This window comes from Dromiciops gliroides, chromosome 3 (genome assembly GCF_019393635.1).
Source record: "Dromiciops gliroides isolate mDroGli1 chromosome 3, mDroGli1.pri, whole genome shotgun sequence".
Lineage (NCBI taxonomy): Eukaryota > Metazoa > Chordata > Mammalia > Microbiotheria > Microbiotheriidae > Dromiciops > Dromiciops gliroides.
In genome coordinates this window covers 132,639,803-132,711,891 of record NC_057863.1, presented here as the reverse complement: position 1 = coordinate 132,711,891, position 72,089 = coordinate 132,639,803, and positions in this window count along the sequence as shown.

Sequence of the window (72,089 nt, the reverse complement as noted above, 5' to 3'; positions counted from 1 at the left end):
TTGTCTGTTTTCTTTCACAACCTGACTAATATTGAAATGGTTTGCATGATTAAACAAGTATAACTTATATTGAATAGCTTGCATTCTTTTTTTAGAATAAAAGTATTTTATTATTTTCCAGTTACACGTATAAATAGTTTACAATATTTGTTTATATAAGATTTCCAATTTCAATTTTTCTCCCTCCCTCCTCTCCCTTCCCCCCTCCCCTAGACAGCAGGTAATCTGTTATAGTTTATATGTATACAATAACATCAAACACATTTCTGCATTAGTAATGTTATACAAGAAGAATCAGAGCAAAAAGGAAAAACCTCAAAATAGAAAAACAACAGCACCAAAACCAAAAGAAATAGTATGGTTCCATCAGCATCCATATTCCATAATTCTGTTTTTTTCTAGATTTGGAGAGCCTTTTCCATCATGTGTCCTTTGGAACTTTCTTATACTGTTGGATTGGTGAGAAGAATCTAGTCGATCACAGTTGATCAACACATAATTTTGATGATACTGTGTACAGTGTTCTTCTGCTTCTGCTCATCTCACTCATCATCAGTTCGTACAAGTCCTTCCAGGTTTCTCTGAACTCCTCCTCATCATTTCTTACAGCACAATAGAATTCCATTACATTCATATACCACATCTTATTCAAGCATTCCCAAATTGATGGGCAACACCTTAATTTCCAATTCCTTGCCACCACAAAAAGAGCAAATAGTTTGCATTCTTAATGGGCTTGGGGAGAGGAAGGAAGAGAATTTGGAACAAAAAGTTTTTAAAATAGATATTAAAATTGTTTTTAGTTATAATTGGGGAAAATAACATTTTAAATAAATAAAAAGTATAAAATTAAAGCAATTACAAGAAAAAAATTAAAAATGCAATTATAAAAAAATCAATAGTTAGATTAGCAACATTTGAAAAAAATTCCCTGAAGTTTTGGGAAGATTTCAAATGAGAGTGATTTTTTTTCTTCTTCATTATTAAGCTGATAGCAATTAATTAAAGAATATGCCTAAAGAGTACCTCAGAATACCTGAAGCTTACTGTCAGACCGTGTGGGTATAGGTATTTGGGTACAAAATTACATACTACATTTTGCATTTTCTCTCTATAGGCAGAAGAAGGTATTTCATGGTTTGCATCTAATTGTAATTGAGCTAAAAAATGACCTTTCACAAAAACTGAGTAGAATAATGAAAATTATGTTAAATTAATCCCATTCACAAACCATACTAGTGTTCTCTTTATTAAAACAATCAGAATTAAAGTCAGAATTCAATGTCTACTTGATTTTACACATGTGATTTCCATCTTTTTTCCAATTTATGCTATTTAGAATGCAGGGTCATTTCAGACTCATTTAATTTTCTTCCAGTACTTAGGATTATGAATTGAACATGACTGCCTAAACAAATGTGAATGAATGAAATGTTCTGGTACCTGAAAATTTATCAACTAAAAAAATAGATCTGGCCTACATTATATTAAAAAATGTACTTCCTGTACCAAAGGGATCAGAATTAAAGGCAGAATTAAATTCCTGTTTATTCTTACATGTGATGTTTCCCTCTCTTTTTCTGTAATATGTAAAAAAGTAACAAGGAAGGAGAGAAAAAAAGAGGAAGAGAGAGAGACAGGAAGAAAGAAATGGATTGAAGGAGGAAGGAAGGAAGAAGAAAGAAACTAAAGAAGGAAGGAAGAAATGAAGACAGAAAGAAAGTAATAGAGGAAGGAAGGAAGGAAGAGCCTATTTAAGTAATTGGTACTTTAAAAAGTGAAACATTTCTTTATTAAATGTAGTTCTGGTTCAAATCCTGGTTAAACTATAGTAAGCAGGGGAAGCTAGGTGGTGCAGTGGATAGAGCAATGCCCCTGGAGTTAGGAGGACCCTAGTTCAAATCCAGCCTCAGACACTTGATACTTACTAGCTGTGTGATCCTGCTCAAATAACCTAACCCCAATTGCCTCACAAAAAAATAACATAGTAAGGGATTCTGTTCAATTTTTAAAAAGAATGTTTAATTTTTTCATATTCTTACCTATACATCAAAATGTGTTTCTGAATGTAAGTAATTTAAATCCTAGATGCAAGCTTGATAGAGTAGAAAACACAGTATGATTTGTTGTTTCTGTTTCTTTGTTGTTTGGGCATGTTCAAGTAGATCACCTCTAAGGTCTTTTTCAGCTATAAATTTAAGATTATATAGTCCCATATATTGGGTTTATGTGGCATAGATATTACTGTGGAAACAGTAGTTTCAATAATCTGAGAGATACGGGGCAGCTAGGTGGTGCAGTGGATAGGGCAACAGCCCTGGAGTCAGGAGGACCTGAGTTCAAATCCGGCCTCAGACACTTAACACTTACTAGCTGTGTAACCCTGGGCAAGTCACTTAACCCCCATTGCCTCACTAAAATAAAAACAAAAATATCTGAGAGATACAGACTTGGAAGGGGTAAAAAACTCTGATTCATCTATCCCACTTGTGAACCTGTGAGTGAGATACAATTTTTCAAATGGAATCTATGAGTTTGGGATCAGATGTAAGATCCAGAAAGAAAAGTTTGAAGGGGTTTCAGAGTCATATTATTTTTATAGTGAAATTCAAAAAATACATAAACAAAAATACAACCGCACACCATACCATAAATAAAACAGAAAATGCTTATTTGGTACATACTGATTGAGAGTTCCAGGCAAGACAGGAGAGAAAAAAAGTAGTGTTTAAATAATACACAGACCATGTCCTCTTGATCTTATGAATAAGAATTAAAGATAATGAGATAAATAATTTTAGCATTACATGATTAGGTATTAAAGAATTACAAAACAAAATACTGTAGAAATCCTGCTGAGGATTGTTTGTTGGGTCATAAGATCATAAATTTAGAGCTGGAAGGGAGGAGCTCTGACGTCAATTAGTCAAGCCAACTCATTTTACATTGAGAAGAACTATGCTCTTGGTTACTCAAACATGACATTCCATCTCCCTCTCTGTATGATTTCACTAGTTATCTTCTAATCCTGGAAAACTCCCCATCCAACTTGTCTCCCTCTTTGTTATTATGGCTTCTTTCAAGACTCAGATCAATTCTTATATTTTGCCAAAAGTTTCTCCTCAACCACTCCCCTGCTGTCAAAGCCTTTTAAGATTCAATCTTGAATGTATAGCTTTTAGGCAAATATTGGGATTCTTTTTTTTTTCTTTCATGTATTTACTTGTATTCTTTTTTAAGTGTTTTATTATTGGTGCAGTAAATAGAGCACTTGCCAAGGAATAAGGAAGATTCATCTTCATGAGTTCACATATGATCTCAGACACTATCTGTGTGTCCCTGAGCAAGTCACTTAACCCTGTTCCTCTTAGCTTCTCATCTGTAAAATGGATTGGAGAAGGAAATAGCATACCACCACACTTACCAAGAAAACTCCAAAAACTAAACACAACTGAAACTACTCAACAATAATAGAAATTAAAGATGAACACCTTATAGCAATATCCTAGAATTTCCTTGACTTTCCTCTTTATTTAATCATTAATTACCCTGAGGAATTTTTATGTCATTCTGTGATCAGTGTGTTGATAACTGTTTCAAGAATGAATTTGGGAGTAAATTTGTCCTCCTTTTATAGATATTGATTCTTGATATCTATAAAAGCAGAGAGTTCATAAAATAGCATTCTGGAGTTGAGTATTACATAACTTTGCACAAGAAAATGTAAAATAAGTGTTGAATGAGCATTTATGTATATGTGCACAAAAAGCACTGTTTTTAAGAATTTTAATTTAGTATTCATTTATTAATTCTTTTTTTTTAAATTATGAGTTCTAAATTCTCTCCCTGCTGCCCACCTCACACACACCCACTGAGAAAGCAAGGGGGTATTTTATCAATTATACATGCAAAACCCATGAAACATATATTTCCATATTAGCCATATTTCAAAACAAGTCCAAAAAAATAAAGTGAGAAAATTATACTTGAATTTACACTCAGAGGGCATCAGTTCTCTCTCTGGAGGGGGATAGAATTTTTAAAAATTTTGTGTCTTGGAATTTTCTTGTATAATTGTATTGATCAGAGCAACCAAGTCTTTCAGAGTTGATAATCATTACAACCTTGCTGTCACTACACACAATGATCTCCGTGTTCTCATTTCATTTTGCACAGTTCGTATAATTCTTTCCATGTTTTTTTTTTCTGAAAGCACCCCCTTTTCATTTCTTATAGAACAAAAGTACTCCATTACAGTCATATGCCACAATATTCTGCCATTTCCTAACTGATGATGGTTATCTCTTTAATAGGTGTGTTTTTGTTCTTGTTTTTTTCTTTCTCTGCAGTCTTGACTAGTACACCCCTGCTTTTTCTTTCTTTTTTTTTAACTCCAACCTAGTAATATTAGATTCTTCTCCAGCCCTTCATTTTAACTCTATGTGTCCTTCTATGTCACATGATACACTATAGATTTTTAAGAACAATTAAAATCTTATGCACAATGAATATATATATGTATATATATATATATATATAATCTCAAATGGGAATTGTAGAAAGATGCTTCTGCTAGCATCTCTATTGCTTCCTAGAGGCATGATTGAAATATGATTCTGTGAGCTTCTTTACCCAATAGATGAAAAAGGAAGAAAATAATTATTTTCTTTAATATGATCACCTGAGAACAAATGGATAAATTATGAAAATGTGCGTTTGGGAATGTGGAAGTCCTCTACTATTTTACCTTTCCTTTATCTTACCATCAAAATGGGTTATAAGTTAGCTACTTTCCTTCTTGCTGTAAGTTTGATATCCTCCTGTTCATATACAACTTGAAATGTGGGTATGAAACTCTACCTGATAAATTGTAATTTCCAGATCAGAATTAAAGCCTATGGGTTGTCTTTCTCCTCTTTAAGATGTAGGACATTTGGGGCAGCTAGGTGGCTCAGTGGATAGAGCACTCACCCTGGAGTCAGGAGGATCTGAGTTCAAATTCGGCCTTAGACACTTAATACTTACGAGCTGTGTGACCCTAGGCAAGTCACTTAACCCCAATTGCATCACCAAAAACAAACAAAACAAAAATTATATATATATATATATATATATATATATATATATATATATATATGACATTACCATATTTGTCACTTTGTACAAGAAAATTTGATTAAAAGAAAAAACATGAAAGTGAAAAATAGTATGCTTCAGTCTGTTCATATATGTATAACCCATATCTTCTTGCTGCTACCCCAGGGAGGTGATAGGAGAAGGAGGGAAGGGGGCATAAAAATTGGAAACCAAAACTATAAATAAAAATGTTTATCACATTAAAAAATAACTGAAAAAAGATATAGCACAATTTTAAACTCACAGCTTTCAACTCTATAATAACAGAATACTATTGTTCAATCCTGTCATATGACCTATTTCTGCTTTCATTTCTGAAAGAGACCTAGTAGGAAAAGGAACCTTATTATATAAACCCCATTCTTGACTGCTGAAAAAGGAAATTCTGAACCATTAATTGATAATGATGATATAGTTAAGGATAACTAAGGAGTCAAAGTTTTAATAAGGGTATTGAGCATTGTTGAAATAAATTATGAATCCATGATGATGCAGTCTGCTTTAAGTGTATTTTTTTTTAAACTCAGGACAATCTTATTGCTGTTCAAAAATTATTTTATTAATTCATTATTCTTTTACTTCTCATAGTAGTCATTTCAAGACATTTCCACACTTTTCAGTCTCCCAGGCATATACCTATGTTCCACTTTTATAATAGGTTATTTTATCATGCCCTTTAAAGATGGGGCCAACAAATACGATTTCCTTCCGCATTTTTTTTTAATTTACCTAATGATTCCCATCATCAGTCTCTCCTTTCCTATTGTCTCAGAGGAACTGTTCCTTTCCAAACTAAAGACAGTATCTTCATCCATTTTTTTTCTCTTGAATTTTCCAATTTTGCCTGTATGATAGTTTCTTCCTCTTGCTTTATAAAAAAGACTCAAATTTTCTTCATCCCATCCCAAACAGATTCCATGAGTACTGCTATCTCTTCAGGCTACCATTTTGTTTCTTTATCTTTTGCTTTCAAACTTTAAAAAAAAATAAATTTTACTCTCTGCTTTCATTTTCTTACTACTAATTCATCTTAAAAATAATTTCAATCTTGCTTTCATACTTACCTTTCTACTGAAACTGTTATTTCTAATTTAATTGCATTTTCTTAGCCCCTATTCTTTTTAACTTGTTGGCTACTTGTTCTTTCTTTATATACTGATTTTCTCATTTTTCTCCTGACCCCATGTACAAGTAGTTATGCCCATTGTTTGATATATTTCTTCTTCCGACTTCTGGCTTAGGCCATATTCTCTTTTATTCTTCCTACATTGTATCTCTTGAGGAGTATATATGATTTAATGTGAATTTGGTGAAAAAGAATGTTTGTCTATATAGTATAGAAAGGGCTGATTTGAATGATCCTAATGGTGTTGCTTTCATATTTAAGATTGATATATTATTAGAACATTTATTCTGATAGATATCTGAAATTCTGTGGTTGCTAATGAATTAATTATCTGTCCTCTATACCTGTCACTTATACCTATCTGCACATACACAATAGCCAGTGCTCTCTGCATCCAAATTCTTTTCTAAGCTTGGTTTTCTGCTTCATCATTTTTTTTAGTACATTTTTTCATAGGAAGAAATCTACTATTACTTCTATTATTTTTTCTTATTATTATTTTCTATTATGTTTTTCATCAGAATTTCCATTATATAATCATTTAAAATCTCTTTTACTTCTGGATGTTTCTACTTTGAAATTTCATAGGCAGCTGGAGCTCAATATTTCCAAATTAGAAGATATTTTCTTCCACATTAAAAGCTTTTATTCTCCAAATTTCTCTGTTTCTATTGAAGATGTGATAATCTTTCTAGTCACCTAGTTACCCAACTTCAGAACAATATTTTAGTTTTGTTTGCCTCTCAAACTCATACAAGTTATTTGCCATTTTCCTTGCCAATTTATTGCATATCTTACAGTTCTATTTTCTCTGCTCTTGTCACCACCACCTTTATTTGCGTCTTAACCCTTCTTTTCTTGTCTTTTACAATAGGCTCTTACTTAGTCTTTGTCACTTTTTTAAGATACTTTAATGCTTTTCGATTGTCTCTTAGATAGAATATAAACTCCTTAGGTTGACATTTAAAACCCTTCATAATCGGGGCAGCTAGGTGGCCCAGTAGATAGAGCACTGGCCCTGGAGTCAGGAGTACCTGGGTTCAAATCTGGCCTCAGACACTTAACACTTACTAGCTGTGTGACCCTGGGCAAGTCACTTAACCCCAATTGCCTCACTAAAAAACCAAAAACAAACAAACAAACAAACAAAAAAACCTTCATAATGTATATCCAAGCTAACCTTTGCTAATATGAATGTATGGATCACCTGTATTTGATGGACATGCCTCATTATCCAAAATTATGTTTCATGAAACCCAAGGTTAATAGGAGCAAAATGTCCTTCAACTGAACTCTAAACTGAACCAAAGTAGCTAACTGATAAAAGTCACTATCTGGTGACTTCTTTCCTCAGGATAGTAAGCCCCTATCTTATGAGGAAATATGGGTGTCTTCATTTTTGCCAAACCCTTTTTTGGGAATCCTGTAATCTTATCATGATGCTTCTGTATTTCCACCATACTTGTTATAAATGAAATTGTTAAACTGCTTTTGCTTCTGGGTTGAATTTATCATACTATTGAAACTGATAACTCTAAAAACCTTATATACCCTCAGAAAGAGGGATTCTCTGAGCTCCCTTCTTAGGAGGGAATCTCCAGCATGATCATGTTATATTCATGTTATATTTCTTCTTAGGACAAAATAGTTATTATGTTTTTCCTGTGTGTCTATGATCTGGTTTATCCTGTAAGAGACATTATGTTCTCTGATCTGGTTTTGTTCTGTGGGAAACATGTCTCTGTTTATTATTATCAATTTTTGTAGGAGATATTATGAACTTAATTTCTCTGATCTTTTTATAGGAGAAAGGCAGATAAAATTATATTTAATTTTCAATACTTTCAGATATTTCCTACTACCTCATTTCCAAGATTCAATTTTCCAAATCATACAACTGTAGCCTATTTACTTTTTACTGTACTGGGCATTCTTTCCCTCACACTTGTTCTTTTATATAGACTTTCCTCTAAACTTAAAATAGATTATCTTCTTTTAGAATAGAATAAAAGCTCAGCTTAGGTATCATCCCCTTTGTGAAATTTGTAGTTAAGGCTCTCTCCTGAAATTATCTTATATTTAACTTACTTCTGTGTATGTATGTATGTGTGTGTGTGTGGGGGGGGTGTCTTGTATCACTCAATCAAATACAAGCTCTTTGATGTTAGGGGGTGTTCTGTTCTGTTTTTAATTTAGTTCTATATCCTTGGTATCTAGCATAGTATGTTGTGCATGTTAAATAGTGAATAAATGTCAAATAGAATACACTTTTATTCATTCATTAACTCATTAACTTAACAGATATCACCTTTATATAGATAACTCTCACACTTTTTTTTATCTAAATCTTCACTTTTGAGAGACAGGTTATTTCACATTGCCTGCTTAATGTCATTTGAATGTCATTGCAGTACCTTAAAACTAACCTAAAACAAAAATGCATTTGTATCACTACCACCATCCATTAGATTTTTCCTTCTCTTAATTTACATAATTTTACTAATGGCAGTACCATTCTCTCTGTCACTTAAAATGCAAATTTAGGAATCAGCTTGGACACCTCACTCTGGCAGTATAATATTTCCCACATCCTTTCTAGTCCAATTTCCAGCACCTCATTTCAAGTTCTCATTACTTTCTTTAGACTATTGCAAAAGATTTCTAATTACAATCCCTTCTTCCAGTTTCTACCCTCAGGCAAGTCTGCATATTGTTATCAGACTAATTCTCTTAATGAATTATTATGACCATTTCACTCTACTACTAAAAAGCACACAAGATCTCCCTATTTAGTAAAATCAAAACTCTTCATCTTGTTTACTTCAATCTAGTTCTAGCATAGTTTTTCACTATTCCCATCTAACTCCTATTCACATAATCCACTGTTCAGTCAAACCAGACTTATTCAACCCTCCTCAAACAAGACCCATGTACTTTTTCCTATATACTTTTACTTATTCTGTACTTTATTCCTAAAACATCCTCCTTAGGAATTCTACTTTTCACATCCTGCTTATTCTTTAAAAGGCAGAAGAAATGCTTTCTCAAATCCCTCTCCTTCCAGCCAATATTATTCTATTCAGATAAACCTTATCACTCCTTATACTCTAATTTATTTTTTGAAAATGTTCTTTTTTTCACAACTAGATTATAAACTCCTTATTGGTAGGGATTATCTTGCCTTTAACTATTTCTTTGAGAACAAAGCCCAGTAATTTACAGAAAGTATTAGGTTAGTTTGTTTAACAAATATTTGCATTCTATGCATGCTTCAACACCCTAGGGTGGGTAGCAGAATTCCAAAATAACATCTTTAAAAAAAAATTTAACTTTAAACAGAATATTCCCTCCCTCTTCCAAGTCATTGACATTCTGATGACTATACTAAGAAGGGACAATTTCCTGATAATCACAACCCTCTCCTTGTTCTCCCAAGTATGTGTTGACTAATTGGTCCACTATAAATCTCCATGTTCTAGAGAAAATGGATGGCAAAACCACTCAATTTATTAACTGTTTATTCTTTTTTTTTTTTTGGTGAGGCAATTGGGGTTAAGTGACTTGCCCAGGGTCACACAGCTAGTAAGTGTTAAGTGTCTGAGGGCAGATTTGAACTCAGGTCCTCCTGAATCCAGGGCCAGTGCTCTATCCACTGTGCCACCTAGCTGCCCCTGTAGATTCTTATTCAAGGCAAAACACGTGAATTTAATGCAAGATAATAAGGTATAGCATTCATTACTACAAATCCTGTTTTTGTAAATCACTTTACCTAGACTTATTTTCTATAAATGGGACAACCAATTTAACCTGAGGTTTAAGAATGTGTAGAGATGATACCTAAAAATGGATAATATCCTTTGAGTGGTTTTTATAGCTTTTGGATACTATGGGAACGAAAAAAAAATAGGAGGATCAGGATATTTATTTTAATTATGCAGCCTTCATAAATAGTCAAGATGAGACTGTATTGTTGTAATTACTGTAGGCTTCATGATTATTTTATAATTATTATTTTTTTTAATTACAAAATGCCTTACCCAAATTCATATGGGAGGATTTCAGCCATGATTCAAATGTAGCATATAGAGTTTTTGGAACTAGTACCTGAGGGCAGGGAATAAGAGAGTCAATGGACTATTCAACATAGCCAATGAAAATGAGTCTTAGTTAGGGGTTTTTAAACTTGGAGGAATTTTTATTCAAAATTTGATAACTATGGAATGACATAATTACTCTCTTTGGTTTTATGTAACATATTTCAGAGAAGGGTTACATATTCTACACCAGACTAAAATAGATGTCTATTATACCAAAAATGTAGCAATACCTAGCAGTAGAGCTAGTAGGGAAGTCAGGAAGATCTCATAATTGTAGGAACTGTAAGTTACCAGATGCATGAAAAAGGATTGTGAAAAAATAAAGTTTTGTGAAATGTTATTAAGCCTGCTTAATAAAGATATTCACAAAGATCATCATCTCTATTTTTATCATATATCTGCGATGTTTTAAAATCTAAATTTGTGGTTGCCTTAAATTAGTAGCTTTCTCACCAGTCTTTGGACATTATGCATTTATTAAAGCATATCATGTATTCACATGGAATTTAGCAGATACTCAAAGGCCCACCTGGAGATTAATCTAAACTGATTTAATTAAGTGAGAGTGATTGACTGCTGATTAGCCTACTTCAAGTTAACTAGATTGTGAGCCCACCTGGCTAGCCCTTAAGAAGATATTGTTCTCAGAAGCTAAAGACTTTGAACTTAACTTGAGACCACTTTCAAGTCCAGTGAACCAATGGATTTGGATGATGCTAACCAATCATCTTGAAGCAGTGTGTAAGGACCACCTCTGTTCTGAACCTATAAAATGCTTCCAAACTCAGTTTGAGGAGAGTTTATGATTGAAGCAGGATCATGGCAGAGGACTTGAGGAAGAACCAGAAAAAGCTGGAACTCTAGGCTAGATAGGCCTATTCTTAACTTTCTGACTTCCATGTGAATACCTGGTATGATTTAATAAATGCTTAATGCCCAAAGACTGGTGCTAAAGCTTCTAATTTAAGGCAACCACAAATTTAGATTTTAAAACATTGCATATCATATATCATATCATGTCATGTAATCATGTCATATCTCATATAAATCATATCATACTGTATCATACCATTTTATTTTTTCAAGTTATACATATTTCCCCTAATGGTACAAATTTTAACAACTACAAATGATTACCAATTTATTAAATCATGGGAAATTAAGACACAATGCAATAATTAACAATGATACATGTCACACTTCATTAATGTTAGGTAGGGCCTAACAAAATCTTTTAAATGGTATCTGACCAGAATGAAGTGAAGTAAAAGGGAGAATTGTTATTGTAAAATAAACTAATGCAATGTGTACAAAACAATGCACAATTTCAGGGCCAAAGAGCATCAGATAATTTACTGAAATGAAATTAAGTTCTTCAACTATACATAATATTCAGCATAATTCATGACAAAAATACCAATTTACTCTGATGTACATTTTATGAAATTATCATAATGATTTTTCTATGTTAAATAATATGAAATGCCAGTGGACTGCGTACACAGGTGCAATTTCTGAATTCAGATTTTAATCCTGATATCTGTCAAATTTAAATGCAAATTAGAACTAATGTACAAAAACACATTAATGGGTTTCAAAATACTGAATCTAATCATACTTGGATACAATCCTCAAAGGCTGCTAAAGATGTCCATTTTAAACTCTCCCTCACCTCAAATAAGAGTGTCTAATAAAACCTGTTGTTCATGTAGCACCCGTCATTTTCCACAATCTATCAAAAATCTGAACTGTAAATGGCCCTTTCAAATGTCAGCTGGAATTCTCAGTATTATCAGAGCATTCAAGAATATCCAGGGGGAAGTAGAATTTAGTTTAAATGATTCAATCTCATTTGCTGTTTGGTATGCTTTAGCTTCTCTGTTCTGTGTCTTAATGGTTACTGCCTGAATAGTCTCATTTGGCTCATTGCACTGAGATGAATTGCTGTTTGCTTGTTGGAAAAGTTTAGCAATTGACTAATTACATAACTCAATACAACATTTAAGTTACCTCAACCAATATAAGTTGGTTATGTAATCTTTTTTTTTCTCATCTAATTTCACTTTTATTCAGATTAAATAAATGTTAGGTGTGCTACAAAAAATAATGCACTAAGATAAATAATCATTGACAGAACTAAGGCAAATGTTCTGATTTCCTTCATGTTCAAAAGCTCTTAGAATATACATCAGAGAACATACAGAGTTACTAAAGAAATGTTAGAATTGTAGGCATGTAGAAATGAATTATGTTCCTCTCTAGTCTGCCTCCAGTAAAAAAAAAAAAAAAAGAAATAAATGCTCTAGAATATATGTGAATTTTTCTTGTTGTATGTCTTTTGTCCTCACCATTGTTCTTTGTTCTGGCATTGATTCAAATTTGTAACTTCCTCCTAGAAGCAAGGTTCACTGAGCTGACATCTTAGCAATAGAAGAGATCACACACCTGACCTGGCATTTGGGTTTGATTGTTAAATTTGGGTGTCAGCTTGCTTTCTGCTTTGGGGATGGGGGGAGCAAGGAAGGGATAAATATTTGCAACTAAAAATATTATAAAAGCAAATGTTGAAGAGTATCTTTACATTTAACTGGAAAATAATAAAATGCTTTTATGACTACAGAAAATAATTTGGGGATGGGTAATTATGGGTGTGGAACATTTCTTATATTGTGTTATTCAAGTGATATGTTACTAAGTTTGATGAACTGCTCCCTCCCAATCCTTTTTTCCCTACATTATTCCTTTTAAAAAATTTGGGGAACAGGGGTAGTGGAGATAGATATATTGGGAAATGAAAATACTTTAGAATAAATCATTTTAAAAGGAAACTAGAGTCTGATAAAGGAGTCGTTCAGAAGACAGCCAAGTAAGCAAATAAACACACCACATAGCCTCTCCTTTAAAAAGAAATATTTTATTTTTTAATCTGCCAAGAGTCAACTTTATACCATCCTGCTCCACTTATCCCCCCAGTCGAAAACATAAGCAAAAAATATGCAATCCTTTGTATTCAATTACAACAAATTATCACATTAGCCATGTCCATAAATTTGCCTTATTCTGTCTTTTGAATCCTTTAGCTCTCTGTCTGGAGGTGGGTAGCCGGTTTCATCAGTCCTCTAAAATCCCCATGGATCATTATGCTGATAAGAGTTTAACATAATAAAATCATTACATTCATGCATAACTTGTTCATCCATTCCCCAATTTATGGACAATGCTTCAGACTTTCATTTTTGATAACTCAAAAAAGAGTTATAAATATTTTTGTGCATACTCAAAGTTTGTTTTGCTTAGGACAAATCTCTTCTTTAATTTGTTATTGTTGTTGTTCTTCAGTTGTTTCATGTTCCCTAACCTTCCTTTCTCTTCTAGTCCTGACCCAGTGTATTTCTCAAATCCTCTCTCTGTGGTGGATGAAAAATCATGAGTGCTCCTGATTGTGTACTTTCACTCTTTGTTTCTGGATGCTTATAGTATTTTTTTCTATGACTTGAATTCTGGATTTTGAAAGTGATATCCCTAGAAGTTTCCATTTTTGTATTTCTTTTGGAATGTGAGCAGTGGATTCTTTTTATTTCTACTTTGCCTTCTGTTACTAAGAGATATTTGCAGGGTTTATTTTTAATTTCTTGAAATAGCATGTCTAAGCTCCTCTTTTGGATATGATATTCAGACTGTCCAATGAGTGCTAAAAATTTTATCTTTTTTATATATTTTCCTAGTCAGTTGTTTTAACTATGAGATACTACATATCTTCTATTTTCCTGCCTTTTAATATTTTTGGTGCCTTGTGGATTCATGGCATTCTATTTGGTCTATCCTAATTTTATGGGAGATTGTTACTTAGGTAAGATTTTGTTTCTATTGTGTCAAGGTGTTAAGTTACTTTCCAGTTCTTTCCTTTATATATATATATATATATATATATATATATATATATATATATATATATATATATAATTTTCTTTCCCCTTTTCCCCTTCTAGCATTCTCATTCAATTTAATAAACCATTTTAAACACTGAAAAAACTTTTTTTGGTTCTTCTCTTCTAGGAATTCTCTTTTAGTTTGGGCCTAAGACACATTTTTTTTTTTTTTCTGAGGCATTTTTGTACATGTTTTGGAATCATTCTCCATTTCTGGTCCTATGTCCTGACCATCCCCGATACCATAATAGCTCATTGTTATGGAGTTCTTTTTTTAATTGCACATTCTTACAATCTACTTTGTGGCTTTGCACTTAATGTAAGTTCTGGATTCTTCCAAATTTCTGGGGTGAAGATCTGGTCTAGTCTTGGAACTCTTTTCTTGAGATAATGAATGTTGTGTTATTTTAGGAACTCAGGTAGCATTTGCGGACTGGAAAGCTTTCAATGTTCCGAAAGTGGTTTAATCTAGGGCAAAGACAGCTGTCCTTTTGTCTTTCCTCCCTGTCCATATCTGAAAGTTTGTGACCTGCTTATGGGTTAGTGGAAAAGGAGAAAGCTGCTGGACTTTTGCTTCTATAACTTAGCTATTTTATTAAAAATGCAAGCTCCCCTTTTTTTCTGGAATTCCTGTATAGGTTATAAGTCTTTAGGTTGGGTTAGATGTTAGAAGTGATATTTTAGTCTGAGTTACAGATTGAGCCATACCACTACTATTGCTACTTTCTGAGTTTCTTCCTTTCTAAATGATTGATTCAATACTACCTACCCAAATGTCACCCTTATATGCCGGTTCCATTCTCAAAACATCCTGGATTTGTGGTCCAGAAATTGGCAGTGGTCCTCTAACTAAGTAGTTGGTTACAAATCAACTCAGTTCACAACTGTCACTTTCTCAATGGTCCATCACATTCTTGGTTTTCTCTGGTGTGTGTCTGAGATGTTTTCTTGCCTTGGTACATAGAATCTCTCTGGGAGCTGAAAGATCTGATGCCTGTTCAAGGAACCACTAACTTTGAGAGGATGGTGTCAAAGAAATGGAAAGAGAGATAGTTCATTGAAGAGATACACAGAGAATGTGAAAACTATTATATGTGGTTTCTGAACTTTTACATGAGAAGATGGAGGAGAGAGTAGCATCTGTCAGCATCATTCAATAGTGCAAGAAGGCCTCTAGACTCCTAAAGTGAATGAGAATCAGCCTACTATGTAGTATACCAAAGAGGAATCCAAACTTCCCCCTTTCTCCCTTCACTGATATTGTCAATCACATGAACTATATAGGCCTTTGAGCAAGGAAGGTCCCACCAGATGGGAGAGTAGAGAAGAAGTTTGAAGATCTGCTCAGGTATGAGTCTTGTTTAAATTTGACATCAGGTGAATCAATGCATGGTGCCTAGGCTTGTGGTATAGCAATTCAATCAATACATATTTTTCAGTCACTCCATAAGCATTTATTAAACCCCTAATATAAGCCAGGATTTAGTGAGAAAATTTTCTCTACTAATACAGGCTTGTATCTTCTCTGTAATTTATAAACTTAGAGTTGCCCCAAACAGTGATATCAAATCAAAATAGAAAGGGGGAGGACAGTTAAGCTTTTCATTATGATTCCTGTGGGTCTCATATTGATTTAGAAAACCACAAATTAACACTATGTTTCTTAGATCTTTTTAAATATTTCCCAATTGCTTTTATATCTTGTTCTCCCAGCAACCAAGTGTTGCTTCCAATTTGGCTCTGCAGTATTTAAAAACTCTGGTCCAGAGCATTACAAAGTCAATATGTATCAGAAGTAAGAGTTAAACTGATGTCTTCTAAGTTCCAAGGCTAGATATATATCCACTAATGTTCACTGCCTCACTAGGACATTAAAGCCTATCTTATGTTGTATAACTTTTTAGCCTAAATGCTTGCAGAAGAACAGAGTCCTTTTAGGGAGAATAGAACAAGTCAGATTATGACAGGGTTCCTTGAAGGAAATCTGGGTGGGTGAATGAATTAAAAAATGTACTTGGCCCACAGTGAGAGTAGCAAATGACCATTTGATACATGGATACAGTCTCATCATTTGTTCATTCATCCGTTCAGTTAATGCTTAATACCTATTATGTCCCTACCTTGGTATTATGGGATATACAAAGCCCAGCCTATCACAAGTTTCCTAAAGACTCAAGGGACTTATTATCTTGTTAGGGGAATATGGGTTTATTTAGAAACATGAAACAGTTTGAAAGAAATAAATGATAGTTGTTAACTAAGTTGAATGGATTATAGTCAAATGCCCAAATGTGTGATGAAGAATGTCATACTTGCAAACCACACAGTAGGCAGTCAAGAAAGGCAGAGAACAGGGGCAGCTAGGTGGCACAGTGGATAAAGCACCGACCCTGGAGTCAGGAGTACCTGAGTTCAAATCTGACCTCAGACACTTAACACTTACTAGCTGTGTGACCCTGGGCAAGTCACTTAACCCCAATTGCCTCACTAAAAAAAAAAAAAAAAGGCAGAGATCATTGTTGATTGTAGTCTTTTGGTCATCAGGAAAAAGTTACACAAAGGGATGAGACTTCAGATATTTTTAGAAATAGGTTGTATATGTGAAGTATTAGAGTAAACTCGGCTTCGATTTAGAGGTTTGAATTTGAATCTTGGCTCTTGTGTATATCCTTGAGCTACGATAATACTAATTCACGTTAATACACAACAGCTTTTACAATTTCTTCACAATAACTCTGTAAGCAAGCTAGGCTATCATTATCTTTGCTTTGAAAGTGACAAAACATTCTCAGAGAAGTTTAGTGATATCGACACTGTCACACAGATAGTAATTATGCTACAGGTGAGATTTGAAGCCATGTCCTCTGACTCCAAGGCCAGTGATATTTCTAATAAATTGCTTCAGCTTTCTCTGTTTCAATTTCCTGTGCTATAAAATGAAAGGTTTAAATAAAATGATTTTGATGATACCTATTGGCTCTAAATCTTGGAAAAGAGATGTCAGCCAATTTCATTTCAGGCAGAGCAAGCAGGCAAAAACAAGCACCTTATCTTAGAGAAAGGTATTTTCTCTATTTTTTACAATAATAAAGGCTATATATGCATATAAATTGTGACTCCACTGATATTAGGAGTCTTTGGTCTAAGAGAGACATCCAAATTACCATCTTTTTTATTAATAACCTGATGGCATTATTAATAATATAAACTACCTAGAAACTATTTCTCTTGAACTTTTCAGTCATCACAAAGGCTTCTTGTATTAAGGGACTGGGGGAAGAGTTAGCTGTAATTCAAGGGAAGTCATGTAAACAAGGAAGCTGAGATAAGGAAGAAAACACTTCTAAAATTGGGAGACTTCCAGTTAAAAGCCCCACAGCATGGAGATGGGATGTTGTGTGTTAGGAATTACAAGGAGGTCAGTGTTTGACCTCTTACAGAGTTTCCTACACTAAAGTCACTTAAAATCTACATGCCTCAAGCAACTCCCCAGAATTTATTCAAAGTAGAAAAGTATTTGGCTTAGAATAAGAGAACTTAAGGTTAAGTTCCACATTTGCCCAAAATGGAATTTTCTCACCTTATAAATATCAAAATATTGTCAGATGAGGCACTCCCAAACCCCGAGGAATACTTAAACTTTCCCAAGGGAAAAGAATCTCTGCCTCCCATCTCAGGAATAAGGTGTATCTGAGCACAAAGACCCTGGTCTGCAAGGAACAAAGATGATATATTGATATGGATGGGTGCTGTTCATACTCTAGGCACTCCTTCACTTCTTAGTTGTTTTTCTACTCCCAGTTGTTTTGCATACAGGTTTTGGTTGTCAACATACAAAAAGACCAACACTTCTCTTATTCAGTGAGACAGTCTCCATGATTATTCTTTCTCCTGACCATATATATTCATCTCTTCTAATCAGTCTCTTTTTATTTTACAAGATTCATGATGAGCCTCCAATTCTTTGTGTGAGGTACCACCCTTTCCCAATCCATTTCTCAAGGTCCACCCAACAAAGAACCTTTAAATTATAATTAACAATTAACAATCATTAATGACTTGCCTACTATATGCTTGGTGCTATAATAGGTACAGTAATAAAAAGACAAAATGAATGTTTTTGCCCTCAAAAAAGTTAAAATAATTTTAAAAATATCCAACATATTTTTTCTAAAATTATTATATAAACTCAATAATAATATAAACATCATCATTTAATTTAAAAAATCATGAGCCACAAAAACTGAAAAAAGACCCCCCAATTGCCCTGGCAAAATCAATCTACTGTATTTTCTAAAATAATATTTTTAAATTATTAAGCATTTTTCACCCTCCTACTGTTGGGGGGACTTGGGACCTGGATCAGGGGGCTAGCTCACCCAAAGAATTGGAGGATAATCACAAATCTTATTGCTTATCAATGTACCAGGGTCATACTTGGCAACATCTATTCCTAAGGTAGAAGACAGAGCTGGCCCTCTCCCGGGAGAGTTCAAGGATTCATTGGGGACTGGGATCTTTAGGTTTCTTGGGGTCCCTCTGCATTCCAATAACATTCTCTACCTCCTTATATCATCTTCTGTAGCTTCTTCAACCCTGGAAAATGGGGTGTAGAGATGTCCCTGTTGATTAAGGAGGGAGAAAGTACAGTCCAAGGGTCACAAGGGCATCACTGTGGCTTCAGCAAAAGCTTTAATCTTAGAAGTGAGTAGAGAATCGACAGTGTCACAAATACAAGGTCTTCACAGTAAGATGCATGCAATGATCAAAATTATATGTATGAAAGTTGCTAATAGTGAAAACAATCAAAATATCCAGGATGGAGAGCTGGAGAACATTTGGCAGTGTCTGCCATGATATACATGCAGCATTGAATATTCTGAATTTTGCATACCCCACCTCCCACAGCAGGTAAATAGTCTAAGGCTATCCTACTGTTCATTACTACATTGGCTAAAGAATCTAGGGACACTTTGAGGTCTTCAATGTCCAAAGCAATTTCATTAGAAATCTTTTCATTTGCTCAGGTGAGATTAGTCAGTATTGCCTTATGTTATAGATACCCCACCTAAGGAAGGGCAAGGGCTGCAGTTTTACAGATTCACCACAGGAAATTTTCCCAAGATCCCCTTTTTGGCCCATGTTCTTCCTCAGGAGGGAGAGGGCTCAGAGGGTTTTGATATAGGGATACCCTAGGATCTATAAAATCCAAAGTACACTGACTATAACTGATGTAGGGTCTGAGGCAAGAATTGTTTGGGACCACCTACATAAAATCTTCCTCAGGAGACCATCCTGGCACAAAGAATGGTATCTCTGTGTGAAATGCAAGGGGTATGTGACGTTTAAAATCTTTAAAATCTTTAAGTCGCCTTAAATTAGAAGCTTGAGCACCAGTCTTTGGGCATTAAGCATTTATAAAAGCATACTAGATATTCATGTGGAGTTCATTAAGTTAAGAAAAAGCCTATCCAGCCTAGAGTTACTGCCTGGTCTGGTTCTTCCTCAAGTCCTCTGCCATGAGTCTGCTTCATTCACGAACTCCCTTCAAACTGAGTGTGGAAGCTTTTTTAGAGGTCTGGAGCAGAGGCGGTCCTTACACACTGCTTCAAGATGATTGGTTAGCATCATCCAAATCCATTGGTTCACTGGACTTGAAGGTCATCTCGAGTTATGTTCAAAGTCTAGCTTTACAATATAGTTAACTTGAAGTAGGCTAATCAGCAGTCAATCGCTCTCACTTAATTCAATCAGTTTAGATTAATCTACAGGTGGGCCTTTGAGTATCTGCTAAATCCCACTATTTTATCAGAGGTATCATATAATGACCACAAAAAAACCTATATCCTGGTGGAGCACAGATAGATCACTTCATTGATCTTAACACTCTAGTAACATTAGTTGCCCATTCAGAAGAATTGTTGCAAGAGACAAACATACCAGGTCTGAGTCCTGTCTGTCATATGGTGTTTCCTTGAAATTACAGGTATAGGATATGGTCAGGAGGCATTTAGGCCATGAGCTTTGGGCTGAGAGTTCTCCTTGATCTGTGGGTGTCTTTTACATACTCAGTAGTCAAAAAGGACCTGCCTTAGATACTGCTTGTCCTAATTGCATCAGGGCATTATAACTCCAGGTAGCAGAGTGCATAATTCAAAAGCTATGGAAGAGCCCAGGGGATGATGAGGGGAGTGGTCATGGTTGGGACCATGGGTGGGATGGTTCGGGGCCTAATGTAGCAGTCTGTGTAGAATAGTCATAAGGAACAAAAGGTTCAAAAGTCAAAATAAGGAAGGTACAAAGAAGAGAGAAGGAATACTCATTCCAGGGTGTGTTGGTGGAAGAGAAACTTGAGATCCTCCACTGGTTCACAGAAATATATGTCCTTTTTTTCCCACTGTTTTATTCTGAGGGGGCAAAGGGTTTAATGTGAGAGACATAAATCTATGTATTTTGCTCCTTAATCTTTACAGCTGTGGGTGTTGATATGATGACTAGATGGAGACCCTCTAATCAAGGCACTAGTTGGTTCTGTCCCTCTGTTTTCCAGGTTTTCAGAAAAACTAGGTCCCTTGACTGGGCTGGGTGTTGAGGTTCCTGCCAATCTTCCTGTAAAGATTTAGGAAAGGTTTGATTTGAATAATCCATGAGGGAGCCATTCTAATTCTGGTGAGTGCAATGTGGAGTACACAGACCCAATCAATCTTTGCTTCCTCACAGAGTTTGTTAAGGATCAATCTGACTAAGAGGACCCTATACCTTTTGCAAGGTGGTAGGTGAGTAAATTCTATCTGCCAGTCTTCCTCTGGTGGTTCCCTTCATCTTTTCATTCCCTTCAGGAGAAGGAGGTTTAAGGGTCACAGTGGTATTAGTTTGGGTGCAGAGGGCACAGGAATTGCAGACATCTCTCATGTTCTTAGAGATGCCCTGGCTTGTAAAGAGAGACTTTACTAAAGTGGTTAGAGCTTCCCTGGCCAGGTGAGTGGAATTGTGGAGGCTCATTGCAAGTTTCCTCATTATATTCCTGGGGAGAAACAGCAAACCAGGATAGCACCACTATCCTGTATCCTCAGGAACCTAACTTTGAATTTTAACCTGTTTACTCTCCTCCTTGGTATAGGAAGGGAAGATACCTTGTGGCATGGTATGGTGCAAGGAGACCAGGGCTCGGGTGGACCAGTGAATGGACCTGGCAGTTGATTTAGGAGCAAAGTGTGCCCTGTAATTCCCTTGTGCTGTGGAGGAGTTGATAGCTTGGTGCCCTCAGCAGTGCATAAGAGACCTGACTGGACAGGTTTAAGGCCTCAAGTAGGCCTAGAATCTCCTTTCCATGCTTCACAGGAGAATTCTTTGAGATCAATAGTCCTCTTTCTTTCCAAATGGAAAACATGAAATGTATAACTATCTCTAAACTAAATAAATCCTGCTAGGTACCACCCCCCTTCTCATAAAAATGTATTTGCAATGAGAAGGAATTTCAGTTACCCATATCATAGTACCATGTAAGCATTAGCAGGAAGGTGACAACCTTGAGTATTAATGTACCTAGTTGTTGGGCATATTGAGTAACAACATATTTAGACTGAAAACAGTAAGTTCTTACGTACTTGCATTGTGGTCATTTCTTCTACTGACTACTTGCTCTGATTATAGAAATCTGCTATAAAAGAAGAAGCATGGACATGATTGTAACAGCCAGGATAAAACATCTTTAGCTCTGTTTGATTTCAGGTAATAGTCACAAATGATAACCAGTCATGCAGAAATTTCACCTCATAGCCAGATAGGAATAGCTAGGTGGGAAGCATTTCCTGTTCAACAGGAACAAAATTGGGGAAATGTGTCAGAAGGATCCTACCTTAGGCAAGACCAAGATTGTCCTCTCAGCTTTTCCCCAGATACCTCTGCCTGTAGCAATGCATTCCTTCTTGTGGCATTGACTTGTGGCATGCTTTCCAGTGATGGATTACTGACTTAATGATCCATCAGACAACTACAACTGATTTCAAAACTCAAAACAATATCAATTACAGTCTCAAAACATTGTCTTAAATAGCAAATGTCTACTTTCATTGAATTGTAATGAGCAAAAAAAGTTTACTCAGAGATACACATGTATAAGAAGTTTCACACAACGTATTTCACTTGGTTTTTGTTTGAACTTATCCTGATGTAGAGTTTAGAAACTAGAAATTACTACTGTATAAAAAGCAACCTTATAAATTCTCAGTAAGAACATTGCTTGTCTAGGAATTTCCTAATTAACATGGCCTGTAACAAAAATGGGTATGAGTGTCCTATAATTTACAGTTGTTTCTCATTTTAACACACATACAACAATTTAAAAGTGACTTTAAAATTGACCAGTATATTATTTTTTTAATAAATAAAAGTTTTTTTATTTTCTAGTTACATATAAGGATAGTTTTCAACATTTGTTTTCATAGGATTTTTAGTTCCAAATTTTTCGCCCACCCTCCCTTCCCTCCCTCCTCCCCAAGACAGAAAGCAGTCTGATATAGGTTACATATGTACAATCACATTAAACATTTCTGTATTAGTCATCTTGTGAAAGAAGTATCAGAGCACAAGGGTAAAACCTCAAAAAAAGAAGAAAAAAACAGTCCAAAAATAGAAACAATATGTTTCAATCTGTATTCATAATCCACAGTTCTTTTTGCTAGATGTTGGTTGAGAACATTTTCTATTATGAGTTCTTTGAAATTGTTTTGGATTGCTGCAATGCTGAGAAGAGCCAAGTCTATCACCATTGTTCATCGCACAATGTTGCTGTTACTATGTACAATGTACTGCTGGTTCTGCTCCTCTCAGTAAGCATTAGTTCATGTATGTCCTTCCAGGTTTCTCTGAACTCTTCCTGCTCATAGTTTTTTACAGCATAATCATATACCACAATTTGTTTAGCCATTCACCAATTGATGGGCATTCAGTTGATTTCCAATTCTTTGGGATACAGACCTAGCAGTAGCACCACTAGGTCAAAAGGTATGAACAGTCCCATAGCTCTTTGGGCACAGTTCCAAATTGGTCTCTAGAATGTTGGGATCACTTCATAGCTCCACCAACAATCCATAGTGTTCCAATTTTTCCATAGCTTCTCCAACATTTATTATTTTCCTTTTTTGTCATATTAGCCAATCTGCTAGATGTGATCAATAGTAATTTAGAGCATTTTTTTCATATGGCAATAGATAGCTTTGATTTCTTCATTAGAAAACTGCCTGTTCATATCCTTTGACTACTTCTCAATTGGGGAATGACTTACATTCTTATAAATTTGATTTAATTCCATATATATTTTAGAAATGAGGCCTTTATCAGAAATACTGACTACAAAAATTGTTTTCCAGTTTTCTGCCTCCCTTCTTGTTCTTAACCTATTCCATCGATCCACCACTCTATTTCTTAGCCAGTACCAAATAAATTTGATGACTGCTTCTTTATAGTGTAGCTTCAAATTTGGTACTGCTAGCCAACTTTCCCGAGGATTTTTTTCATTGGTTCCCTTGATATTCTTGACTTTTTGTTCTTCCAGATTTTACCTTAGGTAGAATTGTCTTTTTTATTATATCTGCCTGGCCTTCACCAGTATTTTAGTTTGCAAGAATGTAAATATCCAACTAGAAGTTCCAAATATTATGTAGGCACTTAAAGTGACAGTATGCTCTTCTTTTCCCCCTCAAAAGTTTCCAAACAGTACAAACAGGGCACAACTTTCTTTCCACTTGCTTTTACCAATCATATAAAGTTCTTTGGACTTATTCTCTCTCAACCACCACTCTCATACTGCTGCAGTAAGCCTCAGGTAGGGAAGGATGGAGAGAAAGAGAGAAAAAATACTCTGCTTGTTTCTCTTTTAAAAAATCTATGTAACTCCAAATAGCTTAGTTAACAGTGTGAGTTTTTAGTCATGGTACTTTAGAACACATCATCAGCGGACCAACAGCTTCGTAATCCATTCATTCCTGTTTTAACAGTAGCCAAATAATACTCTATAAGAAAATAAATTCATTTCCAGTCACTTGTTCTTTAGTTGCATGTACTTTTGCTCTTTACACAGAACAAGTTGGGGTTTAATATATGCAGGGTTTTTTTTTCTTTTGTTTGTTTTTGTTTTTTACCCTTTTTGCAGCAGCCCTTGCAAGGAGCACGCTTAAGGCTTAATAATAATGGGAGTAGCATATTTCACAGGAGTTAAATAATTAAATCAAAGCCAAAAGCTGCTCTTAGGACAGTGTGGCTAAATGGTTAGAAACGTTTATTTTTTTTTTCTTTGTAACTTTTACACGTTACAAATAATTCCTAATTTCCAAAAGTGGCAGTATATAAAATATTTCAACTATACTAAATCCTTAGGCACTAGATGTTATCAGATTGCTCCTCTCCTCCATAGCAGAAACCTCTAGTAGGAAAGAAAAGTGCTCATCCCTATGGCAAAAACTACCATGTAGAAAGAGAGGGGCTATGGGACACATGATGTCCTCCATTTTTATTATAGTCCCCTGTTATCAGCTTTATGAGTTATTCCCCCCAAATTTCCATAAATGATACCCACATTTACAATGTTTGACATATACATAAATGCACGTAAGACACAAACAAATCAACAACTGTGAGATGTTACTTCTTCCTCTTTAGCCCACTCTGGAGTATGATAGAAGCTAATCAGAATGCTCTCTCCTGCAAATAATGGCTATTTGGTGTTACAATAGAAAATAATTTGTTTTTCTTTGCCCACATTTATTTTTTTTTCCAATTTTTAAGGATACACACAAGGAGTGAGGGTCACATGGATTGTTCTCTTCTTGTCCCTTCATGGTTGGTTGGGCTAGACAATATTGAGAAAGACAACTGTGGGCAGCTAGGTGGGGCAGTGGATAAAGTACAGGCCCTGGATAAAGGAGGAGCTGAGTTCAAATCCATCCCCAGACACTTGACACTTACTAGCTATGTGACCTTGTGCAAGTCACAACCCTCATTGCCCCACCAAAAAAATAAAAATTGTTTTAAAAAGATAAAGAAAACTGTACTTGTGTCCAAATGGGTGCCTACAAAAACCTGAGGAGTGTTTCTCTAAGTCAGGATGTCTCTCAACTGTAGAGAAATGAGAATCAGGAAGTAGCCATGCTATTCCAACCTCAAATCTTGGGGTCCTGCCCAACTTGACTGAGGCATCTGACAGAGGAGAGAACACAGTGTACATTCCACCTTAGGAATCCAAGATCCAAATAAGCAGCCCCCTTTTTACATGTCTGATGACTTTTCCCAGGTTTTGGCACCAAAATGTTGGAGGACATGTGACCTGGATTGGGGGTCTAGATCACCCCCAAAATTGGAAGCTTATCATGAATCTTATAAAATAAAAAGAGATTTATTAGGATGGAGGAATATATGATTGGCATACAGATCACCATGGTGGCTGTCCCACTGGAGTAAGAGAAGAACTGGTCTTTTGTACAGTTATAAAACAAAGGGGAGGGCAGGACATTACAAAGCACTAGGAGGGAAATACAAACAGGCAAGGCATTTTGGAATAATGGGGCATCAGTAAGATATGAAGCACCCATCCATATCTTGCATATCATTTTGCAGACGTTGGTATTGCTTGTCAGTGTAACAGGGTCTTGCTCAGCAACAGCCATTCCTGAAGTTGTAGACAAAGCTGCCAATCTCCCAAGAGAGTTCAAGGATTCCTTGAGGGGTTGGAATCTTCAGGTTTCTTGACATCCCACTGCATATCCACAACACTCTCTTCCCTAACTCACTGGGAAAAGGAAGTAGGTAAAAAGAAAAGAATGGAGAGAGAGAGAGAGAGAGAGAGAGAGAGAGAGAGAGAGAGAAAGAAAGAATTAAAGAATGAAAGAAAGAGAGGAAGATAAAGAAAGAGATGGAAAGAGGAAGGAAGAATTTATAGAATTTTATTCTATTACATTCACATGATATATTTTTTCAATCATTAGGTTCTGATTATACTTAAGTTAAAACATTGAGGGGTTTTTTTGTTTGTTTGTTTTGTGGACTTTTTTTTTTTTTTTGCGGGGCAATGAGGGTTAAAGTGACTTCCCCAGTGTCACACATCTAGTGTCAAGTATCTGATGTCAGATTTGAACTCAGGTCCTCCTGAATACAGGGCTGTTGCCTCATCCACTGTGCCACATAGCTGCCCCTAAACTTTTTAATAGAAAAACATTTTAAATGGATTATTGGTGTTTTGTTAAAGTGGGGGAAATACATGAGTTATTTATATTCTATCAGTATAATCCTCAGAGCTTCTTGTCCATGTGCCATCACTGTTCTAGCAGTGGATTAGAGTATTGATAGATGGATCTAGATTTCCCCAATTACTTTTATCTCTTCTCTGTCTTCCTTTACTTTTTGCTCTACCTCCGGTTCAATTCTTGACCCAAAGAACAATTTTACTCTTGTATTAGTGCCCTTTCTGTTTGACTTCTTTCTTCAATGCTACTCTACATCTCTGTAAATAATAGCTGTAGCATCTATCCTCACCAAACTTCCTGTAGATACCTGTTTATATAAGAATAGAAAGTTACTTTGCTGAAGGGTATAATGAATCTTAAGATACAGTCAATTCATTGATACAAAGCAGAAAAAGGCTTTGATATACATATTTTCAAATTTTAGCTTTTAAAAATTAGAGAGTAGTTTTCAATGGTATTCACCTTATGTAGCATATGTGGTATGATTTTAGAAACTTTGTACATAAATTATTTCCTACTATCACCCAGAGTAATAACCCAAATGCCACACCTGCAGTAATTCCCTCCTTTTTAAGCTGACAAAATTTCAATTTCAATAGTAGCTAATGTGTAGGCATATCCATATTTCAATATGTAGGCATGTCTCTGCATTTATGTACATACACATATTCATATGCATATACATACAAATTTACATCTACATCTACACATATATCTACATTCATATATACATATATGTGTATATACACATATACAGAGATATGATATGCACATATAGATATGAACATGGACATAGATATAGATATGAAATATATGGAAACATGCAGGTGTGTGGAATTATTCATATATGGACATGTGCACACCCATGCACAATGCAGTACATATCCACACATGTGTATATATACACATACATATATCTTCACAGGCATGCATGTTTATGTGCATATATGTGTATTTGTATATGCCTATATGCATGTACATACACACATACATACATATATATGTATATATATATGTATGGTATCTTTATTTGTATGTGTAAATATCATTGAGGAAATGTATCATCCATCTTGAAGAGTAAGTAGAAATGCAATTTAAAACATATCTGAGGTACAACCTCATAACTATCTAATTTGCTAACATGACAGAAAGAGAAAATGATAAATGCTGGAGGAGATGTGGAAGAATAAGGACACTGATATGCTATTTGTGGAGTTATGAAATAGATCAATCATTTTAGAGAACAATTTGGAACTAGGCTCAAAGGGTTATAAAGCTATACATTCCCTTTGATCCAGCAATTCCACCACTAGGTCTGTGTGCCAAAGAGATCAAAGAAGAGGGAGTATAGATGGAAGCATACATTTTTTCACTTTATGTTTCTTGCTTTTTCTTGTTTTTATATTTTTTCAACATGACTAATGTGGACAAGTTTTTCATGATTTCCCATGTAAAACTGATATCATATTGCTGACCTTTTCAATGGGTGGGGAAGGGGTGGGAAGGAGGGAGATAATCTGGAACTCAACATTTTAAAAATACTAAAAATACATAAAATTTTAAAGAGAGATTAGGAAAACCATCCCTTAGAAGAAGAGATTTTATCTGTGACTTGAATGAAGCCGGAGATGCCAAATGAGGATGAGGGAGAAGATTCAGTACCTTGAGGACAAAAAGTGAAAATACCTAAATATTTTAGATGGAATGTCCTGTTCAAACTCCAGAAAAAAGGCCAGCTTCCTTAGAATTCAAAGAATGTTGGGGAGTTGGGGGAGGATACAGAGTGTAAGACTTAAGATGACTTATGAGGAGCATATTATCAAGGACTTTTGAAAGCCAAGTACAGAATACACACACATACATGTATGCGAGACTGGAGTGGGGAGAGACTTTGACGAGATAGATTAACCAGAACATTATTGTAATTTTTCAGTCATCAAGTTATGAGTGACTATACCAGGATGGTAATGGTGTCAGAGGAGAGAATGGTTATATATTTGAAATATTTTCCTTAGAGTAAAATTAACAAATTCAAATTATTTTCAACAAAATGCAACTCAACAAAAAAAATCATAAAGTACCTAACATGATCAGAGAATTGCAATACCCCCTCCTGATATGCAGACATATGTGTACATGAAAACACACATACACATATCTGTTTCTTCCTTGGTAGAGTTTACAATTTTCTAGGCAAGAGTGATGATTTAAATCTAATGTGTGTGTCCTTACCTCCCCGCCCCCAGTGTGAGAGATAAATTAGCTAGGAATTACTTATCTATTAGGAGATTCAGCAACAATTTAGGCTTTTAAGCATTTATTAAAGTATACCAGAAGTCAGGAGAGAGAGAGAGAGAGAGAGAGAGAGAGAGAGAGAGAGAGAGAGAGAGAGAGAGAGAGAGAGAGAGTCAGTCCTATTCCATTTCCCCCACGAGAGCCTCCTATCCAACAGGAAGAAGTGCAGTCCACACACATAGCTCCAAGCTAATTGGCTGGTCACATTCAAGTCCATTGATTGACATGACTTAAAGGTGGTCTATGAATAGAGGCAACTTCCGTGATGCCAATCTGACCTTCAAAATCTCAGAAAGGTCACCTCATGCTTTCTTGGTCCTCACACAAGGAAAAGTGAATATACAAAATATGTTTATCTAAATGATTGTGAAAATGTATGTTAGGAAAAAAATGTTATTAAAATTCACAAGAAAATATCCCTACTTCTGGTTGAAGTGATCAGTAAGTCAGGCAGAAATCAAGTATGTATACATACACACATACATGCATATGTACACACTTATGTAATGCACACCTAAATATATTTTAATACCTGTACACATGTCTGTACATTAATATACATATACACATGCATACATACACACATTTATTTCATTTTACTATGTCTTAGGTACTATGCTAAATGTTTGGAAAATAATGAAAGGCAAAAAATAGTCCCTGCTCTCAAAGTTTAAATTTGAATTGAACAGATAACATGTAAATAATCAGGTACATATAAAATACATTCAGAGTATATGGAAAACAATCTAATATGTAAAGGATTAAGCAACTGTATAAAAATGTTGGCTTAGAGATGATTTTTTAAAAATATATTTTTGTCAATTGCATATATAAATACATTTTAATACCCATTTAAAAAATGTGAGTTCTAAATACTCCCTCTTTCCTTTCCCTCTCCTATAGTTGAGAAGGAAAACAATTTGATAGAGATTTTAGATGAAGTTGTGCAAAATATCTTTCCATATTAGTCATTTTATGAAAGAAACTGCAAATGCCTCTCCCCCCCAAAAAAGAAAGAAAAATAAAGTTAAAATAATATGCCTCTATCTGCATCTATATGCCATCAGTTCTTTCTCTGGAGGTGGATAGTGTTTTTCATCAGATGTGCTTCTGAAATGTCTGAGATCTTTGCATTTTTTTTTAATTTTTGTGAGGCAATGAGGGTTAAGTGACTTGCCCAGGGTCACACAGCTAGTAAGTGTCAAGTATCTGAGGCCAGATTTGAACTCAGGTTCTCCTGAATCCAGGGCCCGTGCTTTATCCACTGTACCATGTAGCTGCCCCCAGATCTTTGTATTTCTAAGAATAACTGAGTTACTCACAACTAATCATCATGCAATATTGCTATTACTGTGTATGATTTTTCCTGTTCTGCTCATTTTACTTTGTATCAGTTCAAGAAAGTCTTTCCAGGGGCAGCTAGGTGGTGCAGTGGATAAAGCACCAGCCCTGGATTCAGGAGTATCTGAGGTCAAATCCAGCCTCAGACACTTGGCACTTACTAGCTATGTGACCCTGGTCAAGTCACTTAACCCCCATTGTCCTGCAAAAACAAAACAAAAAACAAACCAAGAAAGTCTTTCCAGATGTTTCTGAAATAATTCTGTGCTACATCATCATCAGCATCATCATCTCTCTGTCTCTGTATACGTATACATGTATATGTGTGTATACACAGACACATATACATATATAGAATATGTAGAGAAAATATGAGTGTATAAATATATGCATGCATGCATACATACAATTTCTCTCCAATGACATATTAAGGCAATTTTGGACATTTTTTTAGTCTTTAATTTTAAATTATATCACTCTGTCCCCTCCCCTCTCCCTGAGACAGGAAACAAGTAACTATATGTTATACATGTGCAATTATGTAAAATAGTTCCATGTTAGTTATTTTGTACAAAACTAAAATAGAAAGATGGTCAGAAAGAAAGGAACAAAGGAGGGAGAGATGGAGGGAATGAGGGATGGGAGGAGGAAGGAAAGAAAAAGATAGCCTGCTTCAGTCTTTATTCAAACATTACCAGTTCTTCCTCTGGAGGTGGATAGCATACTTTCTCATGAGTCCTTTGATATTGTCTTGGATCATTGTATTACTGAGAATAGCTAAGTCATTCACAGTTCTTTGTACTATATTGTTGTTACTGTGTACAACATTCTGTTGGTTCTGCTCACTTTAATTTGCATCAGTTCATGTAAGTTTTTCAGGTTTTTGGGAAATCATTATGTTTGCTATTCCTTATAGCACAATAATAGTATATCACAATCATATACAACAAGTTCTACCATTCCCCAATTAATGGTCATCCTCTTAAATTCCAATTCTTTACCACCATTAAAAGAGCTGCTATAAGTATTTTATACATAAAAGTCTTTTCCATTTTTTTCTAAATCATTTTGAGGGGGCAGCTAGGTGGCACAGTGGATAGAGCACCAGCCCTGGAGTCAGGAGTACCTGAGTTCAAATCCGGCCTCAGACACTTAACACTTACTAGCTGTGTGACCCTGGGCAAGTCACTTAACCCCAATTGCCTCACTTTAAAAAATAATCATTTTGAGACAGTCATATGGCCTAGTCATAATATTTCTGTGTTGAAGGCTATGCACAGTTGTATAGCCCTTTGGTATAGTTCCAAATTATTTTCCAGAATGGTTGGATCAGTTTACAACTTCACCAACACTGAATTAGTGTCCCAGTTTTTCAACATCCCCTCCAACATTTCTCATTTTCCTTTTCTGACATGTTAGTCAATCTACACTGTATGAGGTAGTACCTAAGATTTGTTTTAATTTGAATTTCTCTAATCTATAGTGAGTTACAGCATTTTATATGATTATAGATAGCTTTGATTCCTTAATCTGAAATGTGCCTCTTTATAGCCTTTGAACATTTATCTGTTGGTAAATGACTTGTATTCTTATAAATTTCAATCAGTTATCTAATTATTTGATTGTGGTGATTCTTGGGTCAGATCTGTTCACAACTCCAAAAACGATGGATGTGTCCCAGTTTTCCCACATCCCCTCCAATATCCGACATTTTCCTTCTTTGTTATACTTGCTATTCTGATAGGTATGAGGACGTACCTCAGAGTGGCTTTAGTTTGCATTTCTCTGATCAATAGTTATTTAGAGCATTTTTATATGACTATAGATAGCTTTGATCTCTCATCTGAAAACTGCATGTTCATATCCTTTGGCCATTTATCAATTGCCAAATGACTTGTATTTTTTTTTTTTTACAAATTTGACTCAATTCTCTCTATATGTGAGGAATGAGGCTTTTACCAGAGATACTTGTTGCAAAAATTCTTTCCCAATTTTCTGCTTTCTTTCTAATTTTGGTTACATGTTTTGTTTGTGTAAAATCTTTTTAATTTTTATAATCAAAATGATCTATTTTGCCTATTATGTTGCTCTCTATTGCTTTGGTCCTAAATTATTCCCCAGTCCACAAATCTGACACATAAACCAGTTCATGTACTCTCAATTTATTTATGGTATCATACTTTTATATGTAAATGATGACCTTATTTTAGTATGTGCTGTACGATCATACATATATATGTATATGCATATACACATACCTATACATATTATTAACACCTATACCTATGCCTATACCTATGCCTATGCCTATACCTATATCTATTCCTGTCAAAACAGAATTTGAATTCTTGATCTTTGACTCCAAGTTGCATAATCTGTCCACTAAACCCTTCTTTTTCTAAACGTTTATTTAAACATTAATTCATCCCTTAAAGCACTAACATACCATTATACTATCACAATATGAATGAATAAGATTACTTTTTTCTTTTCTTTTTTTTTTTGATGGGGCTAAGTTCCTTGCCCAGGGTCACACAGATAGTGTCAAGTGTCTGAGGCCAGATTTGAACTTAGGTCCTCCTGAATCCAGGGCTGGTGCTTTATCCACTGTGCCACCTAGTTGCTCCCTGAATAAGATTATAATACTTAGAAATATGCTATTCTAAGCACAAAGGATGATATGATAAATCACAGAATAACTATCAAAGAACAACTTTTTCATTAACTTAAAGCTTCCCTGCTACTCTTAAAATATAATTTGAGAAGGTTCAAGGTAGACTTTATCTAAGAAGAAGACCAACAGTGACAGCAAGGGAAAAGAGATAATTACTCACATGCATTGCATTTTTATATTTTTGTATTAATATTCCGGAAAGGAAATTTGTTTGCCTGCTATCATGGTCTGGCTAGTGCTGTAGAAAGAGGTGTGTGTGTGTGTGTGTGTGTGTGTGTGTGTGTGTGTGTGACAGAGAAACAGAGACAGAGACAGAGACACAGAGACTGTTTTTTGAAGAAAATAAAATTAATTGCTCTATGATTTATACCTGGCTATTATTGAAAGTGAAATTTTATACTCAATTTCCTGCTGCTTTTCAGGTACATTTTTACTAGTGACACACCAATGTCAATCATTCTTTTTCAAGTGCATTAAATTATTGAAAAACCTATGATTATGTCATTTTGCAGCACTGACTCTGATGATAATAGATCCTTAAAAAAAGCCTTTGCAATGTCCTCTCATCTTTGAACAATTTTTGCACATATTAGTGTATATATTCATCATTATATATAGATATTTGTAGTCTAATTTTTTAAGTACTTATGTTTGAATTAGAATTTCTCTGTGCTCGACCTTCTAAAACAAACCTCCATTTCCTCAAAGCTATTGTCTGTTCCTAAATATTAGGGCAAGGCATCTCAGGTCAATAACTTTAGCAATACAAGAAAAATCTATCATTGACACTACTGATTAAAAACAAGGCAAGGGGTTAGGAGGTGGCATACTGCCACTTCCAGAAGACTGGTAAAATTCATGCACTCTTTGCCTTTTTCCCAACCCAGGCCACTTCATCTCAAAGAAATCATGAACAAGCAGAATCAGCTATCCTATCTGTGTCTTCAGGAGCCTGCTTGAAGCAGAAGATTGGCTATCAGGAAGGCCTCACCTTAGAAAACAAGAAAATTAAACTGGAAATCCCCAATGGAGATAGTGACAGGAGTGAAAATGAAGATGAGCATGAACAAGTTGTGCTAAAAAAGGAAGATTTATCAGCAGAAGTAATGAAAATTAATCAGCAGATAAAGTCTCGCAAACCAGATGAAAGCTGATGAAAAAATTATGTTCAGAAAACCAGCCAAGTAATCCTCTGATGAAAAGTATTTGGGTCTGACAGCACGCTCCAGAAACAAGAAAGGAGATAAATAAAAGAAAAAGGAGGTCTTGGTTCTAAAACAAACAAACAAAAAAGTTTACAAACAAATAAAAAATAGTAGTCTGCTTTCTTTTGATGATGCAGAGGAAGAAGATTGATAATTGTACATAGGGGGCAGCTAGGTGGTGCAGAGGAAAAAGCACTGGCCCTGAATTCAGGAGGCCTTGAGTTCAAATCCAGCCTAAGACACTTGACACATTAGCTGTGTGACCCTGGGCAAGTCACTTAACACTCATTTTCCCACACCAAAAAAAAAAAAAAAAAGCTTCTTAAATTGTGGTTCACATAACTCAATGTAGGGGTGAAAAAATAATTATACATATTTTGAACTATTTTATTCTCTCCTTTGTGGGCATTTAAGCATGTTGCTTAAATATTTTCTTTTGTATTTTTTCATTCTTTAAAGAGTGGCATATTCTGGCAATATGGAGTAAGCTTGAATTCTGTTTGATGTAATTGAAATATTTCAACAAAAATAATAGGTTGCCTAAGGTGCTAGATCATGAATATATGATATAGTTGTATATGACATCCCTTTCCCTTTCCTTTGTAATATTTTTAACATAATGCCCTTTAGGTTAAAGACAAGAAGTCTATTCATTTGAAACTATTGATTAGAGCTAGATACTAGGATCTTATGTGATTTGCTCAATGACCTTGGGGAAGTTGCCCTGTTTTCTCATCTATAAGTGCATGATTCACTTACTTACCTCAAATTATCATGAATATTGTGTTAATGCAAAAAAACCCTTTTTTTCCTTTAATGCGTACAACTTACCTCAAAAATTAAGACATCTCTTAACTCTTTTGATACAAGTAAAAAACAAAACAAACAAGGTAAGTTTCCATTGACATATTTTGCATTGGTTGGCTTATTTTCATCTTCATGGTAAGAGAAGGCCAACAAGTAATTGTTGTCTAATTACCTTGTTTAGCTACTTGTAAATTTACTGCCCATTTTAATCTCTTTTTTTTATTGAAAATTTTCAGTTGTGGGAGGCAGCTAGGTGGTACAGTGGATAAAGCACCGCCCCTGTATTCAGGAGGACCTGAGTTCAAATCCGACCTCAGACACTTGACACTTACTAGCTGTGTGACCCTGGGAAAGTCACTTAACCCCCATTGCCCCTCAAAACAAACAAACAGAAAAAAAACAAACAAACAAAAAAAAGAAAATTTTCAATTGTGTATATGTATATATATACTAATATATACACAGTATATATACATATATATACTAATATATACACAGCATATATATTTATACTAATATATACACAGTATATATATATATATGTGTGTGTGTGTATACATAATGTGTAACTGTGTATATATATATATGTGTGTGTGTGTGTGTGTGTGTGTGTGTGTGTGTGTGTGTGTGTGTCTGCGTGCATGGGCATGTGTGTATATATGTGTTTTCTGGGAGTAAAAACAAACCAAAGAACGTCTCAAGTGCTTAAACATAGTAGTAGAAAGCAAATGGGAACAGGAGGCACATATAAAAGTTTGTTTAACTGAGCTCAGTATTTATTGTTTTTGTTCATGTGCATATATTTATGTGGAGGCAAAAAAAAAACTGAATGAATGACTCACACATTTGTCAAACATTGATTGTGTACATCATATAAAAGGAACTGCATTCAAGGTTTGGCAAGGGATACAAAAAGGATTAATATATTCTTCCTGCCCTCAGACTTAACAATCATCTAGATATCTTATAAGAATAGTACAATTTCCCCCTTTCCAGCTCTACATTGTAGCAAATAATCCAAGTAAAGAAAAACAAAAAAACTTTCTCAAGTTCATTTATATTTAATAAGAAGATTTATTCTCTTACTTTTAACACGTGAAGAAGGTTTCTGAAGACATTATATGGGTGTCTAGTCACTAAAGCCTGGTCTAGAGAATCAACATCTTTACAATATATGTTGTCGAGATTAATCTTCCTTTGCATTTACTTGCTTCAGTTTGCTGCCTGAAAACTTCCAGTGGTTTTGCTTTACTCAGCAAATATAGTCTAAAATCATGGTCTGGTTAAGATTCCTCATCATCAAGTTCATTCTTTTCCAGCTGTATATTGTATTCCTATCCTTCAAAGCAAATTACATTGTTCTTTTAAAATTCTATTCCCCTAATTGCATCTTATACTTCCCTCCATCCCATTTATTCATTCTGGTTCTTGTTCTTGGAATGTCCTTTCAATTTCCATTCACCTCCCACCCTGTATTGGTATTTAAATGCTCCTGTTATTTAATTTCATGTCTTGTGAGTAATTGACCCTTCCTGCTCAGCTACTGTTGTCACAATATTGTACTACAACAAAGTTACCTTATGGCTTTTTTGAATTTGAAGAGTAGGGCATGGAAAATTTAATGACTCTTCACTTGTTTATAGTAAGAATAATAGATCTCAGCAGAAAAAAAAAATATAGTGCCCAGAATGTCACTGTTGGAAGAATGGCTTTTCTATTTCATGAATACCATATGACTTTCTTGTTGCAAAATCACATTCCCAGGTGACCCATGTGAACTATATTGATGAGAGGGGATTTCTTTTTATTAATTGAGACCAGCTACCTTGATTCAAAACTCACTGGGGAAAAATATTTTCATTGAATTTAAGAGATGAGAGAATTTTGAAAGGAGACAATATGATATAACTTGAGCCTTACAGAAGGAACAGATGAGTAAATCTGGATCCTAGTAACAGAAATGAATTTAGGCATGTGACCTGATTTTTCCAGGAGTCATTGACAAAATTTTAAGACATAGGTCTCTTTGTTTACATTTCTGTGTAGAGTGATTTTTCCCCTTAGTTGGCCATGAGAACCACAATATTTTGTTTTGTTTTTACACATTATCTCCTTTACCTTGCATCAAATTGAGCAAACTTTTGGTTCAATGCTAATCCTGCTTTTTTCCCATTCCAAGTAGTCAAAAGCAGAATTTTCCATATTTGTCTAAATTTACTTTTTTTTTTTAAATTGGGCTCTTCCAATATTTTCCAATGAGTAGAGCTTATTGGATAGCAAAGATTACCTGAAACAAAAACAAAAACATGAGTAAAAATTGCTATACTCTATTCATGAATAATACCATTTATTTTAAAGAATTCTTTTTTTTCCATATAGTACAATCAATTTTGATAGATTTCTTTATTAGAACTAGGAATTTCTTCTGATAGTCAACTATCAATTCAAAGCATCTTTACATGTTCACAAATATGCTAAGAAGAATGTATTCTATTTCACATAGTTGATATATCTATTAGAGAACATTCTAGAAACTATAGAATTCTCTTTTTATTTTGTGAAGTTCAAATCTTTATGTATGCCTTAAGTCAACACCTAGAAGAGCCAGATTGTACTTGTATTCAATAGATTTAGAGTATGAAAGTTCTTACAAGCAAAAGTAGAAATAGGAATAAAAAGTTTATTAAGTGCAGAATATCATACCATTTTTCTTTCAAAATTAGTTGATGTAGGATCCAGGCAGTGTATTCCTCTCTTGCATCCTTGATAATAGTAAAAATCTTCCTTTTTTCTGCTCAAATGTTGTTTTCTTCATGAAAGTTCTCTCAATCTCCAGCCAAATGTGAAATTTTCTTCCTCTAAATGTTTGCAGAGGTTTGTCCACATAATTTTGCATATCAAAAACTTTATGATTTATATCATAGAAATTTGTGTAAAGTGTGGATCCCGTGGAAAAAAGCATTTTTTTGAGTCCACAGCATTCTATAAGCATTATATCTTAGAGACTGGATACAACATAATGGGAGGGTTTTTTTTCATCAAGAAATTTCAGCAATTCCATTATGACAAAACAATATATCAAAGTACATATAAAATTTATATAAAGTAAATAAAAATAGTCGAGGAATAGAAAACTCGGATCAGAAAAGATTTCGTGCAAGAAGTAGCACCTGAGCTATGTTTTGAAGTAAATTATGACATATATAAGGTGGAACCAAATACTTGGCATCAATAAGTGTTTATTAAATGCATACTTTGTGCTAGGCCCTGTGCTGTGTGGAAGACAAAGAATAGGTAAAAACCATGGTCCAGGTTGTTTGGTATATCTATAATCACACCATTGGTTAGTGGTGATGTTAAAAAAACATTTCTTATATTATATTATTCTTCTGCATATTTTGCCACTGCTTCTTAATATCTTCTACTTCTGTTAACTTTCTACTATTTTTACCTCTTATTATGTGCATTTTTGCATGAAACATTCCCTTGACTTCTCTAACTTTCTTTAACTGAACATTTGTCTTTCCTATTCTATTGCTTTTTTCTATTTTTCTATTTTCCATTTTCCATTGCTCATTTGGGACAATATTCTTAACTCTCTTTGCTATGCAAGAAGATTAAGAATCTACTATGTAGCTGACATTGTAGCTGTAGGGATATAAAGACAAAAATGCAACAGTGTGTCCTCAAAGATGTTACATCACCTGAAGGTGACTTTATAAATTTATATAGTTATATAGAAAATAAAAATGAAGGGAGGTGATAGGAACAGCTGGTGGAAGACTCAGGACAAGCAGGAAAGACAATGAAGAAGTTGGCACTTGAATTAAAGGACACTAGAAATTATAAGAGTTCGAATAAATTAAGTAGTGAATTCCAGGCATGGGGAATAGTGTATATGAAGGCACAGAGAGATTATAATAAGTGCCATTTACATGGCATAGGAAAGAAAAAAATGAAAGTAATATCAAGAATATAACTATAGCTGATCTTTTGGTAAAGTAAAGGTCATATATCAAGAGCTAAATGGAATCTTGCAGGTCATCAAGTCTAACCCCTTCATTTTATAAATAAGGAAATCAAGACCCAGTGATATTTATAAGATTGCCCAGGAACAAACATCAATGACATGTTTATACTCAGGTCTTCTAAGTTAGACTTTCAGTCTCTTTCTATAATATCAAATTAGATCTCTAGCACCATGATCTGGCATGAGAGAATCACCTGGGGAACACAAACAGCATAAAAATAAATTACATCCTGCAATTATATCATTTTATTGTGGCAAAACTTTTAAATCTATTTTCCTATTGTTTTCCAGGATTTTCAAAAAGCTAGTCTCAAATACCCATTCTACAAACTGTAGTCAGTTCCTCCATAGCTGGGCTTCCTGGAAACTATTACTTTAAAAATCATATGGAAAGTGAAAACAATTCCTGCCTTTACAAGGGGACATTTAAAATGTTTAGAAAAAGGAAGTAGGAAGAAGGATCATTTAGGGAAGAGGTGGAAGAGGAATTATACAAAAAAACATGCTAAACAAAGGAGATGGATGGATGGATGGATAGATGATAGAGAGAGAGAGAGAGAGATGGCTATAGATGAAATATAGATGTAGATGTTGGTATAGTTGAATACAAAATTAGATATAGATTTAGATATACTTATAGATGTACTGAAAGATTAAATCAATATGGATAGAGAAGATAGATAATAGTGATAGTAATGCTATAAAGATACAGATAGAGGTAGAACTAGATAGATGGATAGATATAGACATAGATATTGCTATAGCTATGGATGTGGATATGAATTGAGATGCAGGTATAGATATATTTAGATCCATATGAATATAAATATAGAACTATATTTACATGTAGAAATAGATATAGTGATAGAGATAGGTAGATATAGATATAGATGGCTATGGGTATAGATACATACATAAAACTATACATCTGTAAATACATATATATATATACAAAATTCAAGTGGATATACTCATATTTAAACATACATAATGTATACATATACATATGCATATATACGTCTATATATACATATGCACATATCTATCTATATATCTGCATATGTATCTCTGTCTCTCTATCTACCTCCAAACAGACACACACAAAAATCATCACATTCCTAGATACATATATGCATGTATGTGAAAGAAAAATGGGATGTTGGTCCACTTCTCCATTTTTTAAACCCATGTCCCTGGAAGTAAGGAAACTTGATGCTTGATGAGTGATATTAGTGCTGATACCACTGCTGCTGGAAAACAAATAACACAAAGCTCATGAGGCATAACATCCTAGTATACAAACAAGTGTATTTTATTATTACATTCCATCTCATGCTTTTCTTTATATATTATTTGTTTTAGTCTATCCTCTATGAGTGATAGAATCATGGCCATATTTCTTATAAAGAGACGTGTCCTGGGAGCCAGGATAACCTGGATAATGCATAATGGCTATGTGACCCAGGGAAAGTCATGTAAACTAAGTATCTCACATAACACTTTAAGTCTGTAGGTTGAAGAAGAGTTGTAGATCTGCATGGTAGTGGATTTTACTTCACCACTGTTTCCCTACATTGACATAACCACAAAAACCAACATGTCCTGCCTGGTTCAATGCTTTCTGCTTTTCTGGAAGTTCTACAGGACCATTTAGTGTTTATGAATTGTTGATTAGTTTCTTTGCAACTGGAGCTAGGCAGAGGTGGAGAGGGGAGAGAATAATTGTGGAATAATGGCCTTACTTCTTTCTTATATGGCTAGATCGATTAGGCTTAACACTTGAGTCTCTTCTTGGAGCTTCTGTTACAAAGTAAGAAATAAGAGAAAATGATTTAAGTAACTAATTCATCTGAAAGAAAAATAGCATATTTTAAAAACAGGTACCCAGGAAAATAAAGGAAAAATGGTTGAATTCTAGTACGACTCATAGATGATCATTGACAGATAATTAAAGATGACTATCAAATGTAATGAAAGCATTCAATTTACTTTGGAATTATGAATTGTTAATTGTTAGAAGTCAACACTTTAGTTAACCTTTTAATTTAGCTTGCTGAAACATTTGTTTCATTTCTAGTTGTTTTGTTAATCTAGTCTAATTCTCATAATTTTTACTGGACATATGCTGAGAGAAAAGTATTTTTTATATATTCTCATTCAAACCACTGGGATTTTTGTGGTTAAGAATAGTATATAATTTGGGTACCTATGGATAATACTGAAGAATGTGCATCCATTCTGAAAATTCCACCTTTGCTCTCTGACCCTGAAATCCTCTAAGCTTCCCTAGGAATTTAACTCTGAATTGTATCTTAATACCTGCCTCATTCTCAGGTATTAATCTAGTCTTTAGGTAGGTGCCCTCCTCTTGGTTCTGTATCTGTTGCAATGCATCACTCACAGCACAAGGATTCAAACAAAAAAGATCATTTATTGAAATATGTATTCAAATATCTCTAGGAAAGAAAGTTCTCAGGGTAAATAAAAGAGGATAAAAGAGGATAAAAATAAGGTCAAGCCACAGGCAAGAATGTTGAAAGCAGTGAGCAAGAGGGTTCCATAAAGGCTTGGGAATTTTTGGTAAAGTTTCCAAAGGGGTCTCAGTTTAGTCCCAATTTAATCTACTTAGGGTCAAAGTTAACAAAAAGTACTCTAAATCTACACCATTACTTCCCTATTTGAAGCAGTCCTTACTGGTGTTGTGGGAGTGAGCATTTGTATTTCTCAGGACAGGGAGTTAACCACTCAGTTCTCAATTCCATCAGCTTCCTGGCACACAATAGCAGGAAAATTATAAAAGGCCTGAAACAAGTGGCTTAAAGAATTGGCATGCACCCAATTTGGGGCATCCTAATCTGAATTTCTACCCTATTAATGTCTAAATTCTTTTAGCACTGTAATTTAAGGAAACCTAACTTAGGACCAATGAGCAGGAAAAAAAGCAGTATAACTCTCTTAACATTCTGATGGGGAGGCTATATTTACAAGTTATTTAAAGCGGAGAGACATTAGGTACTATTATCATTGGATCAGAGATTGGATAGAATCCTTTTTTTTTTTTTTTTTTTTTTTTTTTTTTTTTTTTTTTTGCCTTTGGGAAGAATTGTTAAATCAACATGAAGAAGAAAAGACCTATCTAAGGTAATGAGTTCTTAGGGCTTTTGTCTATAGAAGGAATAGAGAATGTCTACAGGGAATCCACACAGATATAGAGTGAGAGCAAAAGTTGTGGGTAAGCCTAGAATCACAACAGTAACCAATGGATATTAGGGGGGACATTTGAAATTTCTGATATTTTTAGATTTTTACTGTATTCCCCATATTCCTAAGTCCCTATCTTATACCTAAATTCTATTAACTTGGTTCTGATCATCAATGCTTGAATCTTTGCTTTGGTTCCTTGCTGAATAATATATCACTTATTTACCATTCCCTCTAGAGTCCTGCCCAAATCTCCCTAGTATCTGGTACTCATCACTGTGTAATTTTACTTATTTCCTGATAGATGGCCTACTTCTTTGAAGAAATAAATAAATGCTTATTTTTTTAGGTTGGGCAATGAAGGTAAAGTGACTTACCCAGGGTCACACAGCTAGTAAGTGTCAAGTGTCTCAGGCTGGATTTGAACTCAGGTACTCCTGAATCCAGGGCTGGTATTTTATCCACTGTGTAACCTAGCTGCCCCCTAAATAAATGCTTATTAAGTGCCTACCATGTTCCTGATACTTTGGAACACACTGGAGGAGATAATAAGGACAAAAAATAAACAAACAAAAAAGCAGACAAATCAGAAACAAATTTTCACACCAGTTCTTGCATCAAGAAAAAACAAATATACATATATAAAATAAATATACATAAAATATATGTAATAAATATACATACAACAAATATACACATATAATTTTGTTATGATTACAAATAATAAGATTAGGCATGTACTAATTTTCTAGAACTCTATGGTTTACAGATCACTTTTACAAAGCCCTAGTGATACAGGCAGCATAAGTATCATTAAATCCTTATGACAAATGAACAAATTCAAACTCTGATTAATTAAATGACTCACTCTTGGTCAGACAGATATTCAGAACTACTTTTGGTATAAGTTGTCTTCGGATCTTCTTAGCCCTGGATCGGCATTTTTAACAACTGATATTTATTAACTATGCAAAAGTCACAAATGTAGAAATAAAGATTATATACCTGACTTATTGGGTGCTTATGCTGTAATGAAGGGGAAACATGGAAATAAATAAACATGGAGAAAATAAAGAATAATAAATTCCTAGAAGTATATATAAGTTATTGTAAAAGTTCTGAGTAGAATTTCAATGGTCAAATATAATAGAGTTGGAATGATAGGTATGCATGACCATTGCTTGACTGAAAACCTAATTTTGTTTTGTTGGAATGAAATGGCCTCTACAAAAGTTTGATTAAATTCATACAAACTCACACCAACTACCACATGTCATCAAGTAACTAGAGTCTACAGTCTTCTATAGTATCTACTGTCAAAAGGTACTCTAGGGAACAAAACACTCTGTTTAATCCATCTAAAAACAGTTGTTTCCTGCCATGTAGACATATAGTTAATGTTGTCACTGATACATCTGATGAAGTAGAAATATTCTTTTGCTCCTTACACAGTATCAGTGGTTAAACAAATCTACACTTCAGTCCAAGACAGACATTTAAATTATTACTACCCATTACTAATTAAGCAAAATATTTCTTTTTTGTTGAATTCAGCCATTTAAATCTTTATTGAATTTTATTATTCCACCAATTACATGTAAAAATATTTTTAAATACATTTTAAAACTTTGTTTTCCAAATTCTCTTCCTTCCTCCCTGCACACCCCAACCCTTAAGAATCCAAGCAATGCAATATAAATTAAACATGTGTAGTCATGCAAAACATTTCCACATTAGTCAAGTTGAGAAAGAAAACAGATGAAAAAAAACTTAAGAAAAAGAAACTTTAAAAAACCTGATCGGGGCAGCTAGGTGGCACAATGGATAGGGCACCGGCCCTGGATTCAGGAGGACCTGAGTTCAAATCCGGCCTCAGACACTTAACACTTACTAGCTGTGTGACCCTGGGCAAGTCACTTAACCCCAATTGCTCACTTAGAAAAACAAACAAACAAACAAACAAACAAAAAAACCTGATCAATCTTTATTCAGACACTGCCAGTTTTTTCTTTGGAAATAACCTTCATTTTTCATAAGTTCTTCAGAGTTGTCTTACTTAGATCACTGCATTGCTGAGAATAGCAAAGTCACTCACAGCTGATCATCTTGAAAAATTGCTGTTACATTGTTTATAGTACATCTTACTTTGCATCAGCTCTTGTAAGACTTGTCAGGTTTTTCTGAGAGCATCCTGCTAATAATTTCTTACAGCACAATAGTATTCCATCATAATCTCAGCCATTCCCCAGTTGATGGGCATCTCCTCAATTTTGAATTCTTTGCCCCAGAAAATGGCTGACATAAATAATTTTTGTGCATATAAATCTTTTAATTTTTGTTTTTACTCTCATTTTGAATACTGACATAGTAGTATTACTAGATCAAAGAGTGTGCAGGGTTATATATACCTTTGGTCATAGATCCAAATTGCTTTACAAAATGTTTTAATCCGTTTACAACTCCACCAATGATGCATTAATGTATCATTTTCCCCATATCCCCTAGAACATTTGTCATTTTTCTCTGCTGTCCTATTATCCAATTCAATAGGTATGAGATAGTACCCCAGAATAGTTTTGACATATACCTATGTAATCAATAAGGAGGTGGAGCAAGTATTAAGTTGAGTATTCTGTGTTAAAAGATTGCTTATAAAGAATGAAGGAAATCCTGCAGTTGAGAGTGGGAAAGACATTGGCCAATAGCTTTTATACTTTATGTTATGGACAACTTATTTTATTCTCTGCACCAAATTATTCTCTGAACTTTTCTGCTATTCTATCTCATTTATTCTATATATCTAGAATACCACATGTCTAATACTTTAATTATTGAGATATTACCAATAATTTAAAACTTAACTCAGAAATCTTTTCCAATGAATAGCATCAATAGCACCAATGAATTCAGCATCAGCAATAGTCTTCTATTTGCAATCTATTCCACTAAACCCTTCATTGAAGTTTCTTGATTCTTTTAATTTCTTTAATACATATAATTCCATTTATCTGTATTGAAGTAACATTCCCCTAATAGATTGTGGTTCCATGTGACATCATCTTATCTCAATTTCCCCAATTGTCTATGGCAGATCCACAGTCCTTCTCTTAGACATAAACGAACTGGCTACTAATTTCATTTTTGAAGTTTTTATGATTTCATTTTGTAGTTGGATGTATAGCCATATATACATGTATAGGACAGTTGATAGATTACTAGTCCTGGAGTCAGGAGGATCTGAGTTCAAATCCAACCTCAGACACTTACTACATGTTTGCCTCACTTCCTCATATGTAACATGAGCTGGAGAGGGAAATGGCAAACCACTGCAGTATCTGACAAGAAAAACTAATGGGGTCATGGAGAGTCATGTATGACTGAAATGACAGAACATACACACATGCATGCATACATACACACATGTATATAGACACAGATATACAAGCGTTTAGATACACGTACACATATGCATGTAAGCACATAAATGCAAAAATAATGCCATGTACTACCTTCAATTTATAAGACATCAAATTGGCTGATTTATGTTTTTTATAAAAAGCCTTATGGATGAAACAAATGAAATATGTAATTGTTATTTCCAAAGGTTTTCAGTAATATTTACACTTTGTAAGTGAAATAACTCAAAATGATATGTAATTATTTTGATTCTGTTAAAAATAACACATAATCTTAAGGATATTTTGATTCATAGTGAATATAAAACTTCTCAATCAATAGAGTTTAATAAAAATAACACTTTGGGGAAATCAGAAAAATATTTCCTGATTATTTCTGTGGATATCCCCATTTTTACATTGATATTTATAAAAAATAAACATAACTTGAATGCAAGTGAAAATTCAAATTAATAGTGTAATGTGTAGGCAAGATTTATAAGCATATGCATATATATGAAGGTATATTAAAGGTGTATTTTATTTACTCTAATATGTCTCATATAGGATATATTATAGGAAATGTATAAAATATATTACGTGATACATTAGATTAGATTCAATAGAATATGTATATAAAATAAAATTTACTTATTGTGAAACAAATTCCATAAGGATATACCTTCATATTGTTAGTAAAAGCCATTCTAATTTAAAGCAAAATAGTATAGAGCTCAACTTACATGTGACTGTAATTATAGAAAAAATAAATTGTGTATTGAAATTTTAAGTTATATAGAATATCCATGAAGTTATATTGCTACCTTAATATTTATGGTGTGAATCATCACAACAAATCAACAAATTTAATCTATGTTGGTTTATTTGGCACAGACTAAAAGATATTTACCATAATTTCAATAATATTATTATGGTAATAAAATTAGAAAAAAACCAGACTGATTTTTAAAAGTGTACTAGCACAAAACAGCAATAAATATAATTAAATTTAGTTTAAATATAATATTTTCAAACCAATTATGTGTTAAATTTAGGGGTGTCATTGTAAAAGAGGTTTTCTTGCCCACTACTGTTACCTGAGTAATCAATGCAGAAAAGAACACTACAATCAAAATTATTTACTCAATTTGGTATAGCAGTGAGAAGAGTGAAATAAAGAAAATAACTATTATATCACCTAACATAATTTTAGTAATAATGCAGGGAAACAAAGGATTCAGATGAGGTTAATTAGTAGATGATAGTAAATCTGGGAGCAATGAAAAAGAAATCATTTATCTCTTTTAATTGATTTGTTTATTCTCTACTAAAAGGAAAAATGTTTCTCTTAAATATGTTACTTGACAAAATTCTAATGACTATTTTGAGAGATTAACAATTATAATTGCCTTAAGGTATTTTAAGATTTTTGTTGTTGTTAGACTAAGATTTTTGTTATTGGTGTTGTTGTTGTTAGTCAGATCAGTGATCTGTAATTTCATTGGTTCTGGGAATTCTAGTGAGGAAATAATCTCTAGAGATAGATTTTCAACAGTTTTTAAATTTACGATTTTAGAAAGTTGCCTTTGGCCTTGAAAGATTAAATGACTGACTGGCCTAGGATACCACGTAGGGTATTTTTGTAAAGGATAGATTTAAACTGAGGTTGTCCTGACCTTGAGGCTGATCTTCTGCATTTGCTAATCCATGACACCTCTTTCTATAAGCCCATATCTTAATGGAAAAGTGAAAATAACAAGTTTTATATTTTTATATATAACTAATAATAACAGCACTTTGAGCAAAGAGAATAACAAATTATCACCCAAATATTAACACACATATAAACAGATTGGAAATCATAGTCACTCAGAAAGAATGAAATCATAAGTACTTAATTTTCTAAAATCATCAAGAAGGTTACAATTTGCCTTGATTATGGAGCCTCAAAAATAATATGAATGGGACAAGATAAGGAATCAGAAAGGCCCAAATATAGATGACTAGGCTCATGCAATGGAGCAGCTAGATGGCACAGTGGATATAGTGTTGTACTTGGAGTCACTCAAACCTGACTTCATATCTGGACTCATGTCCTTAAAAGCATTGTTAGCCTGAGGAATTAACCCTTGTTTGCCTCTCTCCCCATATATGTGTGTGTGTGTATGTGTGAGTATGTGTGTGTGTGTGCACGTATGTGTATATATATACATACATACTAAGTATAACACAAGACAGTATAGTGTAAGTATTGTATACTAGATGGAGCTAAGTGATTCTAGAGAACTTTGGAGGAGGTATGGTCCCACTTTCAGTGGAGTTAATGCAGTGAAAATTTCATGGTAAGGGTGGCATTTGAATGAAAAAAGTTTTGAAAAATTAGAGGAATTCTGCTTGCTGTGAAAAAGAGGGCATTCCAGGATGAAGATGGAGTATAGACAAAGGTATGTAGACAGAAAAGTAGAAAAATGCCCTAGTGTTATTTTAGTTTACTAATTTTACTGTGGTATATGTGTGTGTCTTTACCTGCCCCCCAGTGTGGGCAGAAAACTAGTTAGTGTTTACTTATAAATTCAGCAACAGTTGAGGTTTTTTTAAGCATTTATTAAAGTATATTAGAAGTATTAGAAGTTAGAGAAAGAGAGAGAGAGAGAGAGAGAGAGAGAGAGAAACACATGTCTTTGAAAGAATGGAAAAACCCTAGGTCAGATCTACACTAGAGAGAGAATGAGAAAGAAGTCCTTCACCTAGCCACTCATGCTTCCAAAGAGACTGAATCCCAGTCAGCTCTACCAGAAACTGCCTGTGGAACAGGAAAAGTGGTGGTACCCACACAGCTCCAAGCTAATTTGGCAGTAGCATTCAAATCCATTGATTGACATGATTTAAAGGTGGTCCATGAACTTCTGGGATGCCAAGATGACCTTAGGAACCTCAGAAAGGTCATCTCATGCTTTCTCGGCAGGGGGTGGGGGGCCCCTGATTCTCACACTAGTTTTTGAGAGGAAAGATAAACCTAAGATTATTTTACCTCTATAAGAGATTATCACTCATGACTATAGAGGGGCAGCAGTGATCCTGAGATTGCATAAGCCCTTTGGCCACAAAGATTTAAGCATGTGGTAAAGGGATATCCCTAAATTTGATGAAGATCCAAAAACAGTTATGTCATTTTCATGTGATCTTTAGTGGATTACAGACAATTAGGGGTAATATGATGCATCTCATGCAAATGATACAGTCCGCAGGAGAAATCAGATATTATAGAAATCACAAATTCCTTAGTAGCTACAAGGAAGTCAGCTACATGCTGGCCTTGAGAAGATCCTAAATGCGAACCCAATATCTATGAGAAATTTAATAAATTACAGGAAATAAGAGAAACATTGTTAAAAGCAATGGAATTATGTGCTAGCAAAACAGACAATTAGCAAAATGTTTATATACAACTCCAGAAGTTAATGAAATACCTAACAGTCTTTAGGATAAATTTTGTAAGAGTACCAAGCAATATGCTGGATTATATCTGTTAAATCCTAGAGATGCACATTTCATTTGTAGTCATTTTGTAAATCAATCTTTACCAGAAATAACTAGGTATTTTGAAAGGCAATGGCTGGTAGGTAATGCCTTGAAATATAGAAAGAATAAAAGAAATTTCATTATATGTATATGTAAGGAATGAGAGAGAAGAGAGAAAAGAAAAAGGAAGTAGAGAAGGAAGTCTAAGAGCAACTTAAACCAAAAGAGAGAAAGAAATGATAGGAGAGATTATAGAAAGGAAAATAGAAGAGAAGCTTAAGCAGAAGAAAGAGGTGTGAAACAAAGAACAGATATTAAATTCTACAACCCCTGAGCAAACAAATACAATCCAAGGTATTTCAGGACCCCTACAGGAAATATCTAGAAATTGTTTTCCAGTGGCTGAGACCCACCATCAGCCTTCATGCACTTGTTTCTATGCGATAAGCAAGGCCATATTTTTAGGAGTGTAGAACAAGACAGCAAGACATTAGATGAATGAGATTTGGTGACTTTAGAGGTTCCTAGAGAGTGCAAAACCAAAACAATTCTAGATTCTCTCAGAGGAATAGTGATGCCTGATAATTTGGGGGAGGAGAAAGGACTGTGGAACCTGAAGATTTTACATTCCCAAACTCTGATGTTTCATGTAGCTGACTTTGGGCCTGGCTCAATGCACTTGGCTGGCTGTATAACTTTTGCCTGTAATTCTCATGAAGTTAAGGAAAGATTTATCTTCCTTTATTGTATATATTATTTCCCAATTCTTTTGTGGTAACTTCCTATAATCATGTCAGATGTCATATGATAGACAAAACATTGTATTTAACCTTGACATCTGTTACTAGATATGTTAGATCCTTTAATTTCTCATAATTGTATGAGGACAGTTAGGCAAAAGATGCAAAGAGAGATGTAACCAGGATATGAATCTGTTTCCTATTTCTCAGTTCTGTATTAAAGAAGGGCATTTTGACATAAATTGTGGACTATTTTGCAAAGGCCATAAAAAGATATCCACTTTTGTTAAGGGTTATTCATTTAGACATTTAGAAGTTGGAAATATTTCTATAACTTATTTGATATGCATTGTTGTGAAATTAATAACAATATATTTTATATCATCCCTGATTTTTTAAAATATTACGTCATTTGCAATATTGGGGGAACAAGCCCTTTTCTGCCTAGATTATTGGAGAGCCAGGCTGGAGTTTCTAATATCATGCTAATTATAAATTAGAGGGTATTGCACCAGTTTTGGCAGCAACCATTTATTATTAATTTGAACTCGTGTCTGAAAAATTTCCTCACTAGTAATATACTCAGCATGGAGTACCAGGAAGGAGGGCTGCAGAGAGCCAGTCCTGAGTAAGAGAAGGGTCCAAGAGCATGTTCGAGAGTAGGAGAGTCAAGAGAGTGACCCTTGTATCTCCAGGAATTTTTATCTTCTCTCTGGTAGTGGTGGGTCACCACATATTAACCTAAGCTAATTGGTTAGCATCATCGAACTCTATTGATTAATATAACTTTTGGGATAATCCATATTAAAATGAGCTGTACCTTGCTGACCTCAGGGTCCAGTGAAAGACAGACCCTCTAAGGGCAATGGCACTTTCAGGTAGGTGTGATTTTAATCTCTACTGAGTTAGTTTTATCTCTAATGTACCTTTGGGCTGGTTCTGAGAGACCAGCCAGAATTCCAGATGGGGGGAGTCCCTCTTGGGTCCTCCCAACAACCCCATTATTAATAATTATTTTCTCACAACATATAATTGAAATTAATTTGGCAATTTCATATAATTTTATTTTTTATTTATTTTTTAACCTCTTATAAACAGGAGGCTGAAATTCCATATTGGAATCTCATCCTCCAGATAGTGGATGGGATAGTGCCAAGCATAAAAAAATCTGGTTCTATTTTTTTCTTTGTTAAGACTGTTTTTCAAATGTAACAACTGGATAACCTACAATTGTAAAAATCTCTAAAAGGTTCTGAATTTTATTAGACATAAGGTTTTGAGCTAACTTTCATTACCAAATCTGGTTACTGCCAAAGTAATTTAAAGTTGTTTTAAGATAAATATTGTAGGAGATTCCCAGATTAGGAAGAAGATATAATATACCTGGGAAAGACTGTTCTGTGATCACACCAGAATACAGAACTGTATCAAAATGATTTCCCAAGAATCATCTGTAGATGAGACTTTCAGATACTTAAATGGACATTTCCATTTTTGTTTCCCTTTTTCCTTTTGTGTATACTATTTGTAAGACCTAACTCCTAAAGGGGATTGACCCCTTTAGTTTTGTCAATGTGTCACTGATTTTTTTCCCTTTCACATTGTTAACTATCATAAGTCCCATAGTTAAGAACCCTTTGCAAAATATGTGTAATATTAGTGTGATTCATTTAGTAAACAGTAGTTTCTTAATGCATCAGTGGAGGATTATGAGAAAATAATTTTTAATCATGTATTTTTTGGGGGACACAGAGAGATCAGTTTCTCAGTCCTCTCCTCTGCCCCACTCCAGAAAGTCCAGTTCTAATTTACCTGGGACAAAGAGAAAGGAACAAAAGAAATGGAGATGGATTCTTTCTAGCTCAGTGCAGGATTCATGAGATCAAGTCTAACCTAGAGAATGGACTTTGCCTTGAGCAATTTCAGTGAGGGTCATTTGCATACTGTTCCCTGATGTCATCTCTAGAGTTTATTTTAATGGAGGCCACTTTCAAATCATGTCAACCAAAGGAATTGAATGATGCTAACAAATTAGCTTTGATCAATGTATAATGACTCACATCTTTCTAAAGAGGATAAAAAACCTGGGGAAAGGCCAGGAACTCTCTTGGTTTTCTCTTTTAGGACTGTGTAGGTCTTGTGCGTCTTTTGAATTATCTTGGGACTCTTTGAGACCACATGCTGTCTCTTTGGGAAACAGCATGGGTCTTTTGGACTATTCTCCTGCTGAAGCTAACTGGCATGCTGAAGCTCTCTCCCTGCTTTCTCTGCCACATGACCTGAGACCATGAGATGTTAGGGAGACACATGGTCAATCCTTTATTGTTATATAATAGTAATAAATTAAAATATGCTTACCTCAAACTGATAGCAATAATAAATATTTTTAAAAACACCTGTATAAAGTAGTATATATGCATGTATGTATATATTTATATGTACACACACATATAAAAACTGTATATATGAATATGTATATATGCAAATACAACAAATAATAATTTACAGTATTTAACATTACCAGGGCACATGGATCTCATTCACATGGCTCTAGCTGCTGAAAGGCTATAGGTATGTTAGTCTCTGTTCCCCTTGAGGCCAAGAGAAATGACTTAAAGAATATGATCAGCACTGTCAGAAGCACCTCCATAAACATGAAGTCCACAATTAACAGGATCTCATATTCTCTATTGTACTTCTACCACTTTTTTGGGGGGTGGGGCAATGAGGGTTAAGTGACTTGCCCAGGGCCACACAGCTAGTAAATATCAAGTGTCTGAAACCTGATTTGAACTCAGGTACTCCTGAATCCAGGGCCGGTGCTTTATCCACTGTGCCATATAGCTGCCCCCACTTCTACCACTTCTACGAGGGCATCCCAATATTATCCTATTTCTTATGCACTTTTATTTGACTATTTTCTTTCAATGTTTTGTTGACATTTCTGATTTTCTTTTTTTTAATGATTATGAATACTCAATGAAAATAAAATAAAATAAAACATTTTCTTAAATTTCTTGCATAAGGATCATGCTAACCTTTTTATTGTTCTAATGTAAATTTGTATGATTCTGGAGTAAGTAGAGAAAAAGTATTATTTTTAAAAACAGAATCTAAAATAGCATTCCTCGAGTCACTTTACCATCCAAATTAATGGAGATTTAGAACTGGAAGGGAAATTAGAGGTCACTGATATATTTCAAGTTCCCTTTCAGTTCTTACAATTTGTACTGTTTCCTTTGAAACACAGCTTCTGTGATACATCCTCATGACCTATTGATATTGAGGTTTGTGCTATACATATATATATATATATATATATATATATGTCTTCCTGTGCATTGGTTGTTTTATCTATTTTCTCTTTCTATCATAGGGATAAGAGCACACATACTATTCTGTTCTCTGTTTTGTTTGGAATTTTTGTCCAGATTTACCTCAATAATTCAGAGACATGTTAGTCAGAAGTGTCTACTGCTATGATGCTCATCTCAATGATTTGTAGATGAATCAGAAAAAAATAAAAGCTTTAACATTTTTGTACTCTTGCTCAAATGCTTCCAATATGCAATGTTTCCTAGACACTTATATTATGAAATAGCAGCTGTTAGGAGCAAGGCTCTTGTTTGTCCACCCCTAAGGCTCATGGAAAATTAGTTGATACAAAGTTTTCAAATGGAGCGCATAACAAACTGTCTCAGTGAATTCTTAAGGAAATCTTAAATACCATGATTTAACTGGTGTTATTACCATAGAATAATTTGAGAGGAGCACTAGGGTTTAATCATACATTAATTTGAAGAACATTTATAGTTACTGACAGGCAAAGGCTATCAATTTCTTCCTAATCACAGTTTCCATAACAACAATAATAAAAATGATAATGAGTAATTTTTATTTACATTGTGTTTTTAGTTTTACAAGGAATAGACATACTAACATACCTCTGTGTGCCATGTATGTTGTGTGTGTATATGTGTGATCTCATTAGATCCCACAACAATCCTGTGGAAATGTGATATTATTACACTTATTTACAGATAAGGAAAATTAGAAAAAGAGAATTTACTATTAGTACATTTCTAAGGCAGATTTTGAACTGAGGTTTAATTCCAATGTGTAATTTAGTATATTTACCTCAGCTGACTTCCTAACAATTTGATCTTTGTAAATCAATGAGATGAATTATTTAGTGTCTACCTTTGAGAAGGCTATCATTTCGGAATTTGCCAACCTTTGATGCATCAGAAATAGATCAAAGAATTTTTAGGAATGGTATAGATTGTCAGCTAGGTTGCACAGTGGATATAGTGCCCAACCCAAAGTCAGAAAGACTCAGCTTCCTAAATTCAAATCTAACTTGACACTTATTAGCTGTGTGACTCTGGGTGAATCACCTAACCCTGTTTGCATCAATTTCTCATCTATAAAATAATCTAGAAAAGGAAAAGATAAGGCACGCTAGCATCTTTTCCAAGAAAGCTCCAAATGGGTTCCCAAAGGGTTGGATAAAACTGAAATAATTAACAACAATGACAACAATAGCTTGTCATAGCCAAAACAGGTTATTAATTAATTAAAATAGTGTAGTTATCTTAAATTCCATGTTTCCTTTCAAAGAAAATGTTCACTGCTTTTCATTTAAGTCAGTCTCATGAGATTACAGATTGAGATTTTAGATTTCCACCTTTCCAAATGGAGACAGGGAAACAACCTTCATTTATGGAAGAGAAAAATGAAGCCCAAAGAAGTAAAATACTTCACACAAGGTTATATGAATAATAAGTATTAGCAGTAGTATCATATGATTATAAATTCAGTTCCGGATGGGAATATAGACATCAACTCATCTATTTCTCACAATTAACAGCTAAGGATACTTGGACCTACCAAGATGTATCGCCATGCCAAAGATCAAACAGATAGTAAGGGATAGAGTCAAGATCAAAACATTTTCCCATATCCAAATCCTCAATTCTAGATCCAGGTTTTAGACAATTTTAGGCTTTTCCTCCATGAAGTAATGATTACTTCGTTGACAGAAAGAACATTTTAATCACAACTCAATAATGCAATGTTTGACAAAGCATGAGTATTTTGCTATGGGCTCGCCCATATATTTAAATATGTGAAGAAATTTACTTCTAATGTTCTTATCTAGTATTACTTAATAAATTAAATTTAGTGATTGTAAATTAATATTAAACTACAAATATGCTAGGAATATGTCCTTAGTACAGAGAAACAAGATATTTGAGAGTGAGGGGTGGGAAAATGTGATAGCCTTCCTATTCTTTTTTGTTTTAAGGGCAATGAGGGTTAAGTGACTTGCCCAGAGTCACACGCTAGTACATGTCAAGTGTCTGAGGCCAGATTTGAACTCAGGTCCTCCTGAATCCAAGGCTGGTGCTCTATCTATTGTGCCACCTTGCTGCCCCCAGCCTTTCTATTCTTAAAGTCTGACTGAGCAAATGAGATAAAATCTTTACCTGATGCATGAATTGAATCTAAGTTCTAATATCAAAAAACTTTTTAAGTGAACAGTCTATCTTATTTGATAATTTTGTTATTTTACATCAATAAATATTGCTTCAGGACCTACTGTTTCACTGCTTAACATCCAAAAACCTAATACCTTTGCAACAGGTCCCATCACTTCCTAGCAAATAAAAGGACAAGAAATGGAAGTTGTCTTAAATTTTATATTCCTGGGCTCAAAGATCACTGCAGACAGTGACTAAAGTCAAAAAATTAAGAGAGATTTGCTCCTTGGAAGGAAAGTTATGACAAATTTGGCATACCAAAAAGCATAGATATCAACTTGATGACAAAGGTCCATACTTTGTAAGCTGTGTTTTTATTTTGCTTGTTTGTTTTGTTTGGGGTTTTGTTCATTTTGTTTTTTCCAGTAGCAATGGCTTACTATAAGAGTTGCACTGTAAGGAAAACTGAGCAATACAGAATTGACATTTTTTAATTGTGGCACAAAGCAAGACTTTTGAGAGTCCCTTGGAGAGCAAAGAGATCAAATCAGTCCATGCTTAATGAAATTAATTCAGACTTTTCACTGGAAGGTCAAATACTGAAGTTTAAGCTTAAATACTTTGGCCATATAATGAGAAGATTGGAATCAGAAATGACCCTAAGGTTGGGAAAGATTGAAGACAAAATGAAAATGGGATGGCAGAGGATGTGATGGAGAGATAGTATCACTGAAACAATAAACATGAACTTGGACAAACTTCAAAAGATAGTGGAGGATGGGTTCATATACAACTGAATGACATGATCAGCACAACAGATTTAATGAGTAAATAGAGCACTAACATCTAAAGGGAAGGGAGATGTGGAAACATGTATATAGGAAAGGGCATCTGGGACAAAAAGAAATCATTTATTTTTCTTGTATTCTTTTCCCTGTTAATTGATAATTGGTAAATGTCTGATGTGTTTTAATTCTGACTATTGTTTAAATAATAAAATGAGTTTTCAGTCAAAAGTATTGAATTTAACTAAGTGAACAAAATAGACAATTACTGAGGAATCAAAATATATGCTTTTAATTTTTTACTTTAAAATTTAGCTGTGCATTAGCAAACATTTTTAATACCTAAACTTCTTTGCAATTTATTTTTTAGCTTTTATGTATTGGTCATTAAGTGTTTTTCCTAATTGTTTTTAATATTTTCAGATTCCTAAAATACTATATTTATAAAACCATAGCACATTTCATTCCCAGTAAACCCTTTAAAACATTAAACATTCTGAGACTATTTCAAAATATAACATTCAAATGAAGATCCTCATTATGTTCAAAAAACTTGCAAACCAATATAGCTTTAAAATGTGTTGCCGTATGTGCAGGACATTGTAATATTTCATTACAATTAAATTTCTTTAATATGGATGTACATCAACATATTTCAAGCTTAAGTGTTGAAACTGGCTAGACATTTGGAAAAATCTACAAAAGTTTGGGGGAATGTATTGCTGCTATTATTTATTTATAAAATAATTGCTGACTGTCTTCCTTTGTTAACACTGCTGTAATTGAATCTAAACCTTGTATATGTTATGGGCTAAATAATATAGCATTGTATGTCTCATTGATTACAAATTATGAATAGTCAAGCAGGGAAACTATTTATGGTTTGATATAATCAGTAATGGATCTCTAAGTGGTTATGATTTTCCTACAAATTTCTCACAGTTTAGATAAAGAATTTTGAAATGTAAATACTGTGTGACATAAGAACAAGAATTACTGGTTAGATGTTTTTGCCTGATCATTAACTTAATTATACCCTAAAAATATTTTCCCTCCCTAGATTCTCACTCTTTACTGCCTTGAGAAAACTTTCTCTCCAGTGATAGAAGACTATAAAAGATTAAGCACAACACTGAAAATAGTAGGCATCAGAAATTTCAATGAGTCTGGATTTCTTTCATGATGAAAAGAGAAAAATAAAACCGTTTAATTAGAGATTTCAAGTGAATACTCAATATTTCTAATCCTGTGGCTTTTCAGAAACTCAAGTTTTAGTAATAGCAAGTAGGACCAAATATTGAATTAGCCTTTTATAAATCCGACCCTGACTATGCTGATGCAGATAGCTAAGGACTGGTTCAATGAATGGCAGCTGTATTGCTATCTAATATGGATGAAACAGTCCAAATAAAGATCCTCTTATCTTGATAGAGGTCTATTCTACTGCCATTCCCTGAAATACCTACATAGAAGAAGGTTCTGTGGAAATGTATTAATCAAAAGGTAAAGATAGATGAATCTGATGTGAAGGGAAATTTAGTTTAATTGTTTTTGCTTTTTTTCAGTAAAATGTATTCTAACATACTAAGTAAATTTTACTGTAGTAATATTGAGCTTAAAAAGAAGATCGCTTTCTGATGTGAAAGCATTTAATACTTTACAATATGGTGGTAAAGAAAAAGTATAAATAGGAAAATGACTGTGGTCAGAGATAAGGCAGTAAAAAGAGCAAAATTGTTGAATTTGGTTTTTTTGCTTATGAGTGATAAAAAACACAGCTTAACACGAATTGAAATATTCTGCTCCAAATAAATGGATGCCTATGCAAAAATTGTATATAGAAAGACCAATAAAATATGCCATTATCACAAATTATAAAGAGATATTAAAATAAGTCAAAGAAAAAATAAAATTCATATACATATATATACATATATATACATATATACATATACATATACATATACATATACATATATATGTGTGTGTGTGTGTGTGTATATATATATATAATTTCTTTTTCCCTCTACCACAGTCAGGCAGTCTACATTACCCTCATCAGAGTTCTAGGGTTTCCTGAGGGTTGTGAGGATTTCTCTTCTTCATGGGATTGAGCCCACACTGGCTCTTTCCCTCATTGCTGCCAATGACTAGAACCACAGCTACATTTAACCATTTGACAGCAATTAGCTTTACAATTCTTCTTTTTTATGTTTAAAATTTTATTTTCCCAAATTACAAACAAAACCAAATTTTGACATCAATGTTTAAAAACTTTTTGTTCCAAATTCTCCTCCTCCCTCCCTTCCCACACCCCACCCCCCAAGAACTCAAGCAATTCAATATAAGTTATACATGAGTAGTCATGGAAAAGATTTCCACATTCACTAAGTTGTGAGAGAAAACAGATAAAAATAAAATTTCAGATTAGGGAACTGTCAAAGAAAATTGTGCTTCAATCTGTTTTCAGATACCATCAGTTCTCCCCTTCCTCTGTAGATGAATTGCAAATTTCACAAGTCCTTCAGAGTTATATTGGACCATTGCATTGTTGAAAATAACCACATCCTTCCCAGCAGATCATCTTACACTATTTCTGTTATTTTGTAGACAGTACATTTCACTCTGCTTCAGTTCATGTAGGTCTTTACAGATTTTTCTGAGAGCATCCTGTTTATCATAACTTTTATATAGTACCTTAAACTTGACAAAGAATATTCTTCACAATAGCCTAGCAAAGTAGATACCACAGGATCATAACTATTTCCCTCCATCCTATTCTCTTTCCATGATATTTATGCTATTTTCTATTTTCTTTTACCCTCTTCCTCCTCACAAGTGGTTTGCTTCTGACTGTCCCCTTCTCCCTCTCTGCCTTCCCTTTTTTCATCCATTCCTCCTTATCCTCTCCCCCTCCTACTTTCCTGCAGGGTTAGATAGATTACTCCTCCCAATTGGGTGTGTATGTTATTTCCTCCTTGAGCTAACTATGATGAGATTAAGGTCTTTGAGTTAATTTTGCCTTCTAAATTTTCTTTCTCCCTCCCTCCTCAACCCTCCCTATGAAATCAAGCAATTCAATATAAGTCATACATGTGTAATTATGCAGAACATCTTCACCTTCCTCAAAGGTGTTTTTCTTTTTACTAGTCCCTCCTCCAATCTGCCCTTCCTTCCTTCCTTCCCCTCCCCTTCGCCCCTTATCTCCTTCCCCTCCCACTTTCCATCAGGGGAAATATATTACTATACCTATTTGAGTATGTATATTATTTCTTCTATGAGCCAGTTGTGATGATAATAAGGTTCACTCACTCCCCCACTTCCTCCCCATCTTCCCCTCCACTCCATAAGCTTTTTCTCATTTCTTCATGTGAGCTGCCTCTCCCCAGTCCAACTCTCCCTTCACCCACCAAGTGCATTCCTACTACCCCTCAAGCCTATATTAAAGCTGTCTTCATGGGTAAGTGGGGTGACACAGTGGACAAAACACCAGCCTTGGACCCAGAAGGCTCTGAGCCCAAATATGGCCCTAGACATAAGCCACCCCATGCTACCTGCCCCATAAAAAAAAAGGATAAATAAAAAATAAATGCTTTACAGAGATCACCCCTTCATATTCAATGCACACCTTTGTCTAAGTATATTCCTTATAGCTGCCATAATAGTGAGAAAGATATTATGAGTTAGAAGTATTATCTTCTCATGTAAGAATGTAATATCCTTCATGATTTCTTTTTCCTGTTTACTTTTTTATGTTTCTATATGGTCTTGTATTTAAAAGTCAAATTTCCTATCTAGTTCAGGTCTTTTCATCACTCTTTTTCACTGAAGTCCCATTTTTTTTTCCTGTGAAAGATTATACTCAGTTTTGCTGGGTAGATGATTTTTGGCTGTAGTCCCCCAATTCCTTTGCCCTCTGGAATATAATATTCCATGCCCTCTTCTCCATTAATGTAGGTACTGTTAGATATTGTTTTATTCTTATTGTAGCTCCACTGTATTTGAATTCATTTTTTCTAGCTGCTGGAAATATTTTCTCCTTGATCTGGGAGATCTGGAATTTGGTGATAATATTCCTGGAGGTTTTCCTTTAGGTGTCTCTTTCAGGAGGTGATCAGTGGATTCTTTCAATTTCTCTTTTGCCTTCTGCTTCTAAAATATCAGGGGAATTTTCCCTAACAATTTCTTGAAAGATGCTGTCTAAACTCTTATTTTGGTAATGGTTTTCAGGTAGTTCAATGATTTTCAAATTATCTGTCCTGGATCTATTGTCAAGGTCATCTATTTTTTCAAGGAGATATTTCATATTCCCTTCCATTTTTTATTCATTTGAATTTGCTTTACTGTGTCTTGGTTTCTCATAAAATCACTAGCTTCCATTTGTTCAATCCTAGTTCTTAGGCAATAATTTTCTTATGAGAGTGTTCATATCTCCTTTTCCATTTGGTTTTTCAGGCTATTGATTTTTTTCTCATGATTCACCTGCATTGCTCTCATTTCTCTTTACATTCTTTCCTCCACCTCTCTAAATCTTCCTTCTATCTCTACTACTTTCTCTTCTAAGTCCCTTTTGAGCACTTCCATGGCCTGAGACCAATTCATATTTTTCTTGCAATCTTTGGATATTGGGGCCCTGAGGTTGCTATCCTCTTCAGAGGCTGCACCTTGATCTTCCTCGTCACTAAAGAAACTTTCTATAATTCTCAACGTTCTTTGCCTGCTCATCTGGCCATCTTTTATTTGACTTTTAACTCCCTCTTACAGTGTGGCCCTAATTCGAAGCTACACTGTCCCAAGTTTCAGAGGGTCCCGGGAGGTTTAGTTTGAGAAAGGGCAGGTTTTTCTCTTCCCTGGCCTGTTCTCTGGTCTGAAGATAACCTCAAGCCAACTTACTAATTAACCAGCCAGCAAAATTTTGTGTGCTGTACTTCTTAGCTCCAAGGAGCCTGTGCCCCTCCCCCACCTCGGCCTCCTGCCTCTCAAGATTTCTTTCTGGTTTTCCACTGGGGTGGCTTACCTGCATTCCTCCTTAGATCACACAGACACCCCTGTATTTCCTCCCCCCTCCCCCAACTGTTCTGCCCTCTCACTAGACTGTAAGCTTAGTTCCAGAAGACTCTTGTGCTGTAGGTGATTTGGAGGCTCAGGGTTAAGTTCCTCTTGAGTAGCATCCTGGGATCTGTTTTGGTGGGATTGCAGGTTTGAATTCTCCAGCAGCCCAGTATGGCCTCCTCCAAACTGTCTTTGTCTGGATAATAATCTCAGCCCATCTTTTTGTGGGTTTTGCTGCTCCAGGGATTGTTTTATTGCTATCTCATAAGTAATTGTGTCAGGAGCTCTGTGTGTTTAATGTTTTTCCTCAAGATATTTACTTTCAAGATGTAGCAATAAGAAACATACAAACGTTTCTCCTTCAACACCTCATGAATGCACTCTTGCCCATCCAAACTCAATTTCTGTGGAGATTGAATTCACCCTTGTCAAAATTCCTCATGATATATGTTCTACAAAGTCATGTCCAGATGAAGCACAGGTGACAGAAAAAGTCCTCATAAAAATCCTAGACTCTAACTCTCCAGATCAGGGACTCCAGTTTCTTCACTTAGAATTTAAAAGAAGGCACAGGGGCAGCTAGGTGGCGCAGTGGATAGAGCACCAGCCCTGGATTCAGGAGGACCTGAGTTCAAATCTGGCCTCAGACACTTAACACTTACTAGCTGTGTGACCCTGGGCAAGTCCCTTATCCCCAATTGCCTCACTAAAAAAAAAAAAAAAAAGAAAGAAAAAAAAAAAGAAGGCACAAATGAAGAAACAATGCTCATTTCTAGGGGTAAAATAATTTCAAAGGGGGAGGAGACCCCAAAGTCTAAATCTATGTTTCCCATATTTATATTTTCTCTTATTAGATGGCATAAGTAAAGGAGTCCAAAAATCAGAGCATAGTCAAAGAAAAAATGGTCAAGAATAGATGATGAAAGGGGCAGCTGGGTGGCACAGTGGATAGAATACCAGCCCTGGAGTCAGGAGTATCTGAGTTCAAATCCAACCTCAGACACTTAACACTTACTAGCTGTGTGACCCTGGGCAAGTCACTTAACCCCAACTGCCTCACTAAAAAAAAAAAAAAAAAGAATAGATGATGATAGCTGACTAAAGACTTTTGAATCTCTCCAAAGCTAGTATAAGAGCCACTTCTTTACTACATGGTTACCTAACCAGAACCATGTGCAGAATGTTTATACATGTTTCAATAACTCTCCAAAGCACTTGCAAAGCCGAGATCTATAAGATTCTCACTTTTGGAGATGCTGTTTGAGACTCTGTGTACTAGTCAGACCTTGTTATATATACAAAAAGGGAGGCATGTGACTTATCCATTGTATTTTCCGGGAATTTGTTCCTTCATTCAACAAGCATATATTGATCACCTATTATATACAAAATACTCTACTCTGCACTGAGGAAAGAAAATAAAATAAAATTTTCTCTGCTTCAAGAAACTTATCTTCTTTTTAATCATATGATTCTGAGATGTAGATACAGGAGATCATATGGTTGAATCCATTCTTTCTTTTTTTTCTTTTTGGAAGAGGAAACTTAGAACCAAGATATTGTATGTGGGTGTATGTGTATGCAAATGCAGAAAAGTTTTAAGTAGCAGAGCTAGGGTTATAATTAAAAATTCTTAGATTCAAATATTATTAAAAGAGGGCTACCAAGTATTATAAAAAATCCATAATCATGCCAGAGAAATATTTTGCATATAACATAATGTTTGTTTTTATTTTCAGCTCTACTTTACTTGGTAGTGTGGTATAGTGGAAATTTGTTTGAAATTGAAGTCAAAAGAACCAAGTTCAAATCTCAGGTCTTCAAATTCCAGCCTGTGTCACCTTGGATAACTTACTTGGATTCTCTGACCCACAGTTGTTTTAACTATCAAATGAACAATGTATGTGGATAATGTGTAAGGTCATTTTCAGCTTTAGATGTATGATTAAAATTATATTAATCAAGATGTTTAATGAAATGCTAGCTAACTCATATTTAAAATTTTTCTCATTGGTATTGTTACCAGACATCCTAGAAGAAGACTTTACTTTTTTATCATAAAAGTATTTTATTATTTTCTAGTTACATGTAGTGAAAGTTTTAAACATTTTTATAATATTTCCAATTCCAATTTTTTTCTTTCTCCCTCCCATCCCTCTGCTCCCTCCTCCCTCTCCAAGAGACCAAGCAATGTGATTTAGATTATATATGTACAATCACATTAAACATATTTCCACATTAGTCATGCTGTGAAAGAATAATCAGATCAAAAGGGAAAAACCTCAAAAAACAAAAACAAAAATAGAAAAAGTATGGTTCAATCTGCATCTAGATTCCACAGGTTTTTTTTGTTTGTTTTGTTTTTGTTTTTGATTTGGAGAGCATTTTCCATCCTGAGTCTTTTGAAACTATCTTGGACCATTGTATTGCTGAGAACAATTAAGTCTATCCCAGTTGATCATTGCACAATGTTGTTGATTATGTGTACAATGTTCTCCTGGTTCTACTCATCTCACTCAGCATCAGTTCATGTAAGTCTTTTCAGGTTTCTCTGAACTCCTCCTGCTCATTATTTCTTACAGAACAATAGTATTCCATTACATTCATATAGCACAACTTGTTCAGCCATTCCCCAATTGATGGGCATCCCCTCAATTTCCAATTCCTTGCTACCACAAAAAGAACAGCTAAAAATCTTTCTGTGCATGTGGGTCCTTTTTTCTTTTTTTATGATCTCTTTGGGAAAAAGACCCAAAAGTGGTATTGCTGGGTTAAAGTGTTTGCCCAGCTTTACAGCCCTTTTGTCATAGTTCCAAATTGCTCTCCAGAATGGTTGGATCAGTTCACAGCTCCACCAACAATGCATTGGTGTTCCAATTTTTCCACAGCTTCTCCAACATTTATTATTTCCCGTTTTTGTCATATTAGCCAGTCTGATAGGTGTGAAGTAGTACCTCAAAGTTGTTTTAATTTGCATTTCTCTAATAAATAATGATTTAGAGCATTTTTTCATATGGCAATAGTTAGCTTTGATTTCTTTATCTTAAAACTGCCTGTTCATATCCTTTGACCATTTCTCAATTCGGAAATGACTTACATTCTTATAAATTTGATTTAGTTCCCTATATATTTTAGAAATAAGGCCTTTGTCAGAAATACTGTCTATAAAAATTGTTTCCCAGCTTTTTGCCTCCCTTCTAATTTTGGATGCATTTAATGATATCTAAATCATCCATTTTGCATTTCATAATATTCTCTATCTCTTGTTTGATCATAAACTTTTCTCCTTTCCATAAATCTGAGAGGTAAATTATTCCTTCCTCTCCTAATTTACCTATGGTATCACCTTTTACATATAAATTTTGTACCCATTTTGACGTTATTTTAGTATGAGGTGTAACATGTTGGTCTATGCCTAGTTTCTGCCATACTATCTTCTAGGTCTCCCAGCAGTTTTTGAGAAGATAAGGGAGAGAAAAGGGTAGCAATATGAAACATAGATACACCAAAAACTATCTAGTCCTGCCTGCAAATTTTATGAATGAGAAAATGAAAACAATGGAAGTGTCTTTACCAGTCACATGAGTAATAAGCAACAAGTTTAGAATTTTTTTTTTTGGTGGGGCAATTGGAGTTAAGTGACTTTCCCAGAGTGACACAGCTAGTAAGTATCAAGTGTCTGAGGCCGGATTTGAACTCAGGTGCTGCTGACATCAGGGTTAGTGCTTTATCCACTGTGCCACTTAGCTGCCCCTAACAGGTTTAGAATTTAAACTTAAATCCTCTGACTCAGTACATTTTTTTTATCAGTTTGTTTTTCATTCAAGATTCAAACATTGTGTTATAAACACATTTGCTCCTATGAATAGAGTGTGGGCCTAGGAGACAGGAAGACCTGAGTTCTAACCCTTCCCTCAACTTCTGTTTTGAGAGTATCTGTAAAAGTGCATTGCAGATTTAAAAGTGCTAATATTAATGATCCTGGATGTAACTAAGAATGCAACACATCAATGTTTGGGCCTATTATCCTCCTCAAGATGGGAGAGATAAAATTATGAAGTATGGATAACTTTCATAAGTTTACAAGGAAAAGAAAGCATCAAATGTTCTTTTTTAAAAGTATCTTTGGCCTTTCATGAAGTCCCTTAGCTGCCTTATAACATACAAGATGAACCAATTTGTTCATCAATTGGACTTTCACCTTTTATCAGCAGGTACTTTCAGCCTTGGGTTGCCACTAGATGACCTATTAGAGCTCTATTCCCTGCCATGCCAAAACATAATGTCTCTTAGACACTGAGGCTAGTCAAAAAACTAGAGAGACCACATATGGACTATGTCTTCCTAAGCTTCTCAACATGCATGACTAGATATGTTTAATAAGTTACATAACCATACATTGATTCCCTTATTCATTCTTTTAAAAAAATTCAGTCTTTAAAAGAAAATTTTAACAGTGATCCATGAGCCAGGTAGAGAGACAAACATTTATGACATAGACTTTGCTGTAAAGGAACTTATTGTCTAGTAGCAAAGGTAAGACTATGAAAATACTTATAACATTAAATAACAGGTGTGTGATAAATACAATAATAATCTCATATTTATATTTCATATTTAAATAGAATTTTGTGATTTTAAAAATAATTTATTATTAATCCATTCACATAGAGGAAGCTATGAAGTTTTGAATATCCCCATTATATAGAGGAGAAAATTTAGGCTTAGAAATGTGAGGTGTTTTACTCAAAATTAAACTGCTTATGAGTTATAAAATCTGTATTTAAAACCAGGTCTTCTGACTCAACTGTTCATTCATATCACTGTAGAAATTTGAAGTAAAGAATGATCTTTTCTACTCTGGGTGGAAATGGCATTTAAACTTGCCTGCAAAGATATTAACATTATTTACGGCAATGAAAGTATAAATCATGGCTAAAATGGACATTAGTTTTCATATAACTTATAAATGTCTTCAATCTGTAAAATGTTATACTATAATCTATATATTATAAAATTGAAAGTATTATTTGATGGAAGAAGTATTAGAATTTGGTGCCAAAGGAATAACTTTGTCCAAATCCCAGCTATTACTCAATAATTGTTTCTTCATTGGTATTTAACCTCTCTCTGCTTCATTTTTTATATATTAAATGATGAAATTCATTTAGTTAACCACTAAATTCCCTATAGCTTTAAAACTATAATTCTATAACACTATCTATGTGTGTAGATATGCAATGTGTTTATGTACAGACATAATAACATGCAAGCATTAATAAACTAATGCATATATACATGTATATATACATACACACATGCATGCATGCATGCAGTTCAGTCTCCCTAGCTTTATCCTTCAGATTTACTACTTGGGTGACCTCTTTTGTTTTACAATAATAGATGTTATTGACATATTTTACCCATTATAGGAGACAAGAATCCTGATTTCAATTTTGCTGACATTCATCATCCAACATATATGTCATACTTATTTTGGCTTACCCATAATATTCATATTTCTAAAAGAATGGAATAGAAATATTTAGAGAATATTGGTATTAAAATTATAGGTTTTGTTGTCGGGAATTAGCTTGGAATAATTGAAAGTGCTAGACAATATGTAAAATATGATACACTGTATAGCCCTATCTCCAATTTCTCTTCAAATATGAACCCTGTTCGTTAACCACCTGTAGTGCTTGTCCAAGATACAAGACTCAAATCAGTGGTCTACTTCTAAATTTGGGTATCATAATCTGGAAAGTGTGTTCTTCATCTACTTGTTTGTTTATATTTTTCTTCATTTTATATTTTTATGGAGGTCCAGGTCAATCTTTTTTGAGCTACTATGGATATATTCCAAGAGGCTCTGTAGTATCTATGTCTTAAAGGAGATAGAAGAATGTCATATTCATAAAAGGGGTAGGGAGAAGTAAAGGCTTCCTCTGATTCGTCCTTTAAATAAAGGTACCATTCTTGCATAAAGAGGTTTGTTTTATCTTGTGGGACTCCTTGGGAAGGGAGAAGCTTGTTCTAATCCTTTTGGTATGAAGAAGCGGTAAATCCTCCACTTGAAAGAGAACACCTTTTTGTATTTCAAAAATCAAAATCCCTTTTTAATATTATTTCTGTTGCACTACTTTTTATACTAAATATCTATCTACACACATAACTAAACATATTCAATTTATCCCCCTTCCCCCCAAAATATCTAAATTATTCTTATTCTCTGCAAGATAAAGGACTGCAAAATGAAGTGGGATTGAGGTGAAGAATCGAGGCTTTCTTTCAGGGCCATTGGGCATTTGGATGAGCTGAGGATGCTAAAGTAGAATCTTTAATCAAAACTCAATTGTAAGCAACAGCCCTTTCCAATTGCTACAGTCTGAAAACTGTTCCAAACTCCCCTTCAAAGCTGTTCATTTTTTCATATTTACCTAATTACCATTCACAAACTACATAACATTTCCTACAGGCCTGACTCACATTAGGAACAGATGAAGTGGTTATAACTTCACAATAAAAATCAGCACTTATAATTACAGTATTCAGCCACTATACATGGGCATTCATGCATAACCAGCGAATAACCAAGGACAATTCTAGAGATTGTAGCATTCGGAAAGATTTATTAATGTTCATAAAAGTTCAGGGAAGTAGGAAAGCCATAGATTGTCATGAATGATGTTATCTGCATAATCTGTCGAGCTTCATATTGTTTATGAACAAACATCACAAGTTTGGGGATCTATGCATCATTTGCAAAATTTTCCCATTTAAGACTGCATTGTGCATCTAAACAAGAGCTAGAATTGATGACCATTGACAAAGCTTTTAAAGAGCTTTACAAGCTAAGTCAGAAAAAAAGATTAATTTTATATGAGATGAGCAGAGTTGTCATTAACAACAGTGTTTTTTCAGTCATGAATATTTATGAACAATCTCAATGTTGCCTGATGAACAACCATTGAGAACACTCATTATTTAAAAGTTTAAGGGGAGGGGTTGGAAGCTTTACTAGTCAAACATTGGTACTCAAGCATATAGAAATACTGTCAGGAAAAGACTTGATGTTTGATCTGATAAATGCATCTGAAGAATTGCTGAGTATAAAAACAAAGGCACTTCATTATGAATATTCAAGTTATTTCAACAAGTATTGAGGAATGAAGGAAAGAAGGCAAAAACATTTGTGAAGAGCTTAGTATATGCAAACACTATGTTAAGTATTGGGGAAACCACAAAAAGCAAAGAATCTTTCTTTTCAAGAGTATACATTCTAATAAGGGACAATGACAACACGGAAGTGGGAATCAGAGAGTGGAATTTTTCTTTGTAATGTAAAGGAGTGAGTGAAGCTATAGGAGAGTAAATGTACATACCTTTTCCATGAGCCCATTGGCTTAATTATGTTTTTAGAATTGGAAAGGAGAAAAAGAAAAGGAGTGGTGTTAGTATGACCAGAGAATAATATGAAATTGACTGGATCCCTTGTGATATCATGGGCCTTATGAAGATGAGATTACTATGTGAATGCAATACATTGGTCTGAGGAATGGCAAAGTAGCTCACTGGTTCTTTTTGTGGGAGACTCAGCATTTAACTGTGGAAATGGCTTACAAAGAAAGACTAAGGAAACGTTTTAAAGTATCTTAAAGTATTTAAAGTATCAATGAAGATTGATGTAATTATCCATTCCTATGTGTATGTAGAGAATCACTTTGGAAAGTTAGTTTAGGAGAATATAAGAGAGGAAGTGAAGAAAATGTAAAACTTACTCTGACTGGAAAATAAACATTGATATTTCAGGCAGGTGTTGGGGACCATAGAAACAAAGGTATAGAGATGAAAATGAGTTGAACTTAGCATAGAACAGAAACCCACTGGGAACTAGTTAGCCATAAAGCTAACTCATTACTTCCTTCAAGCCAAATGCAACATGAGCCATCTTTACATGGCACTCTAGTGTATTCAAAGCTTTCCTCTCTAGAGCATGTAGATATAACATTATTTTTTCACTATTGTCCAATTGTCTGTTTGGAAATCTCAGGGTAAAAAAGTGTTTTTAAAAAATGTGGGGGCAGCCAGGTAGCACAGTGTATAAAGCACTAGCCCTGGATTCAGGAGTACCTGAGTTCAAATCCAGCCTCAGACACTTAACACTTACTAGCTGTGTGACCCTGGGCAAGTCACTTAACCCTCATTGCCCCACAAAAAAAAAATGTGCAAGTTTTATCTAAAGCTTATATATTAATTTGAGATTGAGTTTTACCTGTAATTGTAGTTCTTAGACAAAAAATGTTTACATATATGCACATGTGTATATAATGTGTGTGCATATATGTGCCTATATGTCTCTGTATGTATATATGTATGTATATGTGTATGGATGGATAATGTTTCCTTTCCCTCCTCTCCCCTCCCCTCCCCTTGCCTTCCCTTCCCTTCAAATGTAATATGTGAATAATAATACTTCCCACGGTGGTTGCGAGGAACAAATAAATACATCAAATTTGATAATATTCATAAAATCTCATCAAATTAGATAATATTTGTAAAGTACTTAGCACAATACAAAATGCATTGTAGTCCATTTTTTCCTTTTATCCTATCCTGACTTCTTAAGTTATTATTATTATTATTATTATTATTATTATTATTATTATTATTACTCTGTGTGTGACCTGGCAGTTTGCACAGAATAAATTATAGATTTATATGAGCCTCAGAGGTCATCTAGTTTAAACCCCTAATTTTATAGATGAGGAAACTGAGAGTCTGAGAGATTAAGGTATTTGCTAAAGTTCTCATAGGTAGTAATAACTAGAGCTAAGATTTGGACCCATGTCTCTGACCTCAAATCCATTAATATAATCTCTCTTTGAATTGATAATGACAATAACCATAACAACAATAATAGCAATCATTTATATAACGCTGTAAGGTTTGCAAAGTGCTTTACATGTACGTCAATTGATCCTCATGACAAGTCTGGGATGTAAATGCTTTTATTATCCCTCTTTTATAGGTAAAGAAACTGAGGCAGATCAAGATTAAAATATAGCCAAGGTATTCTTGTCCAGGTTTAAACAACCACTAAAAATCTGAGACAGAATTTGAACTTATGTCCTCATGACTACAAGTTCAAATAAATTTATATATATATATATATGTATATATGTATATATGTATATGTGTGTGTGTGTGTGTGTGTGTGTGTACTGTGTCAATCAGTCTTACCTCCACCAAAAAACAACAAAAGAAAAAAACCAACAAAAAAAAACTCACACACCTTTCCTCTGTGTCTTCATTTGATTCTCAGGTGGCAGACAACACACTCATTTGAACTTCCTTTGGTCTTAGTAATAAATTATTATTCTTAAATCACTAATTGTCCTTCCCTTAGTTTAATGATTTCTGGAACACAATCTTCTTTAAACAATTCAGAAAAGACATTTCTATTTTATTTTATATCAGTACCACTTTGTGATTTTTGACCTTTTGATAATGAAAGCCATGTTTGAGAAGTTTATGCCAATATGAGAGCCTCAAATTTACAAAAAAAAAATAAATCATTTTAAATGGTGAGAACTTGGAAAGTTAAATCCATTGGTTATGAATGGCATGGAAGAATGTCATTTTATTAAAATTCCTTTGAATACTACAAATGACTTGATTGAAATAGTTTAATTTCCTCAGCCTATCAACAAAGTACAGTAAAGTCATGTGATAAGCTAAGAGATATTCTGCTAGTCATAGGCTTAAAATAATATTAAAACTAATATAAACTATAAATGATCTACATTAAATATATTCTACCAGAAGTAATCTCTCCAATAGATATACAATTATGCTTAGTCATTATAAATACATGGGAAGTCTTAAGAAATAGTAAATGTATTTTCTAAATTTGGGAAGGGAGCATTTATACTGGAGGGTTATTTCCTGCTGATGAAGTAAGATGTCAGTAACAAATGGCACAGCATTGAAACAGCAAAGCAGAATACAAGAAAAAGAGTAAGGTGTTATGAAGAATATAAAGCAGGCCTCAATTTGATTGAGTTGATATCAGTCTGATTGGTGAATAATTTCCTGACAGTTTGCTACATCAATCAATTTAGAAATGCATAACAAGAGCAGACAAAAATGAAATGGGACAAAATGTCTTAGCAATAATATTTCATAAGAGCAAGAGGTTCTGTTATTGCAAAGGCTGCCTAAAACATGGCTGGAAAGACTTTTACTGGCAAATACCCTATAATGATCCTGGAAATGATGAATGAAGATTATGTTTTCATGGGAACCATTATTAACAGGGCAATATTAGAAATCTTTAACTAAAATATATGTCGTGTTACCAATCATTAAACAGTTATTAAGAACCTACTATGTTCATAGCACTGCTTCTTACTTTGGGAGAAAAACCAAGAAGTTAAGCAAAAGTTAAAGAAAACATACATATAAAAATTTTACACACAGGTAAATTATATATATATATGTATGGATGTGTGTATATATTTATATATACATATACATACACACACACACATATATATATGAAATTACTAGAATATAAGACCACATAATTTACTATCTAAAGACAGAACAGATTGTTTATCATCTCAGTAGTTATAAATCTTAGGCAAAAGCACATATTTCTAAAAGGTATATGGATCTATGTTTACTTCCTTTCTGTTTTAAATAAAACTATTCATAATGAAATCTATAACCATTTATATTTATGAAAATGACAGGAAAGTAGTCTACAGATCTCATTTTGTACTTACTGATGGTCAGTTTATGGAGAACAAAATTTTACATGATTTTTGGAGTTAGTCAAAGGAAAGGTCTAATAATAGAGGGGTGAGGAAAGGGGCCTATACAATGTTTACCCCATTGATTCCAGAGGAAATGGTATATGGGGTGGGATGGCATGAGATGGGATGGGATGGGATAGTTGAAGTTTGGAAATCAGAGGTCCTGGGCTTTAATACTGACTCTCACAGAGTACAGAGAATGTCTTGGACTC